The 72,089-nt window shown below is 46.4% G+C and overlaps 1 protein-coding gene across 1 annotated transcript; it reads right to left on the bottom strand.

Moving 5' to 3' along the window:
• Nucleotides 1-26,809: 26,809 nt before the first annotated feature.
• On the bottom strand, nt 26,810-28,861 carry LOC123062947 (amino acid permease 3). The gene is made up of 3 exons (XM_044486650.1): nt 28,578-28,861; nt 27,927-28,469; nt 26,810-27,832 (listed from the first exon to the last, which is right to left on the bottom strand). Exons 1-3 carry the CDS (start codon nt 28,690-28,692, stop codon nt 27,048-27,050), a joined length of 1,443 nt encoding a protein of 480 aa, XP_044342585.1. The 5' UTR covers nt 28,693-28,861; the 3' UTR covers nt 26,810-27,047.
• Between the last annotated feature and the right edge of the window lie 43,228 nt (nt 28,862-72,089).

Raw genomic sequence — 72,089 nt, 5'->3', positions numbered from 1 at the left:
TAAGGTTTCCTTACCATATACATGAGTTGTCATTTGATAATGGGATCACATCTTTAGGAGAATGATGTGATGGACAAGACCCATCCGTTAGCTTAGCATAATGACCGTTCAGTTTTATTGCTATTGCTTTCTTCATGTCAAATACATATTCCTTCGACTATGAGATTATGCAACTCCCTCATACCAAAGGAATGCCTTGTGTGCTATCAAACGTCACAATGTAACTGGGTGATTATAAATATGCTCTACAGGTATCTCCGAAGGTTTTTGTTGGGTCCGCATAAATTGAGATTAAGATTTGTCACTCCGAGTATCGGAGAGGTATCTATGGGCCCTCTCGATAATACACATCATAAGAAGCCTCGCAAGCAAAGTGACTAATGAGTTAGTTGCAAGATGATGCCGTAACGAGTAAAGAGACTTGCTGGTAACCAGATTGAACTAGGCATGTAGATACTGACGATCGGATCTCAAGCATGTAACATACCAATGGACAAAGGGAATTACGTATGTTGTCATAACGGTTCAACCGATAAAGATCTTCGTAGAATATGTAGGATCCCATATGAGCATCCAAGTTCCGCTATTGGTTACTGACCAGAGAGGTGAAGGAAATATGCCCTAGAGGCAATAATAAAGTTGTTATTCATATTTTCTTATATCATGATAAATGTTTATTATTCATGCTAGAATTGTATTAAACGGAAACTTAGTACATGTGTGAATACATGGACAAACAGAGTGTCAGTAGTATGCCTCTACTTGACTAGCTCGTTAATCAAAGATGATTAAGTTTCCTAGCCATGGACAAAGAGTTGTCATTTGATGAACGGTATCACATCATTAGAGAATGATGTGATTGACTTGACCCATCCGTTAGCTTAGCACTTTGATCGTTTAGTTTACTGCTATTGCTTTCTCCATAACTTATACATGTTCCTATGACTATGAGATTATGCAACTCCCGAATATCGGAGGAACACTTAGTGTGCTATCAAACGTCAAAACGTAACTAGGTGACTATAAAGATGCTCTACAGGTGTCTCCGATGGTGTTTGTTGAGTTGGCATAAATCGAGATTAGGATTTGTCACTCCGTGTATCGGAGAGGTATTTCTCGGCCCTCTCGGTAATGCACATCACTATAAGCCTTGCAAGCAATGTAACTGATGAGTTAGTTACGTGATGTAGCATTACAGAACGAGTAAAGAGACTTGCCGGTAACGAGATTGAACTAGGTATTGAGATATCGACGATCGAATCGCGGGCAAGTAACATACCGATGACAAAGGGAACAACGCATGCTGTTATGCGGTTTGACCGATAAAGATCTTCATAGAATATGTAGGAACCAATATGAGCATCCAAGTTCCTCTATTGGTTATTGACCGGAGATGAGTCTCGGTCATGTATACATAGTTCTCTAACCCATAGGGTCCGCACGCTTAACGTTCGATGATGATCGGTATTATGAGTTTATGTGTTTTGATGTACCGAAGGTTGTTCGGAGTCCCGGATGAGATCACGGACATGACGATGAGTCTCGGAATGGTCGAGAAAAAAATATCGATATATTGGAAGCCTATGTTTGGACATCGAAATGGTTTCGGGTGAGTTCGGGAATATACCGGAGTACCGGAACCCCCCGGGAAGTATATGGGCCTTATTGGGCCATAGTGGGATAGAGGAGAAGGGAGCCTAGGAGGGGGCGGCCCCCAAAGCCCAATCCAAATTGGGTGGGCCCCCCTTTCCTTCCCCCTCCCTCCCCTTCCTTCCTCTCCTAATCCAACTAGGGAAGGGGGGGATCCTACTCCCGATGGGAGTAGGACTCCCCTTGGGCGCGCCATAGAGGGGTCGGCCCTCCCCCTCCTCCACTCCTTTATATACGGGGGAGGGGGCACCCCATAGACACACAAGTTGATCTCTTAGCCGTGTGCGGTGCCCCCTCCATAGATTTGCACCTCGGTCATATCATTGTAGAGCTTAGGCGAAGCCCTGCGTCGGTAATTCATCATCACTGTCATCACGCCGTCATGCTGATGAAACTCTCACTCGACACTCAGCTGGATCTAGAGTTCGCGGGACGTCACCGAGCTGAACGTGTGCAGATTGTGGAGGTGCCGTACCGTCGGTGCTAGGACCGGTCGGATCGTGAAGACGTACGACTACATCAACCGCGTTGTCATAACGCTTCCGCTTACGGTCTACGAGGGTACGTGGACAACACTTTTCCCTCTTGTTGCTATGCATCACCTAGATAGATCTTGCATGTGCGTAGGATTTTTTTGAAATTACTGCATTCCCCAACAAGAGGTACTCGGTCATGTCTACATAGTTCTTGAACCCGTAGGGTCCACACGCTTAATGTTCGATGACGATATTGTATTATATGAGTTATGTGATTTAGTGACCGAATGTTGTTTGGAGTCTCGAACGAGATCACGAACATGACGAGGAGTCTCGAAGTGGTCTAGAGGTAAAGATTGATATATAGGACGATAGTATTCGGACACCGGAAGTGTTCCGGAGGGTACCGGCTACATATCGTGTCACCAACAGGGGTTTCGGGCACCCCGGGCAAAAGATATGGGCCTAATGGGCCAAGAGGGGAAACGCACCAGCCACCAGGGGCAGGTGCGCCCCTCATATGGGTCAAACCAGAGGAGAAGGAAAGAGGGGAAGGGAGAAGGAAGGGGGGGGGGGACTCGGCCTCCCCCTTCCTTCCCTCCTCCCACCTCTTTCCTTCCCCCTCCGGCAGATAAGAAGGGGGGGCTCCGGCCATAGGAAGGCCCCAAGTAGGATTCGGCCTACTTGGGCGCCTCCTTGGTTGCCTCCCCTCCCCCTCGCACGTATATGTATGTGGGGACGGGTGCCTAGAACACATAACATCAATTGTTAGCCGTGTGTGGCACCCCTCCACCGTTTACTCCCACGGTCATATCTTTGTAGTGATTAAGCGAAGCCCTGCGTGGATCACTTCACCATCACCGTCACCACGCCGTTGTGCTGACGGAACTCATCTACTACATCGACACTTTGCTGGATCAAGAAGGCGAGGGATGTCACCGAGCTGAATGTGTGCAGAACTTGGAGGTGCCGTACATTCGATACTTGATCGGTGGAACACGAAGAAAGTTCGACTACATCAACCGCGTTGTGAAATGCTTCTGCTTACAGTCTACAAGGGTACGTAGACACACTCTCCCCCTCGTTGCTATGCATCTCCATGGATAGATCATTGCATGTGCGTAGAATTTTTTTTGTTTTCCATGCAATGATTCCCAACAGTGGTATCATGAGCCAGGTCTACGGATAGATGATATGCACGAGTAGAACACAAAGAGTTGTGGCGGTGATAGTCATACTGCTTACCACCAACGTATTATTTTGATTCAGCGGTATTGTGGGATGAAGCGTCCCATAACAACCTTACATGTCCACACACATGAGACCGGTTCCACCGACAGACATGCAACTAGTTTTGCATAAAGGTGGCTGGCGGGTGTCTGTTTCTCCTACTTTAGTTGAATCGAATTTGGCTGCGGCAGGTCCTTGAAGAAGGTTAAAACAACAAACTTGACGAAACACGGTTGTGGTTTGATGCGTAGGTAAGAACTATTCTTGCTAGAAGCCCGTAGCAGCCACATAAAACTTGCAACAACAAAGTAGATGACGTCTAACTTGTTTTTGTAGGGCATGTTGTGATGTGATATGGTCAAGACATGATGTGATATACGTTATTGTATGAGATGATCATGTTTTGTAAAAGTTATCGACAACCGGCAGGAGCCTTATGGTTGTCTCTTTATTGTAAGAAATGCAAACGCCATGTAATTGTTTTACTTTATCACTATGCGTTAGCGATAGTTGTAGAAGGAATAGTTGGCGAGACAACCAAGACGCAACGATGGTGATCAAGGTGTCGAGCCGGTGACGATGGAGATCATGACGATGCTTTGGAGATGGAGATCAAAAGCACAAGATGATGATGGCCATATCATGTCACATATTTTGATTGCATGTGGTGTTTATCTTTTATGTATATTATTTTGCTTAGTACGGTGGTAGCATTATAAGATGATCCCTTAACTAAAATTTCAAGGTATAAGTGTTTTCCCTGAGTATGCACCGTTGCGACTGTTCATCCTGTTGAGACACCACGTGATGATTGGGTGTGATAGACTATGTTCACATACAACGGGTGCAAGACAGTTTTGCACATGCGGAATACTTGGGTTAAACTTGACGAGCCTGGCATGTACAGACATGTCCCCGGAACACTAGAGACCGAAAGGTCGAACATGAATCATATAGTAGATATGATCAACATAGAGATGTTCACCATTGATGACTACTCCATCTCACGTGATGATCGGACATGGTTTAGTTGATTTGGATCACGTATCATTTAGATGACTTGAGGGATGTCTATCTAAGTGTGAGTTCTTAAGTAATTTGATTAAACGAACTTGATTTATCATGAACTTAGTCTTGTTAGTTTTTGCATATCTATGTCGTAGATCAATGGCCCGTGCTACCGTTCCTTTGAATTTTAATGCGTTCCTAGAGAAAGCTAAGTTGAAAGATGATGGTAGCAACTACACGGATTGGGTCCGTAACTTGTGGATTATCCTCATTGCTGCAGAGAAGAATTATGTCCTTGATGCACCGCTAGGTGAAAGGCCTGCTGCAGGAGCAGATGCTGATGTTATGAATGTTTGGCAAGCTCGATCTGATGACTACTTGATAGTTCAGTGTGCCATGCTTTATGACTTAGAATCAGTACTTCAAAGACATTTTGAACGTCATGGACCATATGAGATGTTCCAAGAGTTGAAGTTAATATTTCAAGCAAATGCCCGATTTGAGAGATATGAAGTCTCCAACAAGTTCTATAGCTGCAAGATGGAGCAGAACAGTTCTATGAGTGAACACATACTCAAAATGTCTCAGTATCATAATCACTTGACTCAGCTGGGAGTTAATCTTCCAGATGATAGTGTTATTGACAGAGTTCTTCAATCACTGCCACCAAGCTACAAAGGCTTCGTGATGAAGTATAATATGCAAGGGATGGACAAGACAATTCCCAAGCTCTTCGCAATGCTCAAAGCTGCGGAGGTAGAAATCAAGAAGGAGCATCAAGTGTTGATGGTTAACATGACCACTAGTTTCAAGAAAAAAGGCAAGGGAAAGAAGGAGAACTTCAAGAATAATGGAAAACAAGTTTCCACTCCCGGGAAGAAGCCCAAAGCTGGACCCAAGCCTGAAACTTAGTGCGTCTACTTCAAAGGGACTGGTCACTGGAAGTGGAACTGCCCCAAGTATTTGGCGGATAAGAAGGATGGCAAAGCGAACAAAGGTATATTTGATATACATGTTATTGATGTGTACCTTACTAATGCTTGTAGTAGCGCCTGGGTATTTGATACTCGTTTGGTTGCTCATATTTGTAACTCAAAATAAGAGCTACGAATTAAACGAAGATTGGCTAAGGACGAGGTGACGATGCGTGTTGGGAATGGTTCCAAGGTCGATGTGATCGCTGGCACGCTACCTCTACATCTACCATCGGGATTAGTTTTAGACCTGAATAATTGTTATTTGGTGCCAACGTTGAGCATAAACGTTATATCTAAATCTTGTTAGTGCGAGACGGTTATTCATTTAAATCAGAGAATACTGGTTGTTCTATTTAAAGTAGTAATATCTTTTATGGTCATGCACCCTTGTAGAGTGGTCTATTTTTGTTGAATCTTGATTGTGGTGATACACATATTCATAATATTGATGCCAAAATATGCAAAGTTGATAATGATGGTGCAACATATTTGTGGCACTGCCATATAGGTCATATTAGTGAAAAGCGCATGAAGAAACTTCATGCTGATGGGCTTTTGGAATCACTTGAATATGAATCATTTGATACTTGCGAACCATGCCTCGTGGGCAAGATGACTAAAACTCCATTCTCTGGAACAATGGAGCGAGCCAATGACTTATTGGAAATAATACATGTCGATCTATGCGGTCCAATGAGTGTTAAGGAATGCAGCGGGTATCATTATTTTCCGACCTTTGCAGATAATTTGAGTAGATATGGGTATATCTACTAATGAAACACAAGTTCAAAACATTTGAAAAATTCAAAGAATTTCAGAGTGAAGTAGAGAACCATCATAACAAGAAAATAAAGTTTCTACAATCTGATCACGGAGGCGAATATTTGAGTTACGAGTTTGACCTTCATTTAAAACAATATGGAATAGTTTCACAACTCACGCCACCTGGAACACCACAGGGTAATGGTGTGTCCGAACGTCGTAACCCTACTTTATTAGATATGGTGCGATCTATGATGTCTCTTACCGATTTACCACTATCGTTTTGGGGTTATAAATTAGATATAGTTGCATTCACGTTAAATAGGGCACCATCTAAATCCGTTGAGACGAGACCGTATGAACTATGGTTTGGCAAGAAACCTAAGCTGTCGTTTCTTAGAGTTTGGGGTTGCGACACTTTTGTCAAAAGGCTTCAGCCTGATAAGCTCGAACCCAAATCAGAGAAGTGCGTCTTGATAGGATACCCTAAGGAAACAATTGGGTACACCTTCTACCACAAATCCGAAGGCAAGATCTTTGTTGCCAAGAATGGAAACTTTCTAGAGAAGGAGTTTCTCTCGAAAGAAGTGAGTGGGAGGAAAGTAGAACTTGATGAGGTAATAGTACCTTCTCTCGAATTGGAAAGTTGCACATAGAGAAATCCATTCCCGTGATGCCTACACCAACTAGAGAGGAAGCAAATGAGAATGATCATGAAACTTCAGATCAAGTTACTATTGGACCTCGTAGGTCAAACAGAGCACGTTCCGCACTAGAGTGATACGGTAATCTTGCTCTGGAAGTCATGTTACTAGACCATGACGAACCTATGAACTATGAAGAAGCTATGATGAGCCCGATTTCTGATAAATGGCTAGAGGCCATGAAATCTGAGATAGGATCCATGTATGAGAACAAAGTGTGGACATTGGTGGACTTTCCCGATGATCGGCGAGCCATAGAGAATAAATGGATCTTTAAGAAGAAGACTAATGCGGATGGTAATGTTACTATCTACAAAGCTTGACTTGCCGCAAAATGTTTTCGACAAGTTCAAGGAGTTGACTACGATGAGACTTTCTCACCTGTAGCGATGCTTAAGGTTGTCCGAATCATGTTAGCAATTGCCGCATTTTATGATTATGAAATCTGGCAAATGGACGTCAAAACTGCATTCCTTAATGGATTTCTTAAAGAAGAGTTGTATATGATGCAACCAGAAGGTTTTGTCGATCCTAAAGGTGCTAACAAAGTGTGCAAGCTCCAGCGATCCATCTATGGACTGGTGCAAGCATCTTAGAGTTGGAATATACGCTTTGATGAGGTGATCAAAGCATATGATTTTATACAGACTTTCAGTGAAGCCTGTATTTACAAGAAAGTGAGTGGGAGCTCTATAGTATTTCTAATATTATATGTGGACATATTGTTGATTAGAAATGATGTTGAATTTCTGAATAGCATAAAAGGATACTTGCATACAAGTTTTTCAATGAAAGACCTCGGTGAAGCTGCTTATATATTGGGCATCAAGATCTATAGAGATAGATCAAGACGCTTAATAGGACTTTCACAAAGCACATACCTTGACAAAGTTTTGAAGAAGTTTAAAATGGACCAGTCAAAGAAAGGGTTCTTGCCTGGGTTACATGGTGTGAAATTGAGTCAGTCTCAATGCCCGACCACTGCAGAAGATAGAGAGAAAATGAAAATCATTCCCTATGCCTCAGACATAGGTTCTATCATGTATGATATGCTGTCTACCAGACCTGATGTGTGCCTTGCCATAAGTCTGGCAGGGAGGTACCAAAGTAATCCAGGAGTGGATCACTGGACAGCGGTCAAGAACATCCTGAAGTACCTGAAAAGGACCAAGGATATGTTTCTCGTTTATGAAGGTGACAAAGAGCTCGTAGTAAATGGTTATGTCGATGCTAGTTTTGACACTAATCCAGATGACTCCAAGTCACAAAACGGATACATATTTGTTTTGAATGGTGGAGCTATCAGTTGGTGCAGTTCAAAGCAGAGTGTCGTGGCGGGATCTACGTGTGAAGCGGAGTACATAGCTACTTCGAAAGCAGCAAATGAAGGAGTCTGGATGAAGGAGTTCATATCCGATCTAGGTGTAATACCTAGTGCATCGGGTCTAATGAAAATCTTTTGTGACAATACTGGAGCAATTGCCTTAGCGAAGCAATCCAGATTTCACAAAAAATCCAAACACATCAAGAGATGCTTCAAATCCATCCGTGATCAAGTCAAGGAGGGAGACATAGACATTTGCAAAATACATATGGATCTGAATGTAGCAGACCCACCGACTAAGCCTCTTCCACGAGCAAAACATGATCAGCACCAAGACTCCATGGGTGTTAGAATCATTAGAATGTAATCTAGATTATTGACTCTAGTGCAAGTGGGAGACTGAAGGAAATATGCCCTAGAGGCAATAATAAACTTGTTATTTTATATTTCCTTACTCATGATAAATGTTTATTATTCATGGTAGAATTGTATTGATCGAAAACTTAAAATACATGTGTGAATACATAGACAAACACGGTGTCCCTAGTGAGCCTCTACTTGACTAGCTCGTTGATCAAAGATGGTTAAGGTTTCCTAACCATAGACACGAGTTGTCATTTGATAATGGGATCACATCATTAGGAGAATGATGTGATGGACAAGACCCATCCGTTAGCTTAGCATAATGATCATTCAGTTCTATTGCTATTACTTTCTTCATGTCAAATACGTATTCCTTCAAATATGAGATTATGCAACTCCCGGGTACCGGAGGAATGCCTTGTGTGCTATGAAACGTCAGAACGTAATTGGGTGATTATAAAGATGCTCTACAGGTATCTTTGAAGATGTTTGTTGGGTGGGCATAAATCGACATTGGGATTTGTCACTCCGAGTATCAGAGAGGTATCTCTGGGCCCTCTCGGTAATACACATCATAAGAAGCCTTGCAAGCAAAGTGACTAATGAATTAGTTGCAGAATGATGTATTACGTAATGAGTAAAGAGACTTGCTGGTAACGAGATTGAACTAGGTATGTAGATACCAACGATCGGATCTCGGGCAAGTAACATACCGATGGATAGAGGGAATTACGTATGTTGTCATAACGGTTCGACCGATAAAGATCTTCGTAGAATATTGATACGTCTCCAATGTATCTATAATTTTTGATTGCTCCATGCTATATTATCTTCTGTTTTGGACATTATTGGAGTAATAGTAGTAGTAGATGCAGGCAGGAGTCGGTCTACTTGTCTCGGACGCGATGCCTATATACATGATCATACCTAGATATTCTCATAACTATGCTCAATTCTGTCAATTGCTAAACAGTAATTTGTTCACCCACCGTAGAATACTTATGCTCTCGAGAGAAGCCACTAGTGAAACCTATGGCCCCGGGTCTATCTTTATCATATCGATCTCCTACTACTTAGTTATTTCCTTTGCTATTTACTTTGCCTTTATTTTACTTTGCATCTTTTATCATAAAAATACCAAAAATCTTATCTTATCATATCTATCAGATCTCACTCTCGTAAGTGGCCTTATAGGGACTGACAACCCCTATTTGCGTTGGTTGCGAGGATTTATTTGTTTTGTGCAGGTACGAGGGACTCACGCGTAGCCTCCTACTGGATTGATACCTTAGTTCTCAAAAACTGAGGGAAATACTTACGCTACTTTGCTGCATCATCCCTTCCTCTTCAGGGAAAACCAACGTAGTGCTCAAGAGGTAGCAAGAAGGATTTCTGGCGCCGTTGCCGGGGAGGTCTACGCAAAAGTCAACATATCAAGTACCCATCACATACCCTTATCTCCCGCATTACATTATTTTCCATTTGCCTCTCGTTTTCCTCTCCCCCCACTTCACCCTTGCCGTTTTATTCGCCCTCTCTCTCTATCCTCTCTCTCCCTCTCTATTTGCTTATTTTTGCCCGCTTTCTTTCTGTTTGCTTGTGTGTTAGTTTGTTTGCTTGTCGTTATGGCTAGTCCTTTACCATCTGCCTCTATGTATGAAATTGGGGAAACTATTGTCAATAATAATTCTGATCCTCCTACTAAAGAACCCACTATCTCACATATAAAAAGATTTCGTGTTGGTAGTGGTAATATTATTGGAAAAGGAGTTATTCAAGATTTCTTTACTTGTGCCGGTGCTTTACCTTCTATGGGTAGTTCTATCCTTCATAGAACTAGTAGTCTTGCGGACGCTATTGCCATGCTTGTAGTTGAACTTGAAAGACAATTCATGCACATGCATCCTTCTATACAAAGGATTTTCCTGGAATTTTCTAATATTGAGCATTCTTCTATTAAGTGTGTCGCTACTATATTTTTGGCTCATGAGTTTAGATTCATAATAAAAGAGGCCAAAGAAATATTTGCACAGACTGTTCTGTTTTTGATCAAGAAGAAATAATGCGCTTTCAATCTCTAGATTATGTTGCTTCAATGAAAATCTTAGAAAAAGGGTTCCTACCAATGTTTCAGTTGACAGAATTTCTAAACTTAATGATGATTTGGCTATTCAAAATAATGAACTAGGGTATTTTCTTGAATACAGGCTCACAAAGTTCTGTCAAAAGAATGCTTATAATGATGAATTGGTTGTGCAATATGAAGGACCGAAGGAGGAACCTATACCTCCCAAGGTTGATCTTGGGGACTTTTGTCCCATTAAATTTAGCCCTTTTGATTACTTTTGCTTGCCTCAAAGAAAACTTGCTGCCGAACATAGAGAATATGAAATGATTTTTAATAATCTATCTTACTATTATGGCAATACATAGATCTATTCTTGCTTGTTATGCCTAGCTAGGGGCGTTAAACGATAGCGCTTGTTGGGAGGCAACCCAATTTTATTTTTATTCCTTGCTTTTTCCTCCTGTTTAGTAATAAATAATTTATCTAGCCTCTGTTTTGGTTGTGTTTTTTGTGTTTAATTAGTGTTTGTGCCAAGTAGAACCATTGGGAAGACTTGGAGAAAGTCTTGTTGAACTTTCTGTAAAAAACAGAAACTTTAGCGCTCATGAGAACTGCTGTCATTTTTATTTGGAAAGTTCTATTTAGTTAATTCTTTTTTCATATGATTAATAGATAAAATCCTCCCGTCCAGAAATTTATTTTAGAATTTTTGGGGTTCCAGATCTTGCTCTAGATACAGATTACTACAGACTGTTCTCTTTTTGACAGATTCTGTTTTTCTTGTGTTGTTTGCTTATTTTGATGAATCTATGGCTAGTAAAATAGTTTATAAACCATAGAGAAGTTGGAATACAGTAGGTATAACACCAATATAAATAAAGAATGAGTTAATTACAGTACCTTGAAGTGGTCTTTTGTTTTCTTTCGCTAACGGAGCTCACGAGATTTTCTACTTTAAGTTTTGTGTTGTGAAGTTTTCAAGTTTTGGGTAAAGATTTGATGGATTATGGAACAAGGAGTGGCAGGAGACTAAGCTTGGGGATGCCCATGGCACCCCCAAGATAATCTAAGGACACCTAAAAGACAAAACTTGGGGATGCCCCAGAAGGCATCCCCTCTTTTGTCTACTTCTATCGGTAACTTTACTTGGAGATATATTTTTATTTACCACAACACATATGTTTTGCTTGGAGCGTCTTGTATGATTTGATTCTTTGCTTGTGAGTTTACTACAATCATACTTGCTGTACACACCTTTTGCGAGAGTCATACATGATTTGAAATTTGTTAGAATACTCTATGTGCTTCGCTTATATCTTTTGAGTTATATAATTTTGCTCTAGTACTTCACTTATATCTTTTAGAGCACGGTGGTGGATTTGTTTTATAGAAACTATTGATCTCTCATGCTTCACTTAGATTATTTTGAGAGTCTTAATAGCATGGTAATTTGCTTAAAATCCTAATATGCTTGGTATACAAGATTAATAATAAAACTTTCTTATGAGTGTGTTGAATACTATGATAAGTTTGATACTTGATAATTGTTTTGAGATATAAAGATAGTGATATTCAAGTCATGCTAGTTGAGTAGTTGTGAATTTGAGAAATACTTGTGTTGAAGTTTGTGATTCCCGTAGCATGCACGTATGGTGAACTGTTATGTGATGAAGTCGGAGCATGATTTATTTATTGATTGTCTTCCTTATGAGTGGCGGTCCGGGACGAGCGATGGTCTTTTCCTACCAATCTACCCCCCTAGGAGCATGCGCATAATAATTTGCTTTGATAACTTGTAGATTTTTGCAATAAGTATATGAGTTCTTTATGACTAATGTTGAGTCCATGGATTATACGCACTCTCACCATTCCACCTTTGCTAGCCTCTCTAATACCGCTCACCTTTCGCCAGTATCATACACCTACCATATACCTTCCTCAAAATAGCCACCGTACCTACCTATTGTGGCATTTCCATAGCCATTCTGAGATATATTGCCATGCAACTTTCCACCTTTCCGTTTATTATGACACACTCCATCATTGTCATATTGCATATCCCGGTACACCGCCGGAGGCATTCACATAGAGTCATATTTTGTTCCAAGTATCGAGTTGTAATTGTTGAGTTGTAAGAAAAATAAAAGTGTGATGATCATCATTATTAGAGCATTGTCCCAGTGAGGAAAGGATGATGGAGACTATGATTCCCCCACAAGTCGGGATGAGACTCCGGACGAAAAATAAAAGAGGCCAAAGAAGCCCAAATAAAAAAAGAGGCTATAAAAAGGAGAGAAAAGGCCCAAATAAAAAAATGAGAGAAAAAGAGAGAAGGGACAATGTTACTATCCTTTTACCACACTTGTGTTTCAAAGTAGCACCATGATCTTCATAGTAGAGAGTCTCTCATGTTATCACTTTCATATAATAGTGGGAATCTTTCATTATAGAACTTGGCTTGTATATTCCAATGATGAGCTTCCTCAAATTTCCCTAGGTCTTCATGAGCAAGAAAGTTGGATGCACCCCCATTTAGTTTCTTTTTGAGCTTTCATATACTTATATCTCTAGTGCATCCATTGCATGGCAATCCCTACTCACTCACATTGATATCTATTGATGGGCATCTCCATAGCTCGTTGATACGCCTAGCTGATGTGATACTATCTTCCCTTTTTGTCTTCTCCACAACCACCACTCTATTCCACCTATAGTGTTATATCCATGGCTCACGCTCATGTATTGCGTGAAGATTGAATTTTCTTTTGAGAATGTCAAAAGTATGAAACAATTGCTTGGCTTGTCATCGGGGTTGTGCATGATTTAAATATTTTGTGTGGTGAAGATAGAGCATAGCCAGACTATATGATTTTGTAGGGATAACTTTCTTTAGCCATGTTATTTTGAGAAGACATAATTGCCTTGTTAGTATGCTTGAAGTATTATTATTTTTATGTCAATATGAACTTTTGTCTTGAATCTTTCGGATCAGAATATTCATACCACAATTAAGAAGAATTACATTAAAATTATGCCAAGTAGCACTCCGCATCAAAAATTCTGTTTTTATCATTTGCCTACTCAAGGACGAGCATCAATTAAGCTTGGGGATGCTTGATACGTCTCCAACGTATCTATCATTTTTGATCGCTCCATGCTAGATTATCTATTGTTTTTGGACATTATTGGGCTTTATTATCCACTTTTACATTATTTTTGGGACTAACCTATTAACCGGAGGCCCAGCCCAGAATTGCTGTTTTTTGCCTGTTTTAGGGTTTTGAAGAAAAGGAATATCAAACGACTCCAAACGGAATGAAACCTTCGGGAACGTGATTTTCTCAACGAATAAGACCAGAGAGACTTGGACCCTACGTCAAGAAAGGAAACAGGAGGCCACAAGGTAGGGGGGTGCGCCCACCCCTACCAGGTGCGCCCTCCACCCTCGTGGCCCCCCTGTTGCTCCACCGACGTACTCCTTCCTCCTATATATATCCACGTGCCCCAAAACGATCAGATACGGAGCCAAAAACCTAATTCCACCGCCGCAACTTTCTGTATCCACGAGATCCCATCTTGGGGCCTATTCCGGAGCTCCACCGGAGGGGGCATCGATCGCGGAGGGCTTCCACATCAACACCATAGCCCCTCCGATGAAGTGTGAGTAGTTTACCTTAGACCTACGGGTTCATAGTTAGTAGCTAGATGGCTTCTTCTCTCTTTTTGGATCTCAATACAATGTTCTCCCCCTCTCTTGTGGAGAACCATTCGATGTAATCTTCTTTTTGCGGTGTGTTTGTTGAGACCGACGAATTGTGGGTTTATGATCAAGTCTATCTATGAATAATATTTGAATCTTCTCTGAATTATTTTATGTATTATTGGTTATCTTTGCAAGTCTCTTCGAATTATCAGTTTGGTTTGGCCTACTAGATTGATCTTTCTTGCAATGGGAGAAGTGCTTAGCTTTGGGTTCAATCTTGCGGTGTCCTTTCCCGGTGACAGTAAGGGCAGCAAGGCACGTATTGTATTGTTGCCATCGAGGATAACAAGATGGGGTTTGCTTCATATTGCATGAGTCTATCCCTCTACATCATGTCATCTTGCTTAAGGCGTAACTCTATTTGTAACTTAATACTCTAGATGCATGCTGGATAGCGGTCGATGACTGGAGTAATAGTAGTAGATGCAGGCAGGAGTCGGTCTACTTGTCTCGGACGTGATGCCTATATACATGATCATACCTAGATATTCTCATAACTATGCTCAATTCTGTCAATTGCTCGACAGTAATTTGTTCACCCACCGTAGAATACTTATGCTCTCGAGAGAAGCCACTAGTGAAACCTATGGCCCCCGGGTCTATCTTTATCATATTGATCTCCTACTACTTAGTTATTTCCTTTGCTATTTCCTTTTCCTTTATTTTACTTTGCATCTTTTATCATAAAAATACCAAAAATATTATCTTATCATATCTATCATATCTCACTCTCGTAAGTGGCCTTATAGGGACTGACAACCCCTATTTGCGTTGGTTGCGAGGATTTATTTGTTTTGTGCAGGTACGAGGGAGTCGCGCGTAGCCTCCTACTAGATTGATACCTTGGTTCTCAAAAACTGAGGGAAATACTTACGCTACTTTGCTGCATCATCCCTTCCTCTTCGGGGAAAACCAACACAGTGCTCAAGAGGTAGCCGTGTGCATCCAACTTGCTTGCTCACAAAGACCTAGGGCATTTGAGGAAGCCCATCATTGGAATATACAAGCCAAGTTCTATAATGAAAAATTCCCACTAGTATATGAAAATGATAACAAAGGAGACTCTCTATCATGAAGATCATGGTGCTACTTCGAAGCACAAGTGTTGTAAAAGGATAGTAGCATTGTCCCTTCTCTCTTTTTCTATCATTTTTTATTTGGGCCTTTTCTCCTTTTTTATGGCCTCTTTTTTTCATTCGGAGTCTCATCCCGACTTATGGGGGAATCATAGTCTCCATCATCCTTTCCTCACTTGGGACAATGCTCTAATAATGATGATCATCACACTTTTATTTTCTTACAACTTAAGAATTACAGCTCGATACTTAGAACAAGATATGACTCTATATTAATGCCCCCGGCGGTGTACCGGGATATGCAATGACTCAAGAGTGACATGTATGAAAGAATTATGAATGGTCGCTTTGCCACAATTACAATGTCAACTACATGATCATGCAAAGCAATATGACAATGATGGAGCGTGTCATAGTAAACGGAACGGTGGAAAGTTGCATGGCAATATATCTTGGAATGGCTATGGAAATGCCATGATAGGTAGGTATGGTGGCTGTTTTGAGGAAGGTATATGGTGGGTGTACGATACCGGCGAAAGGTGCACGGTATTAGAGAGGCTAGCAATGGTGGAAGGGTGAGAGTGCGTATGATCCATGGACTCAACATTAGTCATAAAGAACTCATATACTTATTGCAAAAATCTACAAGTTATCAAAGCAAAGTATTACGCGCATGCTCCTTGGGGGATAGATTGGTAGGAAAAGACCATCGCTCGTCCCCGACCACCACTCATAAGGAAGACAATCAATAAATAAATCATGATCCGACTTCATCACATAACGGTTCACCATACGTGCATGCTATGGGAATCAAAAAATTTAAGACAAGTATTTCTCAAATTCACAACTACTCAACTAGCATGACTCTAATATCACCATCTCCATATCTCAAAACAATCATCAAGCATCAAACTTCTCTTAGTATTCAACACACTCATAAGAAAGTTTTTACTAATCTTGAATACCTAGCATATTAGGATTATTTAAGCAAATTACCATGCTATTTAAGACTCTCAAAATAATCTAAGTGAAGCATGAGAGATCAATAGTTTCTATAAAACAAATCCACCACCGTGCTCTAAAAGATATAAGGGAAGTACTAGAGTAAAACTATATAACTCAAAAGATATAAGTGAAGCACATAGAGTATTCTAATAATTTCCGAATCATGTGTGTCTCTCTCAAAAGGTGTGTACAGCAAAGATGATTGTGGTAAACTAAAAAGCAAAGACTCAAATCATACAAGACGCTCCAAGCAAAACACATATCATGTAGTGAATAAAAATATAGCTCCAAGTAAAGTTACCGATAGAAGTAGACGAAAGAGGGGATGCCTTCCGGGGCATCCCCAAGCTTTGGATTTTAGGTGTCCTTAGATTATCTTGGGGGTTCAATGGGAATCCCCAATATTAGGCTCTTGCCACTCCTTGTTCCATAATCCATCAAATCTTTACCCAAAACTTGAAAACGTCACAACACAAAACTTAAATTAGAAAATCTCGTGAGCTCCGTTAGCGAAAGAAAAAAAAAACACCACTTCAGGGTACTGTAATGAACTCATTATTTATTTATATTGGTGTTAAACCTACTGTATTCCAACTTATCTATGGTTTATAAACTATTTTACTAGCCATAGATTCATCAAAATAAGCAAACAACACACGAAAAACAGAATCTGTCAAAAACAGAACAGTCTGTAGTAATCTGTAGCTAGCGCAAGATCTGGAACCCCAAAAATTCTAAAATAAATTTCTGGACGTGAGGAATTTATCTATTAATCATCTTAAAAAATAATTAACTAAATATCACTTTCGAAATAAAAATGGCAGCAGTTCTCGTGAGCGCTAAAGTTTGTGTTTTTTACAGCAAGATTAACAAGACTTTCCCCGAGTCTTCCCAACGGTTCTACTTGGCACAAACACTAATTAAACACAAAAAAACACAACCAAGGCAGATGCTAGATAAATTATTTATTACTAAACAGGAGCAAAAAGCAAGGATTAAAAAATAAAATTGGGTTGCCTCCCAACAAGCGCTATCGTTTAACCCCCCTAGCTAGGCATAAAAAGCAAGGATAGATCTAGGTATTGCCATCTTTGGTAGGAAATCCATAAGTGTCTCTCATAATAGATTCATAAGGTAATTTAATTTTATTTCTAGGAAAATGTTCCATGCCTTTCCTTAACGGAAATTGGAATCTAATATTTCCTTCCTTCATATCAATAATTGCACCAATCGTTCTAAGGAAAGGTCTACCAAGAATAATAGGACATGAAGGACTGCAATCTATATCAAGAACGATAAAATCTACGGGCACATAATTCCTATTTGCAACATTAAGAACATCATTAATTCTTCCCATAGTTTTCTTAATAGTGGAATCCGCAAGGTGCAAGTTTAAAGACCAATCATCAAAATCACGGAAACCTAACAAATCACACAAAGTCTTTGGAATCGTGGAAACACTAGCACCCAAATCACACAAAGCATAGCATTCATGATCTTTAATTTTAATTTTAATAGTTGGTTCCCACTCATCATAAAGTTTTCTAGGGATAGAAACTTCCAACTCAAGTTTTTCTTCATAAGATTGCATCAAAGCATCAACGATATGTTTGGTAAAAGCTTTATTTTGACTATAAGCATGAGGAGAATTTAGCATGGATTGCAACAAGGTAACACAATATATCAAAGTGCAATTATCATAATTAAATTTCTTGAAATCCAAAATAGTGGGTTCATTAACATATAGAGTTCTGATCTCTTCGATCCCACTTTTATCAAATTTAGCATCAAGATCTACAAACTCCAAATTTTTGGAACTCCTTCTAGGTAAAGGTGGATCATATTCAGTCCCATCATTATCAAGATTCATATTGCAAAACAAATATTTAATAGGGGACACATCAATAACTTTTAGATCTTCATCTTTATTATCATGGAAACTAGAAGAACATGCTCTTATAAAGGAATCTTTCTTAGCACGCATCCTAGCGGTTCTTTCTTTGCGCTCATCAATGGAAATTCTCATGGATTTGAGAGACTCATTGATATCATGCTTAGGAGGAATAGATCTAAGTTTCAAAGAATCAACATCAAGAGAAATTCTATCAATGTTCCTAGCCAACTCATCAATCTTAAGCAATTTTTCTTCAATCAAGGCATTAAAATTATTTTGCGAAGTAATAAATTCTTTAATATTGGATTAAAAATCAGGGGGAGTCTTATTATAATTTCCATAAGAATTGTTGTAGGAATTACCATAATTATTAGAGGAATTACTAGGATAAGGCTTAGGATTAAAGTTTCCTCTATACGCATTGTTACCAATATTGTTCCTACCAACAAAATTCACATCCATAGATTCATTATTATTCTAAATCAAAGTAGAAAAAGGCATATCATTAGGATCAGAAGAAACACTTTTATTAGCTAATAATTTCATAAGTTCATCCATCTTTCCACTCAAAACATGAATTTCTTCTATCGCATGCACTTTCTTATTAGTAGATCATTCAGTGTGCCATTGAGAATAATTAACCATAATATTATCTAGGATTTTAGTAGCTTCTCCTAAAGTGATTTCCATAAAAGTGCCTCCCGCGGCCGAATCTAAAAGATTTCTAGAAGCAAAATTCAATCCGGCATAAAAATTTTGTATAATCATCCACAAATTCAAACCATGTGTTGGGCAATTACGTATCATTAATTTCATCATCTCCCAATCTTGTGCAACATGTTCATGATCAAGTTGCTTAAAATTCATAATATAGTTTCTAAGAGAGATAATCTTAGCGGGAGGAAAATACTTACAGATAAAAGCATCTTTGCACTTATTCCAAGAATCAATACTATTTTTAGGCAAAGACGAAAACCAAGCTTTAGGACGATCTCTAAGCGAAAAAGGAAATAGCTTCAATTTAACAATATCATTGTCCACATCTTTCTTATTTTGCATATCACACAAATCAACGAAGCTATTTAGATGGGTAGCGGCATCTTCACTAGGAAGGCCGGAAAACGGATCTTTAATGATAAGATTCAGCAATGCAGCATTAATTTCACAAGATTCAACATCGGTAAGAGGGGCAATCGGAGTGCTAATAAAATCATTGTTGCTGGTATTGGTAAAATCACACAATTTAGTGTTATCTTGAGCCATCGTGACAAGCAAGCAATCCAACACACAAGCAAACGAGAAACGGGCAAAAAGAGGTAAATAGAGAAAGCGAGGGAGGATAGAGAGAGAGAGAGGGCGAATAAAACGGCATGGGTGAAGTGGGGGAGAGGAAAACGAGAGGCAAATGGCAAATAATGTAATGCGGGAGATAAGGGTTTGTGATGGGTACTTGGTATGTTGACTTTTGCATAGACCTCCACGGCAATGGCGCTAGAAATCCTTCTTGCTACCTCTTGAGCACTTGCGTTGGTTTTCCCTTGAAGAGGAAAGGGTGGTGCAGCAAAGTAGCGTAAGTATTTTCCTCAGTTTTTGAGAACCAAGGTATCAATCCAGTAGGAGGCTACGCGTGAGTCCCTCGCACCTACACAAAACAAATAAATCCTCGCTACCAACGTGATAAGGGGTTGTCAATCCCTACATGGTCACTTACGAGAGTGAGATCTGATAGATATGATAAGATAATATTTTTGGTATTTTTATGATAAAGATGCACAGTAAAATAAAAGCAAAGTAAAAAGTAAAGGAAATAACTAAGTGTTGGAAGATTAATATGATGAAGATAGACCCGGGGGCCATAGGTTTCACTAGTGGCTTCTCTCAAGAGCATAAGTATTTTACGGTGGGTGAACAAATTACTGTTGAGCAATTGACAGAATTGAGCATAGTTATGAGAATATCTAGGTATAATCATGTATATAGGCATCACGTCCGAGACAAGTAGACCGACTCCTGCCTGCATCTACTACTATTACTCCACTCATCGACCGCTATCCAGCATGCATCTAGAGTATTAAGTTAAAAACAGAGTAACGCCTTAAGCAAGATGACATGATGTAGAGGGATAGACTCATGCAATATGAAGAAAACCCCATCTTGTTATCCTCGATGGCAACAATACAATACGTGCCTTGCTGCCCTTACTGTCACTGGGAAAGGACACCGCAAGATTGAACCCAAAGCTAAGCACTTCTCCCATTGCAAGAAAGACCAATCTAGTAGGCCAACCCAAACTGATAATTCGAAGAGACTTGCAAAGATAACCAATCATACATAAAAGAATTCAGAGAAGATTCAAATATTATTCATAGATAGACTTGATCATAAACCCACAATTCATCGGTCTCAACAAGCACACCGCAAAAAGAAGATTACATCGAATGGTTCTCCACAAGAGAGGGGGAGAACATTGTATTGAGATCCAAAAAGAGAGAAGAAGCCATCTAGCTACTAACTATGGACCCGTAGGTCTGAGGTAAACTACTCACACTTCATCGGAGGGGCTATGGTGTTGATGTGGAAGCCCTCCGTGATTGATGCCCCCTTCGACGGAGCTCCGGAACAGGCCCCAAGATGGGATCTCGTGGATACAGAAATTTGCGCAGGTGGAATTTGGTTTTTGGCTCCGTATCTGATCGTTTGGGGGTACGTGGATATATATAGGAGGAAGGAGTACGTCGGTGGAGCGAGGAAGGAGTACGTCGGTGGAGCAACATGGGGCCTACGAGGGTGGAGGGCGTGCCTGGTAGGGGTGGGCGCGCCCCCCTACCTCGTGGCCTCCTGTTTCCTTTCTTGACGTAGGGTCCAAGTCTCTCTGATCTTATTCGTTGAGAAAATCACGTTCTCGAAGGTTTCATTCTGTTTGGACTCCATTTGATATTCCTTTTCTTTGAAACCCTAAAACAGGCAAAAAACAACAATTCTGGGCTAGGCCTCCGGTTAATAGGTTAGTCCCAAAAATAATATAAAAGTGGATAATAAAGCCCAATAATGTCCAAAACAGTAGATAATATAGCATGGAGCAATAAAAAATTATAGATACGTTGGAGAAGTATCACACACCCACTTAGTTTCTTTTTGAGCTTTCATATACTTATAGCTCTAGTGCATCCGTTGCATGGCAATCCCTACTCACTCACATTGATATCTATTGATGGGCATCTCCATAGCCCGTTGATACGCCTAGTTGATGTGAGACTATCTTCTCCCTTTTGTCTCCTCCACAACCACCATTCTATTCCACCTAAAGTGCTATGTCCATGGCTCACACTCATGTATTGCGTGAAGATTGAAAAAGTTTGAGAATGTCAAAAGTATGAAACAATTGCTTGGCTTGTCATCGGGGTTGTGCATGATTTAAATACTTTGTGTGGTGAAGATAGAGCATAGCCAGACTATATGATTTTGTAGGGATAACTTTCTTTGGCCATGTTATTTTGAAGAGACACAATTGCTTAGTTAGTATGCTTGAAGTATTATTATTTCTATGTCAATATTAAACTTTTGTCTTGAATCTTTTGGATCTGAATATTCATACCACAATTAAGAAGAATTACATTGAAATTATGCCAAGTAGCATTCCACATCAAAAATTCTGTTTTATCATTTACCTACTCGAGGACGAGCAGGAATTAAGCTTGGGATGCTTGATACGTCTCCAACGTGTCTATAATTTTTGATTGCTCCATGCTATATTATCTTCTGTTTTGGACATTATTAGGCTTTATTATTCACTTTTATATTATTTTTGGGACTAACCTATTAACCGGAGGCCCAACCCAGAATTGTTGTTTTTTTGCCTATTTTAGGGTTTCAAAGAAAAGGAATATCAAATGGAGTCCAAACGAAATGAAACCTTCGGGAATGTGATTTTCGGAGCGAACAAGATCTAGGAGACTTGGACCCTACGTCAAGCAACCGATAGGGAAGCCACAAGGTAGGGGGGTGCCTACCCCCCAGGCGCGCCCTCCACCCTCGTGGCCCCCCTGTTGCTCCACCGACGTACTCCTTCCTCCTATATATACCTACGTACCCCCAAATGATCAGATACGGAGCCAAAACCCTAATTCCATCGCCGTAACTTTCTGTATCCACGAGATCCCATCTTGGGGCCTCTTCCGGAGCTCCGCGGAGGGGGCATCGATCACGGAGGGCTTCTACATCAACACCATAGCCTCTTCGATGAAGTGTGGGTAGTTTACCTCAGACCTTCGGGTCCATAGTTATTAGCTAGATGACTTCTTCTCTCTTTTTGGATCTCAATACAAAGTTCCCCCCTCTCTTGTGGAGATCTATTCGATGTAATCTTCTTTTGCGGTGTGTTTGTTGAGCCCGATGAATTCTGGGTGTACGATCAAGTTTATCTATGAACAATATTTGAATCTTCTCTAAATTCTTTTATGTATGATTGGTTATCTTTCCAAGTCTCCTCGAATTATCAGTTTGGTTTGGCCTACTAGATTGATCTTTCTTGCAATGGGAGAAGTGCTTAGCTTTGGGTTCAATCTTGAGGTGTCCTTTCCCAGTGACAGTAGGGGCAGCAAGGCACGTATTGTATTGTTGCCATCGAGGATAACAAGATGGGGTTTTCATCATATTGCATGAGTTTATCCCTCTACATCATGTCATCTTGCTTAAAGCGTTACTCTGTTCTTATGAGCTTAATACTCTAGATGCATGCTGGATAGCGGTCGATGTGTGGAGTAATAGTAGTAGATGCAGGCAGGAGTCGGTCTACTTGTCTCAGACGGTGATGCCTATATACATGATCATACCTAGATATTCTCATAACTATGCTCAATTCTGTCAATTGCTCAACAGTAATTTGTTCACCCACCGTAAAATACTTATGCTCTTGAGAGAAGCCACTAGTGAAACCTATGGCCCCTGGGTCTATCTTCATCATATTAATCTTCCAACACTTAGTTATTTCCTTTACTTTTTACTTTGCTTTTATTTTACTTTGCATCTTTATCATAAAAATACCAAAAATATTATCTTATCATATCTATCAGATCTCACTCTCGTAAGTGACCGTGTAGGGATTGACAACCCCTTATCGCATTGGTTGCGAGGATTTATTTGTTTTGTGTAGGTGCGAGGGACTCGCGCGTAGCCTCCTACTGGATTGATACCTTGGTTCTCAAAAACTGAGGGAAATACTTACGCTACTTTGCTGCACCACCCTTTCCTTTTAAAGGGAAAACCAATGCAAGTGCTCAAGAGGTAGCAAATATGTAGGAGCCAATATGAGCATCCAGGTTCCACTATTGGTTATTGACCGGAGAGATGTCTCGGTCATGTCTACATTGTTTTCGAGCCTGTAGGGTCCGCACGCTTAACGTTTGATGACGATATTGTATTATATGAGTTATGTGATTTAGTGACCGAATGTTGTTCGGAGTCCCGGATGAGATCACAGACATGACGAGGAGTATCAAAACGGTCGAGAGGAAAAGATTGATATATAGGACGATAGTATTCGGACACCAAAAGTGTTCCGGAGGGTACTGGGTACATATGGGGTCACCGGAAGGGGTTCCGGGCAACCCCGGTAAAAGACGTGGGCCTAATGGGCCAACAGGAGAAAAGCACCAGCCTCCAAGGGCTGGTGCACACCCCATATGGGTCGAACCAGAGGAGAAGGAAGGAGGGGAAGGGAGAAGGAAAGGGGAGGGTTTCGGCTTCCCCCTTCCTTCCCTCCTCCCTCCTCTTTCCTTCCCCCTCCGGCAGATAAGGAGGGGGGCATAGGAAGGCCCCAAGTAGGATTCGGCCTACTTGGACGCCTCCTTGGATGCCTCCCCTCCCCCTCCCACCTATATATATGGGCGCCTAGAACACATAACATCAATTGTTAGCCGTGTGCGGCGCCCCCCTACACCGTTTACTCCCACGGTCATATCTTTGTAGTGCTTAGGTGAAGCCCTGCGCAGATCACTTCACCATCACCACGCCATCGTGCTAACGGAACTCATCTACTACCTTGACACCTTGCTGGATCAAGAAGGTGAGGGACGTCACCGAGCTGAACGTGTGCAGAACTCATTTGGTGCCGTACGTTCGGTACTCAATCGATGGAATGCGAAGAAAGTTCGACTACATCAACCGGGTTGTGAAACGCTTCCGCTTACGGTCTACGAGGGTACATAGACACAATCTCCCCCTCGTTGCTATGCATCTCCATGTATAGATCATTGCATGTGCGTAGATTTTTTTTTTGTTTTTCATGCAACGATTCTCAACACAAAAGGCCAGCGGAGGCGAAGGTTGTGCTTGTGGAAATGGACATGTACACGACAGAAGCGGTGCAGGGAAAAGTCTAGGACGTGAGGTCCTGCTACCATCACCGACCGTGTAGATGCTTCCCTGGCCGGAGCATTACAAGGGTACATACTTCTACACTACCACACAGCTCAGTAGGCAGTCCCTGGCATCCGCCGTGGTTCAAGTGCCTTACTACGTGGACGTCAACGCGGCGCCGCTGCTTTTCTCGAAGTGTGCATTGCTGCAGCTTGTTCGGACACAAATGCCGAGACTAGAGCAGCTGGGTGCTCGCACACTGTTCGTTGGTATGCCTAAAGCGAGCGAGCTAAGTTACGACGACACGGACAGGGAGTTGTTTGACATGATCCGCACTGGAGCTGGGAGAGGAGGTTGCTGCGAGGACGGTGAGGTCGATGACTCAGAGCCCATCCAGTCCGACTCGTATGCCCAGCCGGGCTACACCCAGACCGACACGTACACCCAGTCGGGCACGCAGTCGAGCTACATCCAGTCCGACACGTACACCTAGCTAGGCACAAACATATAGCAGTAGGATTTGGCCACCGGATAGCAGGAGCAGGAGGAGGACGGCGAGGATGATGATTCAGATGAATTTGCTGCCGATCCAAAGAAGAAGGGTAGAGGAGAAAGCTTGAACATGTGGGAGGACAAGTTATCATGGATGCATGGTTGGCCACTAGCATCGATCTGATCCATGGCACAGAGCAAAAGGGCTCATCATTTGGGCTAACATTCACTCTTGGTTCCATGAACACTAGCATTTCGAACCCTACTCCGACGGTCTCATCCACAACCGTGGCGCAAAATCTCTCAACCATCGATGGTACATCATCCAAGAGGTCGTCACAAAGTATTGCGGTCACTTGAGGCAACTCATCACACGTTGGACAAGTGATGTGCAAATCTCTGAGCAAGTAAGTGTGTTCATCATTTGGCCGGGTATGCATTGTTGTCTAGAACATTTGGCCGGATATGCACATCGTTGGCCAGATATGCATCATTGTATTGGTCATTTATAGTCATTGACAACGTTTTATTTTGTAAGTTGGAGAAAAGAGTTTCATTATCATGCATTGTTGGTTGAAATTGAACAGACAACCCATGTGGATCCAACAAAAGAACCGCCCAAAAAGGTTAGAACAGGATTCTGGGGATAGAAGTGGGAGGAGAAGAAGGCGAAGCGAGAAGGGTCAACAGCCAAGTTGACAGAGAGATTCGAGGACACCTTGGCGAAGGAGGAGGAGGCATACTTCAAGCACTCCGATGTCAAGGAGAAAAAAAGGTCGAGAGATTTAACATGCTAATGGCGTCAACCGAGAAAAAGATCAAGCTCGTAGAGAGGAAGGCCTTGCTCGAAGAGAAGAAGGTTGAGATTGCAACCGCTTCAGAGGACACGATGATGTTGACCATGACGATGGAGGATTTAAATGGCGACAGAAGGATGATCGTGCAAGCCGTCCATTTCAAGATGTTGAAGCACTAGAAGGAAGAGTTGGAAGCAGAGAAGGAGGCAGCCGAGGCGGAGGCGAAGACAGATTGAGCATGGAGTCTCGGATTGTCGGTCCAGCAGGGCAGAAAATACAATTTTTCGCACGGACTACCGGGCTTATATTCTTTTGTGATCAGGCATGTAAAAACTAGGGATAGTGGCCCCTTTTTGGTTGTGACCGGGGCTGATGTGATCCGTCGCACATGTTGTGATCGGACGGATTTGAGTTTCAAATTGCCCATACTAATAGACATTTAGGGGATAATTTTGGATGGTTGGCTCACGTACCAATGTCCTCGGACTGGCCCTCGCCGGTCCATTGATAGATGCGGTGTCCGGTTAGGGGGGGGGGGTCATCGTTGGAGATGCCCTGGCCATTACAACTACTTTGCTAGAGGTTACAATCTCCATCATCCAGTTAATGTCTCTATCAAGAAATCCTTTTCTCGCAAACGAACATGTGGTTGGATGGTTAGGAGGACAGTGGTATCCTCAGCTCACTAGGGTTCAAGTTATGGGTGTTTGTGGCGACTTTGTCAATCTTAAAATGATGTGCCGACTTAGTCCCTCGGAGGTGCTCACAGGGATAGGGTGTGCGTGCGTTTATAGGTGTGAGTATATGTGCATATATATATATATGACCGTCTGCGGGTGCATTGGGTTAAAAAAAGGAAATCATTTTCTCTCTAACACAATTTTTTAAAGACCAGTTAATCATATCATACATTTTAAAAATCACTCCTATAAAGAAACATCATATAATTTTTTTTCTATGGATCTCATGCATGATTTCATGAAGTAGTACAACTCCATCCACGATGTATCTTCTTTGAATTGTTTGAAGGGCAAGAACTTCTTTGCCTTGAATCCTACACCTTGATGTATTGTTTGTGAGTGCACGATCGTCAAACGTCAATTATGTCTTGAATGGGTGGTACACCTTGAGGTCGGACTTGATGCCGGCGATGGACCCCGCGGCGGCGGCGAGGGAGATGGCGAGGCATCCGACGCTGAGCATCTGGAGGCACACCCACTGCGTGCTCCACTTGGGCACCTTCTTCTGCACCACGTACATCTCCACGGGAAAGTAGACGGTGAGCGGCCAGAACCCCAGCGCACCCAAGAACCCCACCACGTCGTTGAAGAAGGGCAGCATCATGGACACCACCGTCGTCGCCACCACGAACGCCGTCCGCCACGTCGCCCGGAACATGTTCACCTTGTACGTCCTGAAGAGCGGGACCTCGACCTCACCGGTGACGAACGTGGACTCCGGCCACCTCTTCGCCGCCCATTTCTCGACGAAGGCAAACAGGGGCTGGCAGTACACCTGGTACGCGCCGACGAGGTGGACGACGATGGCGGCGTTGGCCACGTCGAGGAGCCAGAAGGGCTCGTAGAAGCCGAACCCCGTCAGGAGGTTCCCCGGGGCTGCGTCGCCGAAGGCCGCGTAGCCCATGCAGCCGCAGAGCATGTAGAAGACCGTGGTCACCGCGACGCTGACCATGGTGGCGCGCTTCATGACCGTGGACTCTGACGGCGGCGGCGCCCGGATCGTATCCTGGATCTCGATGAGGATGAGGGAGTAGGAGTAGGCGAATGCGATGTCTCCGAACGCCTGCGTGCTGCGCCACACCTTCTGCATCGGCGTCACCGTGCCGATGCTGATGCCGGTCAGGCTACCCTTCACGCCTCCGTTTGCTGCATGCATGCAGACATCATTGGTTAACACATTGCTCAACCTGATCTAGGGTTTGCTTTCGTGGATTTATCAATGTGTATAAGAGTCACCTACCTATGACTTGGACGATGCCGAGGCCGAGGCCGATGGAGGAGTAGGTGAAGGACATGGCGGCGGCGAGCATGGAGAGCCAGGAGATCTGGTCGAAGTCGGGGATCTGGGAGAAGAAGACCTGGGCCACGCCAAAGATGATCATGTAGGGCACGCTGGAGACCTTGCAGGGGTCGGCGTGGCCGTTGCCGTGGAAGCAGTTTGCCCTCTTGATGGCCAGCATGCTGATGGAGGCGGCGATGGTGTAGCCGATGGCCACCCCGACGATGTTGGCGTACTGCAGCATCCCGCAGATCTGGACCTTGACGCCGCTGAGGTTGGCGTTGACGGCGTCCATGTAGGTGTAGTTGCGCTTGCCGGTGCTCTGGTCGCCGGATCGGTAGCAGTCGGCGAGCAGCGAGGAGGTGAAGTAGGTGACGAGGGAGAAGAGGAGCATGACAGCGGGGCCAGCCACCCAGCCGAGCTGCGCGATGGCCCAGCCCAGCGACAGCACCCCGGAGCCGATCACCGCCGTGATGATGTGCGAGCTCGCCGTCCACATCGTGCCTGCACACATCGGCATCGGTACGTACGTCAGAGTGAGAAACCAACACAATTAAGTACGCTCTATCTGTACGTACACCATGAGTGAGATGAGGCAGGGGTTTTATGTACCGGTGCGCTTGTTGCGGCCATCGTCGTCGAGCTTGGAGCCGGCGGTGTGGCCGAGCTCGGCGGCGGCTACCTCCATCGGCGGGTAGTAGTAGGTGGCCACGACCTTGTCCGCCATCCTTCTAGGCTTAACTGCTGCCAAGAGAAAAGAGAGGGTACGCGTGCAGGTGAGAACTATTAAGAGGAGGCCAGACCACAGTAAGTGCAGTGCACTCTGCGCGCTAGAGATGCGATCTTGTGCAGAGTGATCTGCCGAGACTGAGCGCGAGGTGGTGGTGGTGGGTGCCTGGCCTGCCTCTGGGCACCGAGGGCACGGGTGCAATTTATAGGAGGAGCCTGCCCTGCGTAAAGCGAGGGCCGACCCGGACCGGTCGGCGTTCAGGGACCTACCTGCATGCCTGTCTGTCTGCGTGAGTGCTGCGGCTGCTACCCGGTGGCTCGCGAGGACGCGGGAAGGCGCTGCTGCTAGTGCTCCGACTGGGAATTCAAACCTCCTAGAGTTGACGCATGTAATCTGTCTAATCCGCACATTTGCTATGGGTGGTTGACATCGACACGGTCGGCCCGTCGCCTTCCGGGAAGGATCCAACCAGCACCTTTTGGCTTTCGCCATGCCACCTCCCTCGTCTCTCCCCCGCGGCTCGGGCGACTCGGGTGGAAACCCTAAACCTAGCCGCCGGGCTGCCTCCATCCCTGTCCTCCCCTCCGTCGCTGCTTAAAAGCCGCCGGGCAAAGCTCCGGGCGGCCGACAACGGTGGCGGAGGTCCTCTTCCTCCCACGCCAGGATCAGGTGAGGCTCGTCACCCAACGGCGTCGGGGCGCTTCTCACGAATCTGGGTTGCGGCAGTGCGGAGGCGGTGGAGCTGCAGGGCGACGTGGAAGAGCGGGTGGTGCTGACTGCTCGGCGCGTCCGCGCAGTCACGAAGGCCATGGCTGCGGTGGCCAGCAGCGACGTCTGGCCTGGATCCGGGGCGGCAACCTTGGAAGGTGGCGGCAGGTGAAGCTCGGGCTTCCGACAGCGATATGGTGTGGTGCGGATCTGCGCTGGCGATCTGGTGGCTTTGGCTCTGGATTGGTTTGAAACAAAAAGGTGAGAAGCGTGCGGGATCCCTCTCGGCGGCTCCTGCGGTTTGGCAAGGTGGGGTGGTGGCCCTCATCCCAGGCTCTAGTGGTGGCACACGCAGGTAGTAGCCAGTGTGCCAGGGCTCCCACGGTGGCAGTGCTGTTGTGGATGGTTGCCGGATCTGGGCGGCTAGATCTGCGGCTTTGAAGAAGGTCTGGACAGCGCATAGGCTGTCAGTTGGATTTTCTTGGGACATATCCGGGTGAAAACCTAGTCTTTGGCCGGTGGCCGGAGCCGGTGATAGTAACGTCCTTAGCGTCGTTTCCTTCATGAAGGCATCATCAAGGTGAAGCTCCCAACTTCTCTTTTTTTTGCAGAAAACCCTTGATTAGTTGATCAGATCATGGTGACACTCTTGTGTCATTTTCCCCTTGGGTGTGTCATTCTTGGAGGTTTGCATTGGCTCAAGTGACCAGTGCATGGTTTTAGTGTTGGAGCGGCATTTCATGTCACGCATTGACTGAGGAGTCTCGGCGGCGTGGCGCAGCAGGGTCTTAGTGACAGATGTGTGATGATGGACGCGCGTTGGGAGGTGGCGCTGTCTGGTGCCGTGGTAGCCTCAATAGCAGGCCTGGCAAGGTCGATGCGTCAGTACCTACTTTGAAGATGGATCGGTGGAAGACGGCGGCGGCGGACTCTGAGAGTGCGCCGGTCCGATGTGTGGCCCAGGCCCGGTCATGCGATTTGGTTGGAGCCTCTGGCTTTAGATGTTAGGCTTGAGGATTGGGTATTCGGCTCGGACAATCCACACCGATTTATCAAGTGGATAGAAGTAGCGACAAATGTTGTCAAGATGACGGCTTTAAACTTATTAATGTATTACTCCCTCCGTTCCTAAATATTTTTCTTTTTAGAGATTTCAAATGGACTAACATATACAGACATATTTTAGAGTGTAGATTCACTCATTTTGCTCCGTATGCACGAAATCTCTAGAAAGACAAGTACTTAGAAATAGAGGGAGTACTTTGTAAGAGTATCTATAGCCGGACATGGAAAATCCGGTCCCTCAAACGCCCGCGGATGTGTTTGGGGCGTCCGCGGGCAGTGACCGGGCATGCCTTAAATTTTAACAGTTGCATCCAGACATCTCATACTAGATTTTCAAATCTATATAAATACATGCAAACTAAAATAAACCTACGTATTACGTCGATCACCTAGCTACTCGTCGTCGGATATGTCGACGATCTTCGTGCCTGACTCCGGCAGCATGGGCTGCAGCGGCAGCTCCGGCGGCTCCGGCTGCTTCGCTCCGGCCTCCTCTGCCTCTATCTCTGTGCCGAGTTCGACGAAGAGCGCATCGGACTTCACCTGCTCCCGCCGGAGGAACGCCCGGTTGGCCTCCACAAGGCCTCATCCTGTATGGACTCCAGGATGGCTTGCTGCTCCGCCATCTCATCGGACTCGGTGACGGCGAACTCCGCCTCCGCCTGCTCCATGTTGAAGCCCAACAGCTGCTGCTCGGTAGCTCTGGCTCCTGCTGCTCCGCCTCCTTCACCTTCACCGGAGCCATCTCCTCCTCCTTCTCCGGCTCCGGCGAGTCCATGCCGTTTCCTGCTGGATCATGGCGCTCCGGCGTCAGCATGGCATAGTAGGTGATCTTGCTCCGGACCATGGCGTAGTGCCGGAGCGTGGGCAGAGTGTCGGACCATGGGCAGAGCGCCGGAGCGGGAGAGGGAGGAGGTGGATGGGTTGGGGTTGCGGGACACCGACCGGCTTAAATAGCCGGGTTTGGTCTTGGGCAGCGAGCCGAAGCGACACCACGCGGCGTTCACACCGCGATAACGGACACAACAAGCGTCGGACCGCCGGATTTCCGGGCGTTTCCGCGTGGGACCCCGCCGTCAGACCAACGTGGTGGGCTTGCCCGGCACCCTCATATCCGCCCCATATTTAGGCTGGATATGAGGGGTGCCAGTCAACCAGAGCATTTGAGGCCCGTTTGAGGGCCCCTTCTGGCTAAATTATGACCGGTCAGTGACCGGGTGGGCCATCCAGACGTTTGAGGCCGGTTTGAGGCGCCCGGTTGTAGATGCTCTAAGGACTATATCAATAATTAAGAGCAACTCCAACGCAGGGACCCAAACGGACATGGATTTTGTCCGTTTTTTGTCCGTTTGGGTCTCCTGTCCGCCAAGCGGACATGGGACGGACACTGCAGGCATCCAACGCGAGAACGAAAAAGCGGACATAGCGAACATCAGGCGAGCGCGGACGAGGTGGCGCGGCGAGCGGGGCGGGCGAAGCGAGCGGCCACAGCGGGCAAGGCGAGCGGGCGAGGCGAGAAGCCGCAGCTAGCGACAGGGGCGAGCGACGGGCGGGGGTGAGCTGCGGGGCGGGCGGGGCGAGCGGCCGCGGCGGGCGGGCGAGCGGGGCGGGCGGCCGCGGCGTGCGGGGCGGGCGAGGCGAGCGGCCGCGGCGAGCGACGGAGGCGAGGGGCGGGCAGGGGCGAGCTGCGGGGTGGGCAGAGCGAGCTGCGGGGCAAGCTGCCGCTGCGGTCGCTGCGAGCGGCGGCGGGGCGGGCGATGGGAGGGCGGCGGGGCGGGCGGAGCGAGCTGCGGGGCGAGCGGCCGCAGCGGTCGTGGCGAGCGGCGGGGCGGGTGAGGTGGCCGCGGCGCGCGGCCGCGGCGAGCGACGGGGGCGAGGGGCGGGCGGCGGGGCGGGCGGCGCGAGCTGCGGGGCGAGCGGCCGCTGCGGTCGCGGCGAGCGGCGGGGTGGGCGAGGTGGCGCGGCTCACGGCGGCGCGCACAGGGAGGCGTGGCACATGGGTAGTCGCTGCTACATGGGACCAGGAGCGCATTCGAGTGGACGACAACGGTCGACGAGAGCGTCCGCTTCTGTCCGCTTCGTACCCATTTTTTCCTATATTTGGGCTAAATTTAGGTCGGGGAAGACAGCAGGCGGACACCCACGTTCGTTTGGGTCGTTTCGTTGGGCCATGTTTTGTGTCCCGATGACCCAAACAGACAAAATGGGTCTCTTCTTTAGAGTTGCTCTAATAAGATGACTGCATGCATCACACAGTGGTGTGGATTATCCTTTAAAAAAGAAATGATAAGCCCACTGCGCGAGGTGGTCAGTCAGCGGTGAAAGAGTATACCTACTTTGCACACTGGCCAGGCCACCTCGCCTCACTGTCGTGAGCACGTGATGCACGAAAAGCTATCTAGCGATAGAAATAGGAATTGCAAGTGTCTCGTACGTACGTGCTACCACTACTTGCTGCTCGTTACCTTTCTATATGCGGTAGCTGCTCTAGCTAGCTTTCTGCCCTTGTTACACGGTTGGTCGAGAGAGCTCGGTGACAACTGATCGCTCGTCGCGGTAGTGCTTCGTCTGCACTGACTGGCTGGGTGCTCCGTCGGGACCCCACGCCGTGCTGGCAATTCCGTCGGGCTTTCGTCCGTCCATCCTTTCTCCACTCGCATGGAATAGATATCTCTTCCTTTTCCCGCCCACTCGCATGGATGGTGAAGTGGTCCGGCCGCTATCTTACGTGTGTTGGATGGCTCTTGATCATCGTCGTATAAATAGTTCTTTATGACTCTGTGATATGAGATGGCTGCAGTACCATGATTGTCCAGTGCTCTTCGATTCGATTCTTCTTGATTCGTGGAATCATTCATTGCGTCCGGTTTTGACCGGCCCCGAACCTGTGGAGGAAAGCCGGCGAACGTTTTTTGTTCGGGTGTGCCTTTTTTTAAACATAAACGTCAGGAACGTCCGGCTTTAAATTAATAAAGTCCTCAACACAAGCAGCATGCACAAACAAACACACCAAAAGACCGAAACAAAGCTAGACAGCCAAGGTCTTAGGCATGCCATAGAAGGAAACGGCGGCGAAATAAAGTGCATTACATGGCAGATCCAGCCAAACTAACGAGCACGTAGGCTCGGGGTAAACCATGGCCAAAACCAAAAGGGCTGCCCATCCCTATGCGGCAGCAGATGGAGGTGACGGGGCTCGGGACGCCGTGTAGACAAAGCGAATGCGTGCTAGAGCTTGGCGGTGGAGATCAGAGTCCTGTTGTCGTCCCAGCGGTGCCCACTGCTGCAAAAATAAGATGCATTTGAAGATTACATCAGCGGGGTGAGAGGAAAACACTCCCTTAATAGTAAACTTGTTACGAATATGCCATAAGGCCCATAGCATGGCCGAAGCACACGTCCACATGATCCGGCGCGAAGAGCCCTGGACCGAAGCTAGGGATGACACAAGCTCAGAGCGTGAGCGTGGGTCCCAATCCACCCCGGCGGCCTCATGGATCGCGCTCCAAGCAAAGCGCGCCAACGTACACCGGAAGAACACGTGGTTAGCATCTTCCGGGTCGCCACATAACGCACAAGGACCAGAAGCAGGGCCATTGCGCTTAGCTATATTGATAGAGGTAGGAAGGCGGTCTTGGCATAGTTGCCAGAGGAAAACCTTAACCTTGAGCGGGATTCGCGCCTTCCAAAGCCCCGTGGCTGCTGTAGGGGCATGGCCACGGCACAACTCTCTATAAAGGGACTTGACAAAGAACTTGCCAGAGCCCAAAAGTCTCCAAGAGACCAAGTCTGCGGAGTCCGACAGACGCACATTCGCTATCAAAGTCCGTAGGCGATCCCAATCTCCCAGCTCCGGCCCCGTAAGCTCCCTTCTAAAGTAGATAGGGGGCGGGGTGGCACTAAGCGCCGAAGCAACCAGTTGGTTGGGTTCAACAACGATGGAATAAAGTTGGGCAAACTCCGACCTACCCGTGGCTGCTGTAGGGGCATGGCCACGGCACAACTCTCTATAAAGGGACTTGACAAAGAACTTGCCAGAGCCCAAAAGTCTCCAAGAGACCAAGTCTGCGGAGTCCGACAGACGCACATTCACTATCAAAGTCCGTAGGCGATCCCAATCTCCCAGCTCCGGCCCCGTAAGCTCCCTTCTAAAGTAGATAGGGGGCGGGGTGGCACTAAGAGCCGAAGCAACCAGTTGGTTGGGTTCAACAACGATGGAATAAAGTTGGGCAAACTCCGACCAAAGAGGATGCTGGCCTATCCAAACGTCGTGCCAAAAACGTGCGGAGCGACTATTATTAACCGAGAGCCTCGCGCCCCTGGCAAAGTATGGTTTGAGGGATTGGATGGAGTTCCAGAAAGGAGACCCATGAGGTGCTGCCTCAAAGAAATTCCTATGAGGGAAGTATTTGGCATGAAGGAGGTCAACCCAGAGATCGGTCCCTCCCTGGGACAGCTTCCAGATCCACTTGCACATAAGCGCAATGTTCATCAGCTTAGAGTTGATGATCCCGAGGCCCCCCTGGGCTTTAGGTCTGCATATGGCACGCCACTTAACCATGTGGTACTTCCGTTTAGGACCCGCTCCTTCCCAAAAGAAACGTGCCCGCGGGGTGTCCATTTTCGTGTGGACCCCGTCAGCCAACAAGAACATACCCATGGCAAACATGGGTAGGGACGAGAGGCTGGAGTTAGTTAGGATTAGTCTAGCCCCTGAAGACATAAATCGACCTCTCCACGGACAAACCTGGTCCGCCACCTTAGTGTTGAGAGGTTCCCAATCGGCAATCGAGCACTTCTTCTCTGCGATTGGGAGGCCGAGGTAGGTAAATGGAAACTTCCCAAGTTTGCAATTAAGCAAGTTGGCTACCCGCTCACTTTCGGCCGTGTCCATCCCTATGGACACCACTTCACATTTGTGAAAGTTAATTTTTAGCCCGGACATGAGTTCAAAACACAGCAGGATGGCCTTAACCGTTGCGATACTGTGTTCGTCCGGCTCAAAGAGGAGAAGCGTGTCATCCGCATACTGCAGGTGTGACACACCCCCTGGGATCAGATTACCGACCACTCCCCTAATGTGGCCAGCGGAGCGAGCTTTGTCTAGCATGGCGCCCAAAGCGTTCGCCACGAAGTTGAAGAGCAATGGCGAGGCTGGGTCCCCTTGACGCAGCCCACGCTTGTTGCGGAAGAAGTTCCCTACTTCTCCATTCACCGCAATCGCCGTTTGGCCTCCCGACCAATTGCATCATGCGATGAACCCAAACCGACGAAAATCCTCGGTCCAGAAGGATTTGTCGGAGCAACTCCCAGTTCACTTGATCGTACGCCTTCTCAAAGTCTAATTTCAAAAGAATTGCCGGCTGGCGAGAGCGTTTGAGCGAGTGAACAATCTCTTGGAGGGCCAACTGCCCCTCCAAAATGTTGCGACCACGAATAAAAGCCGACTGGTTCCTACTAATAATACGATGGGCTACCGGAGACAAGCGCGTAGAACAAGCCTTAGAACAAATTTTAAACGGAACATTAATAAGCGCTATAGGACGAAAAATTCTAATATTGTCCGCACCCTGGACTTTGGGGATAAGAGAAAGAACCCCAAAGTTAAGGTGAGATATATTTACCCTGCCACGCATGATCCCGTTACACACTTCGAAAGTAGGACCTTTGAGCAGTTGCCAAAACCGTTTGAACATCGCCACCGGCCACCCATCCGGACCCGGGGCGGTGTCGGTTTTCATCCCAAGGGCCGCCTGGTCAATCTCTTGGGGGAGGAAAGCCAGCCCCAAGCCTTCGTTTTCCTTGTCTGTTTCCCGCAACACGGGATCCCAAACATCCGACCGCAGCCGAGCCCGGGACTCCTCCCTGGAGCCCATCATTTGGATGTAGAAGTCGTATATGTGACGGACGATATCCTGTTGACGCAGAAGGAGCCCCTGCTCAGATTGCAGTCTCAGGATGGAGCATTTACGGCGCCGGCCGTTAGCGTAGGCATGGAAGTATTTTGTGTTTGCGTCCCCCTTGAGCGTCCACTTGATTCCACCGCGCCTACGCCAGTACTCCTCCTCGGCCCTTAGGAGGGACTCAACTTGGGCTTCTACAGCGTAGCGCTGAGCCCAGTCTTGCTCCGAGAAGACCTGCAAGTCCGCAGCCGCATCCATACGGGCGAGGTCCGTGATCAAACGCGCTCGGAGCAGCTTATCCTCACGACCCTGGTTGGCCCCCCAACCTTTGAGAGCCGCATGCATTCCTGCCCCTGCGGCAATCCAGAACTCCATTGGCCCATGCGTGTGTCCGATCCGGGCAACACATGTCTCCCACTTGGAGATAAAGATTTGCTTAAATTCCGGATGCTCGAACCACACAGTTTCAACGAAAAAATGAGGGTTACGTTTTAACCTCTCCTCCCGTGAGGAGAGGATTAATGGGACGTGATCCGACCCGATCCTCGTTTCAGCGTGTAGGGAGCACATGGGAAATAGCATTTCCCACTCGGCTGACATAAAAACTCGGTCTAGCACTGACCGAACCGGCATAAGCTGCTTTTTTGTCCAAGTGTAGCGTGCCCACGCGGGCCACTTCCCTAAGGGCCATTGATGCTATCGCATTATTAAACATGGACACCCTTGTCCAGTTAATATTCCCGTTGTTCTTATCCGCTCCCGAACGGATTAAGTTGAAGTCACCACCGACAATCAGTGGCAGGTTACGCACACCCAAAGCCGCGACCTTCTCCTGTAGTTCTCCTAAGAACTCATGCGAGTGCGAGTGGTCGGCCGGGCCATAAACCACGATAACCTCCCACTCGTGAAGGGTCGCGCGGTGGCGAATGTGTGCCAACATGAAGAATCTGCCGGCATCCCACGCCACCACCTCAGAGTAGACATGCCTGATGCCAAGCAGCAGACCCCCCGAGTGGCCCACCGCAGGCACCCAGTGCCACAGAAAGCGTTCGAGCGGATCGATGGCTAGAAGGTCTCGATGGGAAAATTCAGCCTTGATGGTTTCCTGCAAGCCAACTACGTCGATCCCCTCAACGCGTATGAACTCTTTTAGCTGGGTCCGCCTCCCAACGTGGACGAAGCCTCGGATGTTCCAGAAGATGAAACACATTATATTATGCGATTGCGTAGGCGGATACCGTGAGCGGTAACCGCTTTGGCCACACGCCGTGTCTTGACAGGACCACGGGTTGAGGGGGACGACGCATCCCCTGTTGCTGTGTCCACCCGATCAGGCCGCGCAACAGGCACCAGAGAAGCCCCTGCTTCTTCTGCTACTGGCACAACACGGGTCGCCGCTGCCTGGGCAAGCGTGGCCTGCGCGATTTCCTTAGAGCGGATGAGGGATAGGAGCTCTTGAGCTTCACCCACATCGGACAAATCAACACCACTATCCGCTAAAATACCCCCTAAACGCTCATCCGAATAATCATCGAAAATCGTAAAATGGGGTAGGGGATTATCTTCGGTCTCCATGTTCTTCTGGGCCACCAAGAGTTGAGCGCGTTGCAGTGCAGGAAGGTTGCCCTTGGCGCCCTTCAAACGTGAGCTGGCCCGCTCCTGCGCCACTGGGGCCGCCACCACCGCCTTGGAGCGCTTGGCCGTGGCTATGGGCACTGCCTTGGTTACCTCCGCCCGAAGTGCGTCGGAGGGAGGAGGGGGGACAGCCGGCGAGGGGCCGCCAACCGGCCCCCCAGGAGATGCCAACGCCATCACCACTGGTCGGTGCGAGGCAGGCGTGCCTGCACGGACCGAGGGTGGGCTCGCCGGCGCCACCGGGGGAGTCTTGCGGCCCGCCGTCTTCTTATGGAGCCGCACCCCGCCGCCACCAAGACCGATCACTGACTTGGGGGAACGCGACGCACGCAGCCCGCCCACCTCCGCGGCCATCGGGGAGAGGAGCATCGAGCGGCCCTCCGAGTCGCACGAAGCCGAGATGCCCTTGTCGAGGTCGAGGCCGAGGGACATGTTGGAGCCATATTGATTGAAGCCCGTCTCATTGCTGCCCACAACCACTTGACGCTCCTCCTGATCCTTTGCAGCCCCCGAAGCCGGGGCCGCGGTCTTAGAAACCTTGTCCTTGTCCTTGAAACCCAGCTTGTCCCAGGTCGCAGTGTCAATAGAGTCATCACCCATGCTCGTGTCCTTGTCCTTGTCCTTGTCCTTGCCATCCGACCCCTTGTCCATGCTTGGAGGGGGAGGAGGAGGGGGGGGGGGGTAGCACCCTGCAGACCACCCGCCTCGGCCTCCAGCCGAATGTTGAAGCCCTCACTGTTGAACCACACTTGGACATACCCCTTGAGCTTGGCCGGGGAGCGACACGCAAAGCGCATCCGCACGGGACCGAGCCCCACCAGCAACGCCTTGTCCACCTCCATCGGGCGCCCAATCATCACAGTACCTGCAATCAGGCGATCCACTCGGCGGTGCTTGGGCGGCACACCCCAGAGCTTGACCCACACGTCCGGCATGATTTCGGCCTTGGGCTCCTCCGAAAGTGCTTCCTTGATCTCCGCCATGATGTCGTTGAGGGAGAGGTACAGCTTGCCGCTGCGCGTCGCCATCTGCAGCATTTCCTTGTTGGGGAAGACGACGGAGAACAAGTCGTCCCCGACGGCCGTCACCTACCAATCCCATTCCCCCTCAAAGAGGTGGGGAGCTCCGCCTCCAGGATGGGAATTGACAGCTTTTCGGGCGCCGCCGAGATAAGCGCAGCGTCGGCCACCACCGGGGCTTGGACCTCCTCGCCCTCCGTCTCCACGTAAGGTAGGCAGAAGAAGCCCTCGCCGGGGATGGCGTTGCCCATGATCTGAAGCAACAGAGGCCGCCCGCGCGTGGGGCAGTGCGCCAACGCGTGCCCCTCCTCATGGCAAACGACGCACAGGGGCTTGAAGTGGCACATGTTCTGGTAGTGGCCCGTCCGGCCACACTTGAAGCACTCTAGCCCGTCGGACTCCTCCATTGGGATCGGGGCATCGACTGAACCCTTCGACCCCGACAGCCCGGCCACCAGAGACGGCAGCGCCGAGCCGGCCCCCTTCTGCTTCTGCTTCTTGGCTAGTGGATCCTCAGCTCGTTCGCCACTCGGAGGAAGTAGGGATTCTTTCCTCTTGAGCTCTTTCTTCTGCTCCAGACCACGGCGCCGATATTCCTCCTTCGTCTTCTTTTTGCGCTCGCGCTCCTCCATCTTCTTCCGCTCTTGCTCCGCGAGCCACCATGGAGGCGGCGGCCCCCAGCCCGTCTCCCCCTCGGGGGGCGTCGGCACCTTGGAGAGCACCTTTGCCCGCAGATCTTGCTCATGTTGACGCTCGGCCGCCGGGATCGGAGGCGACATTGGTGGCTTCTCCATGCAGCGGGATCCCATTCGCACCGCGGTTGCGAAAGAGTGAGAGGGGAGGGAGGGGCGGAGCGGAGCAGACGACGAGCGAGACGCCCGAATCGCCGCACTTGCGACTGAGATGCGGGAAACCCTAGCGACAGATCTAGGGCACCCTTTGGCAACTACAGCCACCTATTAATAGGCGGAGGCGGCCGTGCACCCCCACCGCGTTGGGCCCGGGCCTAAACGCATGCGGGCGCAAGGCTACAGGGCCAGGCTAGCCAGGACCAAGCACTGGGGAGCGCCGCTGTGCCCCCACTGGCAAAGACGCGGGCGGGTCGGCCAATGGCCCCCCAGCCCACGCACTGGCAGGCTGGGCCAGTCCGACAGGCCCAGCAAGGGAGCCGGCCCGGACGTCGTCGATGCCGAAACCCTAGCCAAGATCCGCAGCTCCCTGGCAGGGGCAACCCTGCCGCCGTTGCCGACCCCTGTCGACGTCGGCGAGCTCATCGAGCCCGAAGGCGGCGCAGCAAACACCAGGTTAAGGCGCCCCACCTCCGGCAGGACACATGAGCGGCCCTCAGGGCCTGCATCCACGCCCCTCGGCGGTCACCAGATCCGCGGTGCCTGGCGGCGCCCGCCATGTCCACCGGGAGCGAACGCGCACCGGCGACCAGCCATGAAGGAGCCCCCAAGCTCCTCTTCACAGGCGATAAAATCACCCACCGAGCATGCCGACGGCGACCTCGGCAAACCACCATCACTCACCTGACTACTAACCTGAATGGACGCCTCCTCCTCGTCGTCAGAGTCGCCTCCCCCCAGTGCCCAGAACCTGCTACCAGAGGGGGGCGGGCCAGGGGGCCGCTCGCGGGGCGAGACGCACCACCGCGCGCGCCCCTCGGCAGGTCGCACCGCCGTCCATCCATCAGCTGCCACCGCGGGGTTCCCCCGTCGTCGCCCGCGGAGTCTCCCCCAAAGTCGCCTGGTCGTACGAGAGCCATTGGGTCTCCCATTTCCGGGGTGTGCCTTTGTGACCGAGCATGGAGAGCCGTCCTTTTCCCCCTGTGGATGAATTAATTAGTTAATCCCCGTGAGAACGTGAATATGCTAAGTTGTAGACTAACTAAGAACAAGAATCGTGTGATATGATGATAACCTAAGGGCATCTTCAACACCGACCGGTAAACCTTCCGCAACTGCTCGGACCGCGAAAACCATCCAACGCGGTATTGTATTGGTTCGTTGGACGGTCCATACACGATTGTACCCGCAAACCAAAGACAAAAGTGGGAGTCCAGACCGATCCCAAGCCCGCTTCTGACCGTCCTGGCTCACCAAAAACCCTCCCCCCTCCCGTGCGTTTTCGGTCAGCGTCACTCCGGAGCGTCATCGCCTGCATCTATGCCCGGCTAGAGCGGACGTGACCACTCACTGACGCCGACATTGAAGCGGCGCATCGGCCGAGAGAGCACGGCTCGTGCCGCTTCCCGGTGCAGGCGACTGTCGTGCGTTCGAACGACGTGACGACTGCCCGTTCGTCCGTCTAACGGCCCGCATTGATGGCACGCAGTTGCCAAGGCGTCTCCTCCTGCGCCACCCTTCCGTCCCTCTACCGCCCAACGGTGTGCCCCGGCCATAGTCACAGTCATCTCTCTCTGCACCTCTCCCCGTCATTGATCCCTCTGCAGCCAAATCTCTCTGGGACGGGCTGATGTCAGAGCAGAAGAAGGCCATGGCCGCCATTGTTGCCGATCGGCAGGCCGACAGGTAGCCGAAGGACGCCTCCGACGAGGACGCGCAAATGGAGGTTGCCTCCTTCGACGAGCCAGCGCCACCCTCCTCTTCCTCCATTATCGCCCTCCAAATTTGGCTAGGGTGGCCTCCCAATTATGCATTTAGGATGGTGGTGTTGGGGAATAAACACTTTCTAAGATTATGAACTCAACGTCTCTAGATTTTACAGGATTCACCAGGCCTATCTAGCAAGCAAGGAGAGGTTGAAAAGCTCAGTATCTTTAAAACCAAGACCCCCATACACTTGGGCTGGGTCATAACCTCCCATGACACCCAATATGGCATGCGCTTCCCATTTTTACTGCCCCACCAAAATTTCCAGATCAGCATATTGAGATGTTCACAAAGCCCCCTCGGGAGCTTAAAACATAACATCAAAAACACTGGAATTGCCCGAGCTACTTATTTCAGAAGTACTTGAACTACTAGTTCAAAATTGTTTCTCCTAGAAATTGTGGGTGGATCGACGATGGCTATTGAGGAGCGGCTGAATTGTCCCTTCCTTGGCCTATTTTGTGCTAGCCAACATTTGTGCTTGTAAGGGTTGACGTGGTGGGCCATGACCCATCTTGGATTTTTTAGTAGCCTTTGTATCATAGGGATGAGATTTGTTGGAGACATGCAAGCCATTGAACCTTTCTTCCAACAAAAAATAAATGCTGCTAATCTTGTTTTTCCCAATCTTCCGAAGGTGATCGTAGCACTTTGCATGCTTGCATATGACTCCCCTACAGATTCGATGGAGGACACTTCTCAAATGGTCGAAGATGCAATCATCAAGTGCACAGAATTGATCATTGAAACGGTGGTGAAGGTTTATGGAGAGCCATATCTGTGAGCACCCAATGCCAAGGACACGGCCAAGCTTCTAGCGAAGCATGAAGCAAAAGGCTGGCCTAGGATGCTAGAAAGTGTTGACTGTAAGCACTGGAAGTGGAGGAATCTCCATGCAACTTGGCACGACCAATTCACCGGGCATAGGAAGGATCTAACAATTATTTTGGAAGTTGTTGCCTCCGAAGATCTTTGGATCTGCCATTGCTACTTTCGGTTGCTTGAACCTCATAGTGACATCGACGTCTTGTAGAGATCTTATCTGTTTCAAAGGCTAGTTGCTAGTACTTCTCCACCTTAGAACATCACCGTGAATGGCCATCAATATGACCAAGGCCCATATCTAGCTAATGAATCTATCCATCTTGGTCTGCATTTGTGAAGATAGGTTCTAAGCTTGTGAGCAGGAAGCATACGCATTTCGACAAGGCGTAAGAAGCTTAGAGGAAAGACATTGAAGATGCATTTGGAGTGCCGCAATTAAGGTTTGAAATTGGCTTGGGGGGGGGGGGCTGCTCACTTCTGGAACAAGTATATCTTGGCAAATATCATGACATGTTGAGTTATCCTACACACCACGATCATAGAGGATGAAGGTGGTATGGCCGGCCCCATTGACTATGAACCTAATGTCAGACCAGTCAGGCCTCGCAGGAATCCAAACCACATTCAAGCAGTTCTGGAGGCATATCAGAAGATTAAAGACTAGGCTTCCCATCATCAGTTGAAGGAGGATCTCGTTGAGCATCACTGTGAGCTAGTTGGGAGAAGAAATGCTTAAATTGCTTTCACTTTCATTTATTTTCACTTGAGCAATTTATTTGATCAGATTATTTGGTGCATTTGGATTATTTATTGTATTAGATAAATGGTTAGTAATAATATTTGTTGAATTATGCTCATTGTTTGATCCAATTTGTTGTAAATTGGCCGGAAAGAACCTATGACCCAATGGCGGATGGGTCCTACATGTAAAGTGAATACAAAGATCGCGTTATGGTGACTCAGTGTGACGTGCACAGCTGTTGCGGCCTCTATATTCATATGGAGTGTGTTCCATATCCAATGTGACGATCGCCCATACAAATAATCTACTATAGTTGGTCTAAGACATTCTTAGTAGGAAAAAGACTTGTCTGTTCATTGAGGGTATCTCCAACACGGACCCCCAAATAGGATGTATCCATCCGGACATGGGTGTCCGGTCCTCGCAAGCCATTCAACGTCGACACTCATCAGTACGCGGGGTGATACGTGATACATCTCCAATGTATCTATAATTTTTGATTGTTCCATGCTATTATATTATCTATTTTGGATGTTTTATATACATTAATATGCTATTTTATATTATTTTTGGAACTAACCTATCAACCTAGAGCCCAGTGCCAGTTCTTATTTTTTCCTTGTTTTTGAGTTTCGCAAAAAAGGAATACCAAACGGAGTCTAAACGGAATAAAACCTTCGCGATGATTTTTCTTGGACCAGAAGACAACAAGGAGACTTGGAGATGAAGTCGGAGGAGCCACGAGGCGTCCACAAGCACGGAGGGCGCGCCCAGGGGGTAGAGCGCGCCCCCACCCTTGTGGGCCCCTCGTGCACATCCTGACCTAATTCTTTCACCTATATATTCCCATATATCCCCAAACCACCAGAGGCATCCATGAAAACACTTTTCCATCGCCGCAACCTACTATACCCGTGAGATCCCATCTAGGGACCTTTTCCGGCACCCTGTCGGAGGGGGATTCGATCACGGAGGGCTTCTACATCAACTCTATTGCCCTTCGATGAAGCGTGAATAATTTGTTCACCCACCGTATTATTTTCTATCTTGAGAGAAGCCTCTAGTGAAACCTATGGCCCCCGGGTCTATTTTCCATCATATAAGTTTCCGATCTACTATTTTGCAATCTTTTACTTTCCGATCTATAAACTAAAAATACCAAAAGTATTTACTTTATCATTTATCTATCTCTATCAGATCTGACTTTTGCAAGTAACCGTGACGGGATTGACAACCCCTTTATCACGTTGGGTACAAGTTGTTTGATTGTTTGTGCAGGTATTCACTGACTTGTGTGTTGTCTCCTACTAGATTGATACCTTGGTTCTCATACTGAGGGAAATACTTATCTCTACTTTGCTGCATCACCCTTTTCTCTTCAAGGGAAAAACCAACGCAAGCTCAAGAAGTAGCAGGAATAATTTCTGGCGACGTTGCCGGGGAGATCTGCGCCAAGTCAAGACGTACCAAGTACCCATCATAAACTCTCATCTCTTTCATTACATTATTCTCCATTCGCCTCTCGTTTTCCTCTCCCCCACTTGTAAAACGATTTTTCGAAAAGATTTGCCTTTTCTTCGCCCCTCTTCTATTCGTGTTCTTCGTTCACTTTTGGTTTGCTTGATTTGTTTGCTGCCTCCATGTCTGAAATTGGGGTGGTTATCACTGAAAAGGATAGTCGTAACGACGGGGGAAACTCTGATGCTTTTGCTAATAGTAATCCTGATGAAGAATCTACTATCTTGCACACTAAAAAACTTCGCATAGGTAGCGGAAATACTATTGGAAAATGGGTCATTCAAGATTTCCTTACTTGTGCCGGTGCGTTATCCACGTTAGGTGGATCTATTCTCCATAAAACTAGTAGTCTTGCAGATGCTATATGTTTGCTCGTAGTTGAACTTGAAAGACAATTTGTTGATATGCATCCATCCATACAAATGATTTTTCTAGAGTTTTCCAATATTGAGCATTCTTCTGTTAAGCGCGCCGCCACTATATTTCTAGCACGTGAGTTTAGAGTTATTATGAAAGAAGCTAGTGAAATTTTTGCGCATTATAAAGTAGATGGTGGACGTCCTCCCATAGAGGGAATTCTCTTTAATCAAGAGGACATAATGCGTTTACGATCTCTAGATCATGTTGCTTATAATGAAAATTTAAGAAAGAGGGTCCCTACCAATGTTTTAGTTGATAAGATTTCTGAGCTTAATGATAATTTTGCTATACAAAACAAAAGATTGGGTTTCTCTCTTGGACACAAGCTCATGACTTTTTGCCAAGAATGCTTATAATGATGAGTTGGTCATACAATATGAGGGGCCGAAGGAGGAACCAATTCCTCCCAAACTTGATCTTGGGGATTCTTATCCTATTAAATTTAGCCCTTTTGATTACTTTTGCTTACCACAAAGAAAACTTGCTTCTGAACGAAGGGAGTATGAGATGAGTTTTCAATATTTGCCTTATCATTATTATGATTATACCTAGATCTATGCGAGTTCTATGCCTAGCTAAGGGCGTTAAACAACAACGCCTGTTGGGAGGCAACCCAAATTTATTTTTGTTTTTGCTTCTTAGGTTTTGTTTTGCAATAAATAATAAATCTAGCCTCTGGTTAGATGTGGTTTTGTGTTTCAATTAGTGTTTTTGCCAAGTAAGACCTTTGGGATAGCTTACGGTGATAGTTGATTTGATCTTGCTGAAAAACAGAAACTTTTGCGCTCAGGAAAACAATTCTCATTTTTAACAGAAGCTTTATAAAATACTGATTCGCTTTGTAGAAGATTGATATACAAATTACCCCTGCTGTCCTAAATTTTAAGAATTGTTTGAGTTACATAAGTATTCGAACTAGCCAGAATGCTACAGACTATTATGTTTTTGACAGATTCTGTTTTCTATGTGTTGCTTGCTTATTTTGATGATTCTATGGGTAGCATCTGGGGTTATGAACCATGGATAAGTTGGAATACAGTAGATATTACACCAATATAAATAAAGAATGAGTTCACAACAGTACCAAAAGTGGTGATTTATTTTCTTATACTAACGGAGCTTATGAGATTTTCTGTTGAGTTTTGTCTTGTGAAGTTTTCAAGTTTTGGGTAAGGATGTGATGGACTATGGAATAAGGAGTGGCAAGAGGCTAATCTTGGGGGATGCCCAAGGAACCCCAAGGTAATATTCAAGGACAACCAAGATCCTAAGATTGGGGATGCCCCGGAAGGCATCCCCTCTTTCGTCTTCGTCTATCGGTAACTTTACTTGAGGCTATATTTTTATTCACCACATGATATGTGTTTTGCTTGGAGCGTCTTGTATGATTTGAGTCTTTGCTTTTTAATTTGCCACAACCATCCTTGCTGTACACACCTTTTAAGAGGGACATGCATGGACCGTGATTTATTAGAATACTCTATGTGCTTCACTTATATCTTTTGAGCTAGGCAATTTTGCTCTAGTGCTTCACTTATATATTTTTAGAGCACGGCGGTGGTTTCATTTTATAAAAATTAATGAACTCTCATGCTTATGTTATATTATTTTGAGAGTCTTTAAACAGCATGGTAATTTTCTTTGGTTATAAATTTAGTCATAATATGATAGGCATCCAAGAGGGATATAATAAAATCTTTCATATAAAGTGCATTGAATACTATGAGAAGTTTGATTCCTTATGATTGTTTTGAGATATGAAGATGGTGATATAAGAGTCATGCTAGTGAGTAATTGTGAATTTGAGAAATACTTGTGTTAAAGTTCGTGATTCCCGTAGCATGCACGTATGGTGAACCGTTATGTGATGGAGTCGGAGCATGATTTATTAATTGATTGTCTTCCTTATGAGTGGCAGTCGGGGACGAGCGAGGGTATTTTCCTACCAATCTATCCTCCTAGGAGCATCCGTGTAGTACTTTGTTTCAATAACTAATAGATTTTTGCAATAAGTATGTGAGTTCTTTCTGACTAATGTTGAGTCCATGGATTATACACACTCTCACCCTTCCACCGTTGCTAGCCTCTCTAGTGCCACGCGCCGGTACCATAAACCCACCATATATCTTCCTCAAAACAGCCACCATACCTACCTATTATGACATTTCCATAGCCATTCCGAGATATATTGCCATGCAACTTTCCACCGTTCCGTTTATTATGACACGCTTGATCATTGTCATATTGCTTTGCATGCTCATGTAGTTGACATCGTATTTGTGGCAAAGCCACCATTCATAATTCTTTCATACATGTCACTCTTGATTCATTGCACATCCCGGTACACCGCCGGAGGCATTCATATAGAGTCCTATTTTGTTCTAAGTATCGAGTTGTAATTCTTGAGTTGTCAGTAAATAAAAGTTTGATGATCTTCATTATTAGAGCATTGTCCCATGTGAGGAAAGGATGATGGAGACAATGATTCCCCCACAAGTCGGGATGAGACTCTGGACGAAAAACAAAAAAAGAGGCCAAAAAATGAGAGAAGGCCCAAATAAAAAAAGAGAGAAAAAAGAGAAGGGGCAATGTTACTATCCTTTTATCACACTAGTGCTTCAAAGTAGCACCATGAGCTTCATGATAGAGAGTCTCATATGTTGACACTTCCATATATTCACTACTTGGGAAATGCTTATACACATGAGCTTAGTAGTACCGCTTTTTATAAGGAAGCGATGCTGCTAAATAACGGTAGCGCTTGTCACTAAAGAGCGCTGCTATTGTTCATGTAGTAGTAGCGCTTGTGTCATAAGAAACACTACTACTATAGTTGCCAATGGTTGCATGTCAGTGTAGGTATACTAGTAGCGCCCGTATTTAAAAAGCGCTACTGCTATTGTGCATAGCAATAGCGCTGTCTTCTGACGAGTGCTACCGCTAAATAGCAGTAGCGCTTATTTCTAAAAAGTGCTATGACTATGCTTACCTTATCCGCCCCGCACGTGTCCCTCACTCTCACTCACACACTCACTCGCCGCTTGTCATCGCCTGCCATCGCCTTCTGTCGCTGATAACCCACAAGTATAGGGGATCGCAACAGTTTTCGAGGGTAGAGTATTCAACCCAAATTTATTGATTCGACAGAAGGGGAGACAAAGAATATTCTCAAGTATTAGCAGTTGAGTTGTCAATTCAACCACATCTGGAAACTTAATATCTACAACAAAGTATTTAGTAGCAAAGTAATATGATAGTAGCGGTAACGGTAGCAAAAGTAATAGTTTTGGTTTTATAGTGATTGTAACAATAGCAACGGAAAAGTAAATAAGCAAAGAACAATATGTGAAAAGCTCGTAGGCAATGGATTAGTGATGGATAATTATGTCGGATGTGATTCCTCATGCAATAGTTATAACATAGGGTGACACAGAACTAGCTCCAGTTCATCAATGTAATGTAGGCATGTATTCCGAATATAGTCATACGTGCTTATGGAAAAGAACTTGCATGACATCTTTTGTCCTACCCTCCCGTGGCAGCGGGGTCCTATTGGAAACTAAGGGATATTAAGACCTCTTTTAATAGAGTACCGGACCAAAGCATTAACACTTAGTGAATACATGAACTCCTCAAACTACGGTCATCACCGGTAAGTATCCCGATTATTGTCACTTCGGGGTTAACGGATCATAACACATAATAGGTGACTATAGACTTGCAAGATAGGATCAAGAACTCACATATATTCATGAAAACATAATAGGTTCAGATCTGAAATCATGGCACTTGGGTCCTAGTGACAAGCATTAAGCATAGCAAAGTTATAGCAACATCAATCTCAGAACATAATGGATACTAGGGATCAAACCCTAACAAAACTAACTCGATTACATGATAAATCTCATCCACTCCATCACCGTCCAGCAAGCCTACGATGGAATTACTCACGCACGGCGGTGAGCATCATGAAATTGGTGATGGAGGAAGGTTGATGATGGCGATGGCAATGGATTCCCCTCTCCGGAGCCCCGAATGGACTCCAAACCAGCCCTCCCGAGAGAGATTAGGGCTTGGTGGCCGCTCCGTATCGTAAAATGCGATGAATCCTTCTCTCCAAGTTTTTTCTCCCCGAACACGAATATATAGAGTTAGAGTTTAGGCCAGAGGAGCGTCAGGGGGCCCACAAGGCAGGGGGGTGCGCCCAGGGGGGCTGGCGCGCCCCCACCCTTGTGAACAGGGTGTGGCCCCCCTGGACTGGATTCTTTCGCTAGTATTTTTTATATATTCCAAAAATAATCTCCATTGATTTTCAGGTCATTCCAAGAACTTTTATTTCTACACAAAAATAACACCATGGCAATTCTGCTGAAAACAACGTCAGCCCGGGTTAGTTCCATTCAAATCGTGCAAGTTAGAGTCCAAAACAAGGGCAAAAGTGTTTGGAAAAGTAGATACAAGCGAGACGTATCAACTCCCCCAAGCTTAAACATGTGCTTGTTCTTAAGCAATTCAGTTGATAAACTGAAAGTGATAAAGAAAAACTTTTACAAACTCTGTTTGCTCTTGTTGTTGTAAATATGTAAAGCCAGCTGAGGGAGTCCTGGATTAGGGGGTGTTCGGATAGCCGGACTATAACTTCAGCCGGACTCCTGGACTATGAAGATACAAGATTGAAGACTTCGTCCCGTGTCCGCAAGGGACTTTCCTTAGCATGGAAGGCAAGCTTGGCGATACAGATATGTAGATCTCCTACCATTGTAACCGACTTTGTGTGATCCTAACCCTCTCCGGTGTCTATATAAACCGGAGGGTTTTAGTCCGTAGGAAAACATACAGAACAACAATCATACCATAGGCTAGCTTCTAGGGTTTAGCCTCTCCGATCTCGTGGTAGATCTACTCTTGTACTACCCATATCATCAATATTAATCAAGCAGGACGTAGGGTTTTACCTCCATCAAGAGGGCCCGAACCTGGGTAAAACTTTGTGTCCCTTGCCTCCTGTTACCATCCGGCCTAGACGCACAGTTCGGGACCCCCTACTTGAGATCCGCCGGTTTTGACACTGACATTGGTGCTTTCATTGAGAGTTCCTCTGTGTTGTCGCCATCAGGAAGGATGCCTTGCCCCGTCTTTAAAGACGGCACCGTTGCAAAGGGAGCTTTGGCTGTCGGCCAAACCCTCTGGCTAGGTGGTTTTCTTATGACCGCCTGTTCGGCTTCTGCGCCGACGATGACCTCTCGAGCCATCGAAAATAATCTTCATGTCAGCTCGGAACTCGCGAGCAGTTAGATCGAATGGAGCTCTCCTCCATAAACGAGCTCTTGGATCGCATCGCCGCCCTGGGAGTCGCTACGGATTACGACCAGATTGGGCCTAAACCCGATCTAAGAGAGATTAACTCTCCCCAAGTCACCCATCATGTTGCCGTGGTAGAGGGACAGTGCGGCGACCCTTCATCTATCTTAAGGACTAGCTACGTCCGAATTCCCGATCCCTCCAAGCCGGATACCCGCGGAGGGGAGGATATCACTCAAGACCTGAACTTAGAGTCAGGCAACAGGATGGATTCATTGGACAACATCCAGGAATCCAAATTTTCGAGTTCGGAAATTCCTCGGCCTCTGAGCCTCAGATTGGGTGAGGCTTCGGATTTAATTCCACCCACCCACCCGAACATAAGCGATCTATCCCAAATCAGGTAAGAGCCCGAAGAAACAGTACATCATTACTGGGCTAGATTCCTCTTGGTTAGGAACAGGATAAGGGACTGCCGCGAGGAAGACGCAATCTCAATCTTCTACAATAATTGCACGGACAAGGGAATCCTCAACGCCATAAGTCGCCGTGATATTACACGCTTCGCTGACTTGGCGTCCATTGTACGAAAGTACTATGCGATGGAAAGCGCCTGGAAAACAGAAATAAAATTTTGGGACGATCCGGCCCTGAGTACGAACCCAGTCCGAAATAAAAGGGTGCATCATCACCAGACACCCGTGTCAAACACCAAAAAGCAAAAACCCTCTAAAGGGCATGGAACCGTACTGGAAGGATGGCTTAATGGACCCTGTAAAATTCATAGTATAGAGGACGCCACACCAACTCACAGCCTTAGAGCATGTTGGATACTCCGGCAGGTGGACAAAATTAGCGAAGATCTCCTAATTCCGGAGGCCACAGAAAGCCACCCTAGAGACACCAATATGGTATTAACAGTCCTCGAGACTTTCACATCAAATAATATGCGAAGAAGAACACTCCGCAGCCTTGCCAAAGTCTACCAAGTAGCAACAATAAACCCATGGAGTGACACGGCTATTACCTTTAACGCTAGTGATGAACCTAAATTCCGAACAGCCCGAGCACCAGCCGCATTGGTCCTCAGTCCAATAGTGGACAGCTTTCATCTTACCAAGGTACTCATGGACGACGACAGCGGATTGAACCTCATTTATGAGGAAACCCTTCAAAAAATGGAAATAGACTGGAACCGCATTGAGCGAAGCAGCACAACCTTTAGAGGAATAATCCCCAGTCGGGAAGCGCGCTGTACAGGAAAAATCACACTAGATGTGGTGTTCGGCACGCCGGATAATTACAGGTCCGAAGAGGTCACGTTCCATGTGGCTCCATTCAGCAGCGGTTATCACGCTCTGCTAGGGCGGGAAGCGTTTACAATCTTCCAAGCAATACCCCATTACGGGTACATGAAGCTCAAGATGCCCGGGCCTAACGGGATCATCACTCTCGCTAGTGATCCGGACATAGCACTCCGCGCCGAAAACAAGACAGCCGCACTGGCCCTCGAGGCACTATCCGAAGCCCTAGCGGCTGAGGAACTGACTGCGCTGCGCTCCACGGTGAATAGGGACGATGTGGTACTCGACAAAAGATCCAAGTCCACCTCCTTTAAACCGGCGGACGAAATAGTCAAATTCCAGGTCCATCCAACGGACCCCAATAAAACAGCTTCCATCGGGGCACAGTTAAACCCTGATGTAGATGCCGCACTGCGAGAGTTCCTACGAGAGAACTGGGACATTTTCGCCTGGCACCCTTCAGACATGCCAGGAATCCCACGCAGGCTGGCCGAGCACAGCTTAAATATCCTAAAAGGATTCAAACCTATCAAACAAGCTCTTCGGCGTTTTTCCGAACCTAAGAGACAGGCCATGGGAGAGGAGCTAGCAAAGCTATTGGAGGCCGGATTCATCAGAGATATAAAACATCCGGACTAGCTAGCAAACCTGGTGATGGTACCAAAGAAGGACAAATCCTGGCGCCTGTGCGTTGATTTTAAAGACCTTAACAAGGCTTGCCCAAAGGATCCCTTCCCCCTCCCCCGCATCGATCAAATTATCGACGCTACCGCAGGACACGATTCGTTGTGTTTCCTCGACGCATATTCCGGCTACCATCAAATCAAGATGGCAGAATCAGACCAAGCCGCAACGGCATTTATCACACCATACGGCCCATTCTGCTTCAACACAATGCCCTTCGGGCTCAAAAACGCCGGCGCAACATATCAGCGCATGATTCAGACATGTCTGGCAAACCAGATCGGCAAAACAGTGGAGGCATATGTAGATGATGTGGTCGTCAAAACAAGACATGTCGAATCTCTAGTAGACGACTTGAGGATCAAATTTGATAACCTCCGAACATACGACATCAAGCTCAACCCGGAAAAATGCGTTTTTGGCGTTCCAGCCAAAAAGCTCTTGGGCTTCATTGTATCCGGTAGAGGAATTGAAGCAAATCCAGCCAAGATCCGAGCTCTGTCACAATTGGATATCCCAAAGGACCTCAAACAAATACAAAAGTTAACCGGATGCGTGGCGGCTCTAAGCCGCTTTATCTCCCGCTTGGGAGAAAAGGCCCTACCCCTTTACCGCCTCCTTCGGTGCACCGAACACTTTGAATGGACGGATGCAGCCACGGCCGGACTCGACGAAATAAAAGCCATATTGGCAGCAAACCCAGTCCTGGGCGCGCCAAACATTGGCGAACCAATGCTATTGTACATTGCAGCAACACATCAAGTTGTAAGCGCAGTGCTCGTCGTCGAACGAGAAACGGACGGACACAAATTCCCCCTTCAAAAGCCGGTCTATTATGTGTCCACTGTCCTCACTCCCTGAAAATCACGGTACCCGCATTATCAAAAGATTGCGTACGCGGTATTCATGGCATCCCGGAAGCTACGACACTACTTTCAAGAGTGTTCAATAACAGTAGCCTCGGAAGTACCACTTAACGATATTATAAACAACCGTGACGCAACGGGTCGGATTGCAAAATGGGCCATTGAGCTCCTCCCGTTCGACATAACTTATAAGCAACGACGAGCCATCAAGTTGCAAGTTTTGGCCGACTTCGTCGCAGAATGGACGGAGGACGAACTCCCTAAATAGTACAACACATATTCAAATTGGATCATGCATTTCGACGGCTCCAAGATGTTGGCCGGACTAGGGGCTGGCATCGTTTTGACGTCCCCCACAGGAGACACAGTTCAATATGTACTCCAGATTATGTACACAGACTCCAAGAATGCAGCCGAATATGAGGCCCTTTTACATGGTCTCCGGATGGCAGTATCCATGGGCATTCAACGCCTAGAGGTGCGAGGGGACTCGAACCTCGCAATATCCCAAATAAATGGAGACTTTGATGCCAAGGATCCAAAAATGGCAGCTTACCGCAACGCCGTCCTAAAAATGTCAGCTCGGTTCGAAGGGCTTGAATTTCACCATATAGCCCGGGAAAATAATCAGGCGGCAGATGTCCTGGCACGCATTGGCGCAAAACGCGATGTAGTCCCCCCAACATCTTTTTGGAAAGGCTGTTCAAGCCATCCGTACTATGGGAAGGGGAGCCAAACAATAACAGCCTGGACCCAACCGCACTGCCCGACACCGAACATTCTGACACAATCAGAGGCTCTGCCAATGAAATAACACCTTCAGCCCACGTAATAATGGTCGTCATCGCCCCGTGGACAGAACCATTCCTCGCCTACCTTACTAGGCAGGAACTCCTCGAGGACCAAAATGAGGCACGCTGCATAGTGCGGCGATCCAAAGCCTACAGAGTCCACGAGGGAGAGCTTTATAAGAAAAGCACTACCGGAGTCCTTCAAAGGTGCATCTCCGAAGAGGAGGGGCGGAACCTCCTGGCTGAAATTCATGCCGGACTCGGCGGTCATCACGCTGCAGCTCGGTCCCTTGTAAGCAAGGCCTTCCGTACAGGCTTTTATTGGCCGACGGCCCGGGCAGACGCCCAGGACTTAGTCCAACGATGCACCGGTTGCCAGCTCTTTGCAAACCAAAGCCATATGCCACCCACCGCCCTCCAAACTATCCCCATTACTTGGCCCTTCGCGGTCTGGGGGCTTGACATGGTTGGACCCCTTAAAGGCGGAACCCACAAGCAAAAATACTTACTGGTCATGGTGGATAAGTTCACCAAATGGATAGAAGCCAAGCCTGTTAAGACGGCCGAATCCGGACCGGTGATAGACTTTATATCCGGGGTTGTACACCGTTACGCGTCCCCCACAGCATCATCACTGATAACGGCACGAACTTTACGGCCGACGAGGTAAAACTCTGGTGCAAAAACATGGGCATCAAGCTCGATTATGCTTCCGTCTATCACCCACAAACTAACGGCCAGGTCGAACGTGCAAATGGTCTTATCATGAGCGGCATCAAACCCAGATTAGTGCGGTCCCTCAAGGAATCTAACACGCACTGGGTAGAGGAGCTCGACTCTGTACTCTGGGGGCTGCGGACCACGCCGAATCGCACCATCGGATACACACCATTCTTTATGGTGTACGGCGCAGAGGCAGTTTTGCCTTGCGACATAATTCATGACTCACCTCGAGTGCGCATGTACGAAGAAAGAGAAGCCGAGCTCGATCGGCAGGACAGTTTGGACGCATTGGAGGAGGAGCGTGACGTGGCAAAAGCCCGTTCCGCATTCTATCAACAGCAGGCTCGAAGATACCAAAGCAGAGAAGTACGGGCCAACAATTACAATGTTGGCAAATTAGTTCTACGCCCGCCGGACAAGAAAAAGGACAAACTCAAGCCCAAGTAGGAAGGTCCCTTCATAATTGACCAAGTCCTGACTGGTGGAGCATACCGCCTGCGAGATGCATCGGATAACCGACTCGAGCCGAACCCATGGAACGCAGCCCGTCTCCGAAGATTCTATGCCTAGCGCTGGACTCTGTGTTCGTCTCCTTCCTCTGTCCATTTTTTATATACTGTTTGTCTTACATTTCTCTACTTCTCCCCTTCCTTTCTCTTATAGCCTTTAAAGGCTCATCAAATGACGTGCTATTCGCACTCATTAAACCTGGTGGCTTCTTTTAACAGAAGCTTATTTATACGGGCATCATGCCCAACACATGTGTTACACTTCCGCATGTACCTTTTATTTCACCATTATATGCATCGATATGACTTAAGTTTTGGCCAAGCTGGGTTGCCTGGCTTCTATGCTTACCCCTACGTTCCCGATTATTCAGCTAGGCGGTAAAGGGAGCACCTCTGCGATTGTTACTGCCGGATCAGCCGGATGTGTACCTCAGACTGGGTGAAGCCGAAAGCTAGCGTTCTTAAGGGAATATTCGGTCGGTGACCTAAAAGATGATCTTTTCACTTATTTATTTATGCGCCCCCAGATGCTTTTTCCCGCGTCTTTTTCGCAGAATGGGCATGCACTTTAGGGCATGCCTCCGAGGGAAAGGAACCGCTAACGGAACTATTCTCCCTGGAAGATGTTTCTTACTAACCATGTAATATAACATAACTAGTCGGGCACTTGTCTGTTCACGCACTAATGACCCCTACGCCTGGTCTCCATGCATTCCTCGGTTCTTATATAACCGCATGGGAATTCGGACACACTCCGGACCGTCAGGTCCCGAGGCTGAAGCGAAATGGTAGGCCATGACAAACGATCTACAATCCGGCTAGAAGGCATTATAAATGTCAATTAAATTACATAGTCATTCTGACTGGTTGTATTCCTCTTCAATACCATCTAACATGCTGTCTAATTTACAGTCCTGCTGGGAATACTTTACGGCCAATTCTACTTGGCGGTATACTAAGCTTACAGGGATCTCCTTCCCATCGGGCCCCACAGGACCGACCTCGGCCATGTGGTTGGGGTCAGCCTTTGTGTACCGCGTCTTCACCATGGACCAGGCCTCCCTAGCGCCTTAACGGCAGGCCGATATATTCCACAATCAGAAGCGCCGCCGTGCTCCCTTTAGCTTCTCCGCAAGCTCTCCAAGACCTTCGGGCATGGAGATGGATGGCCACAAGGCCTGGGCAATGCCTTGCATCGCCTGCCGTACTCGCTCGAGCAGTTGCGAGAGCTCGGGAAGAAGGTCACCCGTAGAACCGGGCATCTCCTCTGCAGGACGACCTGTTAGCACACCTACAGACATTACTCTGTTAGTCGACTTCCCCACCGAACTTTTTCAAAGGTTCGTTCAAGCACTTACTAAATATGCCGCGCTGAAGCCGCTGATTCTCCTTAACGGAGTCTGATAGCTGGGCATGAACATCTTTCAGGTGGACGCCCAGCTTGGTGTTGGCATCTTGGAGATTGTTCTTCTCCCGCCTCACCTTTGTCAGCACCTTCTCACCAGCCTTCAGCTGGCGTAGGAGATGTTGCCTTTCTGGATTCAATCCGGCGCCATCTGCAATTTCATTTGTCAGATTCGCACCCATGCCGTGCTTCGCAAAATACTTATCTTTCGAAGTGTATACTACCAGAGGGGGTCTCCTTGGGCTCCCCTGCCGCGACTAGTGCGGCCTCAAGTTGGGCTTTGCACTCTTCCAGCTCCTGGGACAGTAGGGAATTCTTTTTCTGTAAGAACCTGCATAACAAATGATCCTTAAATCAGTTATTCTAATTATTTCAAGTCTCGGGGGCTACTGGTACATATATATAATTACCAAAAATTTCTTACCCGTATGTCTTTTACATATTGCTCAGTGGCTCTAGCTAGACCATTTTGAGCGGCACGGAGGTACGCATCTCCCGAATTGAAGGCATCTAATGCCTCTTGGGAGAAACAAGCGTCGCGAAGAATTGTCCGGCGACGCCTGTGGTTCATGGCACTCTCCACCTCAGAGTTGGTGGCAGACAACCTGTCCACATCCTCCGTCGGAGGAGCATCCGGTGCGCGCCTTGTGTTCGCCCCCGCCTCCGGACCAGGCTTTTGGATCCTGGCCAGTGGAGGCGCGATTGGTAGCCTCTCCGGATATAGTCCGGCGAGGTCTCTTTGTCCTGAAGAGAGCATGAGTGTTAATAAGCCTTGAAGGTATAACACCTGGGATAAGGGGGCGCCATACCTTTGCGCTGACGCCTCGGTCCGGACTGCACCTCTTTTCTGTCCACGGGGCCCTGCGGCCCCTCATTGGCTTGTCGCCACAGGTTCGGCCTCCCGTCTCAAAAACCTCCCCTGCAAAGCTCGGTTGTAATCAGGAAACTGAAAACACGAGAGGGCGGACCCCTATTTGGGGTACTGGGACTTCAATCTCAGTTACCTAGGAGGCCGGGATTAGCCCTGGGTAATCGGCCGTAATGGCCACCAAGGTGTTGTCCTGGCTCAATTGATGGAACACTCCATCAATCAGCTCCACAGATAAGTCCGGATCCTCTTGAGAAGCCGGGTCGAGGGACCGTCCTGGGTCCTTGGATTGTGGAGGAGGGCTGTTTATTTCTTTAACAGCCTGGCACAGTTCCTGCGTTGAAGTCGTTAGACTGAATATTTAACAATGGGAATATAAAACGGATGGGCAAGTAAATGTGACCACTTACCCAGCTTGGGGGATTGTACATAGAAAATCCACCCTGAGGGTCGACACGGAGAAATTCCTCCTCTTCTCCCTTGTACAAAGCGGACAAGGTCTTTGTTAGAGCCGCAGCCGAATCCGGCCCCTTACGGCCGTAGCGGGTGGCGTGTTGAAGTCCCACATGGGGTGGCCTCTATACTGTAGCGGCTGCACCCCTCGCATGACACATGCGGCCATGACCCCGATCATGGTCAGTCCGGAATGAGCTAACAATCTTATCCAGCCCATCAGGTAAAGAATGTCCTTGTCACTTTCCCTCTGAGGGCTCCGTGGACGCCAACTTAGGCGCTTCTTTAGTGGAGCACTATCGAACTCAGGGAGGCCGATCCGGACAGGATCCGGCAGCGGGACGTCCTCTATGTAAAACCATTCCGAAGGCCAGTTCTCGGACTCCTTCTTTGGGGTTCCGGATAGATACCCGATCCCGGCGATGCGCCACACTTCGGCTCCGCCCACTTGATATATTGACCCCTTCTGAGAATGGGGCACAAGGCAGAATAGCTCTTTCCACAGCCCGAAATGAGCTTCAACACCCAAAAACAGCTCGCAGAGGGCTACGAAGCCCGCGTTATGCAGTACGGAGGCAGGCGTAAGATTGTGTAGCTGGAGGGCATAGAACTCCAGGAGCCCCCAGAGAAACGGATGGATTGGAAATCCGATCCCTCTTATTAAATAAGGGACAAGGCATACCCGCTCTCCTTTGGAGGGATTAGGGGCACTCTTCGCTTGCTCTCCGCCATTATAAATGGCAAGATCGGCTCGAACCGGGACCATATAGGCCAGGGGAGAAATCCCTTGGTCTGAAGCGTCACTAGCTCGCTATGCGGGATGGAGCATCTCTCCTAATATCCAGGATGAGGGCTGGAAGGGCGAAAGGAGGAGTTGCGATGGCTGGCCATGGTGGAATAGACCTTTGTCGGATGTGCTCTGATGAACACTCGCGAAGGGGAGAAGGTGTGGTTTGGATCTAAATCCTCGTCCCCTTAAATGGGCGGCTCATTTACGCGGCTAGGGGCGTGGATGTAAAAACACTCCGACTTTTCATATTTGTTTGACACGTGGGAAACGACCATTATTGGGCATAGAAGCCAAGGAGCGCAACATTTACAAGAAACCGGACTTTATTCAACAGGTACACGGAATTTGGAGGAGAACTCGCCTTGCAATGCCGAAGACAATCTGCGCGCCGGACTCATCGTCATTGAAGCCTGGTTCGGGGGCTACTGAGGGAGTCCTGGATTAGGGGGTGTTCGGACAGCCGGACTACACCTTCAGCCGGACTCTTGGACTATGAAGATACAAGATTGAAGACTTCGTCCTGTGTCCGGAAGGGACTTTCCTTGGCGTGGAAGGCAAGCTTGGCGATACGGATATTAGATCTCCTACCATTGTAACCGACTTTGTGTAACCCTAACCCTCTCCGGTGTCTATATAAACCGGAGGGTGTTAGTCCGTAGGACAACATACAGAACAACAATCATACCATAGGCTAGCTTCTAGGGTTTAGCCTCTCCGATCTTGTGGTAGATCTACTCTTGTACTACCCATATCATCAATATTAGTCAAGCAGGACGTAGGGTTTTACCTCCATCAAGAGGGCCCGAACCTGGGTAAAACTTCGTGTCCCTTGCCTCCTGTCACCATCCGGCCTAGACGCACAGTTCGGGACCCCCTACTAGAGATCCACCGGTTTTGACACCGACACTAGCATTCAAGTTTTCAGCAAAGATTATGAACTAACCATATTCACAATAACATTTAGGTACCATTTTTACTCATATCATGGCATAATCAACTAGTGAGCAATAATAATAAATCTCGGATGACAACACTTTCTCAAAACAGTCATAATATGATATAACAAGATGGTATCTCGGTAGCCCTTTGTGAGACTACAAAACATAAATGCAGAGCACCCCTGAAGATCAAGGGCTGACTCGAAATTGTAATTCATGGTAAAAAAGATCCAGTCAAGTCATACTCAATGTAAACTAACAATAATACATGCAAATGACATCGGTGCTCTCCAACTGGTGCTTTTTAATAAGAGGATGATGACTAAACATAAAAGTAAATGGATAAGCCCTTCGCAGAGGGAAGCAGGGATTTGTAGAGGTGCCAGAGCTCGATTTTGTAATAGAGGTGAATACTATTTTGAGTGGTATACTTTCATTGTCAACATAAGAACCCAGAGATCTCGATATCTTCCATGCTACACACATTATAGGCGGTTCCCAGGAAGAATGGTAAACTTTATACTCCCCCACCACCGACAAACATCAATCCATGGCTTGCCCGAAACAACGGGTGCCTCCAACTAACAACAATCCCGAGGGAGTTTTGTTTGCAATTATTTTGATTTGATTTGAGCATGGGACTGGGCATCCCGGTGACCAGCCATTTTCTCGTGAGTGAGGAGCGGAGTCCACTCCTCTTGAGAATAACCCGCCTAGCATGCAAGATACAGACAACCCTAGTTGATACATGAGCTATTCCAGCATACAAAACAGAATGTTTATTTGAAGGTTTAGAGTTTGGCACATACAAATTTACTTGGAATGGCAGGTAGATACCGTATATAGGAAGGTATGGTGGACTCATATGGAATAACTTTGGGGTTTATGGAGTTGGATGCACAAGCATTATTCCCGCTTAGTACAAGTGAAGGCTAGAAAGAGACTGGGAAGCGACCAGCTAGAGAGCGACAATAGTCATGAACATGCATTAAAAGTGTGAACATGAATGTAATGTCGGCGAGAAATACGTACTCCCCCCAAGCTTAGGCTTTTGGCCTAAGTTGGTCTATGCCCACGGATCAAAGCTGCCCTCTCCGGTGTACCGAGGAGGATCCTCGGGATGCCACTGGTTGGCGATCTCCTCTAGATCCCACTGATAAATAGACTGACAGTGAGGATCAGATAGTGGCTCTGGCTCTGGAGCTGATGTCAGGCTCTGGTATGCCTGAACGGCCTCCAGCAAAAAAGGTACGTGCCTGAAAATATGTTAAACAAAGAGGGAGGGTCGGTGTCAAAACCGGCGGATCTCGGGTAGGGGGTCCCGAACTGTGCGTCTAGGCCGGATGGTAACAGGAGGCAAGGGACACGAAGTTTTACCCAGGTTCGGGGCCTCTTGATGGAGGTAAAACCCTATGTCCTGCTTGATTAATATTGATGATATGGGTAGTACAAGAGTAGATCTACCACGAGATCGGAGAGGCTAAACCCTAGAAGCTAGCCTATGGTATGATTGTTGTTCTGTATGTTGTCCTACGGACTAAAACCCTCCGGTTTATATAGACACCGGAGAGGGTTAGGGTTACACAAAGTCGGTTACAATGGTAGGAGATCTACATATCCGTATCGCCAAGCTTGCCTTCCACGCCAAGGAAAGTCCCTTCCGGACACGGGACAAAGTCTTCAATCTTGTATCTTCATAGTCAGGAGTCCGGCTGAAGGTATAGTCTGGCCATCCGTACACCCCCTAATCCAGGACTCCCTCAGGGAGCAGGCAAGGTAATAGTCTCAAAGTGATTCTTATTAAATATCAGTCTATAGTTAAGCATCTTCTTCTTATTCTTAACAATAAAATCATGTGCTGCCATGCTCTTATAATCTAGGAAAATATGAGGCAGCAACTTTTTCTCTTTCTCATAGTGCCTAATAGGTATGTTAAAGTGTGTAGCAAGGAGCGAGGCGAAGAGGCCTCCCAAGACGGGACCCTTTGTACGATTCAGATTTAACCGTTTAGCAACAATAGCACCTAAACTAAAAGTGGTATCATGAAACAAAGCATGGCGCAAAATAACAATATCAGGGGCACTAAGATTTCCACAGTTCCCGCGACCAATTAAGTATCTACTAGCAAATATTGCAAAGTAACGTAGAACAGGGAAATGTATGCTAGTGATTCTTGCATCGGAAACTTTCCTTGTTTGCCCTACAACAATTGTATTAATAAATCCCTCCACATCATTACGATGTGGTTCCTCTATCCTACAAACCCGGCAAAAATCATAAAGTGACATCTCCTTATGCTCATCATATAAATAAAATTCCATCAAAGGTGGTGATCTCCTAGCATGGAAATGAAAATTTTGCACAAAAATATTGGTGAGTAAGAGATACTGTTCGCGCTGGTCATGGATGAAGTCGGTGAGGCCTGTATACTCAGCCAAATAATAAAAATCTTCATAAATCTCGACTTCTCTCAAGAACTTATCACAAGGCCATTCACACGGTCGAACCTCCGCAGTACGAGGGAGATTATACTTGGGCTTCTTATTCTCTTCACTTTTCTTATCTTTAGAGCTTCGGCTCGATGAGCCCTTCAAAAAATATCTTCATCTTTTTCTGAAATTTTCTGAAATTTTTAGTAACTTAAAATAAAAGTGAACCAAACTCAACAAAACTGATAGCAACTACTCCTACAAGTACCTAGAGGCTATATCATGCATTAAAACTACTTTTGACCACATAAATTCGACATGCAAGCTCAAGAACAGGGTCACCTAAGCAGAAAATATTTGTAATAAATAAAGCACTAGAACAAAAACTAATTGGACCATTGGAGGAGTCACATACCGAAGAACAATCCCCCAAAGCAGTTTTCTGAATGGAGCTTTGAGCAAGGAGATCGAAAATGGCAGCAAGATGAGCTAGAACTCGGGTTTGAGTTGGTGGGTGATTTTTTTCTAGAGGAAGACAAAGTGTGTGGGTGCAAGGATAAGTGGAGGGGACCCACGTGGGGTCCACGAGGCAAGGGGCGCGCCCAGGGGGATAGGGCACGCCCTCCACCCTCGTGGGCACACAGTGGGTCCCCCTGATGTGTTCTCAATGCCAAAAATTCTTAAATATTCTGGAAAAAAATCATATTTCATTTTCAGGGCATTTGGAGAACTTTTATTTTCGGGGTATTTTTTTTATTGCAAGGTTAATTCAGGAAACAGACAGAAAATACTATTTTTACTTTATTTAATATAAATAACAGAAAGTAAAAGAGGGTACAGAAAGTTGTGCTTTCTAACTTCATCCATCTCATGCTCATCAAAAGGAATCCACTAACAAGGTTGATCAAGTCTTGTTAACAAACTCATTCTAAATCGCATGAAACCGGAGAAATTTCGAATAACACTAGGTTACCTCAACGGGGATATGCACATCCCCAACAATAAGAATATCATATTTCTTCTTGACAGTAGGAAGAGGAAATTCAAAACCTCCAATAGTGATTGTTGAATTTTTTCCAGTAGAATTGATATTGTGGACTTGAGGTTGTTTCCTCGAAAAGTGTACCATATGCTCATTACCATTAACATGAAAAGTGACATTGCCTTTATTGCAATCAATAAGAGCCCTTGCAGTTTTCAAAAAGGGTCTACCAAGTATAATCGACATACTATCGTCCTCGGGAATATCAAGAATAACAAAGTCTATTAAAATAGTAACATTTGCAACCACAACAGGAACATCCTCGCAAATACAAATAGGTATAGCAGTTGATTTATCAGAAATTTGCAAATATATTTCAATAGGTGTCAACTTATCCAAATCAAGTCTACGATATAAAGAGAGAGGCATAACACTAACACCGGCTCCGAGATCACATAAAGTAGTTTTAACATAGTTTCTTTTAATGGAGCATGGTATAGTCAGTACTCCTGGATCTCCTAGTTTCTTTGGTATTCCATCTTTAAAAGTATAATTAGCAAGCATGGTGGAAATTTCCACTTCCGGTATCTTTCTTTTATTTGTAACAATATCTTTCATGTACTTAGCTTAAGGATTCATTTTAAGCATATCAGTCAAACGCATACGCAAAAAGATAGGTCTAATCATTTCAGCAAAGCGCTCAAAATGCTCATCATCCTTTTTCTTGGATGGGTTAGGAGGAAAAGGCATGTGTTTCTGAACCCATGGTTCTCTTTCTTTACCGTGCTTCCTAGCAACGAAGTCTCTCTTATCATAACGTTGATTCTTTGATTGTGGGTTATCAAGATCAACAGCAGGTTCAATCTCTACATCATTATCATTGCTAGGTTGAGCATCAACATGAACATCATCATTAACATTATCACTAGGTTCATGTTCATTACCAGATTGTATCTCAACATCAGAAATAGAAATATCATTGGGATTCTCAGGTGTGTCAACAACAGGTTCACTAGAAGCATGCAAAGTTCTATCATTTTTCTTTTTCCTTCTTCTTAGAAGAACTAGGTGCATCAATATTAGTTCTCCGAGAATCCTGCTCAATTCTCTTAGGGTGGCCCTCAAGATACAAAGGTTCCTGAGTCGTTTTACCCCATCTAGTCATAACTCTAACAACATTATCATTTTTCTTATTATTTAATTGATTGAGCAAATCATTCTGAGCTTTAAGTACCTATTCTACTTGAGTGGTAACCACAGAAGCATGTTTACTAATGAGTTTAAGTTTACCTTTAACTTTAGACATATAATCACTCAAGTGTTCAATCATATAAGCATTGCGTTTCAATTGTCTACCAACATAAGAATTGAAGTCTTCTTGCCTAACCATAAAGTCATCGAACTCATCTAAGCATTGGCTAGCAAACTTAGTAGCTGCGATTTCACATTTATCAAATCTATAGAGAGAATTTACCTTTACTACCGGTGTCGGGTTATCAAGACCTTGCATTTCTTAAATAGGTCATAAATTCTTAACATCTTCAGCTTTAGTACCTTTTTCTTTCATAGATTTCTTGGCCTCTTGCATAACTTTAGGACCGAGAAATAGAATACCTCTTTTCTTCGGAGTTGGCTTAGGAGTTGGTTCAGGAAGTGTCCAATCATTTTCATTACTCAACATATTATTCAATAGCAATTCAGCTTGATCAACAGTTCTTTCCCTGAAAACACAACCAGCACAACTATCCAGGTGGTCTCTAGAAGCATCGGTTAGTCCATTATAAAAGATATCAAGTATTTCATTTTTCTTTAGAGGATGCTCAGGCAAAGCATTATGTAATTGGAGAAGCCTCCCCAAGCATGTGGGAGACTCTCTTCTTCAATTTGCACAAAATTATATATTTCCCTTAAGGCAGCTTGTTTCTTATGAGCGGGAAAATATTTGGCAGAAAAGTAATAAATCATATCCCGAGGACTATGCACACAACCAGGATCAAGAGATAAACCATGTTTTGGCATCACCCTTTAATGAGAACAAAAACAACTTACAGATAAAGTAATAGCGAGTTTTCTTATCATTAGTGAACAGGGTGGCTATATCATTTAATTTAGTAAGTGTTGCCACAACGGTTTCAGATTCATAGCCATAAAAAGGATCAGATTCAACCAAAGTAATTAACTCAGGATCGATAGAGAAATCATAGTCCTTATCAGTAATAAAGATAGGTGAAGTAGCAGAAGCAAGGTCATATTTCATTCTAGCATTCAAATACTTTTCTTTAAGATTAGTTAATAATTTCTTAAGATCAGATCTATCATTGCAAGCTAATAAGTCTCTAGCAGTTTCTTCATCCATAACATAACCCTTAGGCACAAAAGGTAATTCATTTATAGGGGGAGAATCTTCATCATCACTTTCATCAATATTATCAGTTTTAATAATTTCATTCTCTCTAACCCTAGCAAGTTGTTCATCAAGAAATTCACCTAGTGGCACAGTATTATCAAGCATAGAAGTAGTTTCATCACACTACACCACAACAGTTAATTAGGGGCAGTTAACTACCGGGAAAATTATCTTATCAAGGGCAAAAAATCTGCCGGGGATTACATTTCTGCCGGCACAAGTAGGTATGGGCAGAGAAACTACCGGGATAAGTTAAGGTACCGGGGCATGCGAACTATCGCGAATGATTACTAACATGTTTTCTGCTGGGAAAACTAAGTTGCGGCCCATAAACTGCCGGTACATGATGCGAGCCAGAAAGTAGAACATATTGGGCCTAAACGGCCAGCGGGAGATGGAAAATATTGGCACGCCGAACCAAAAAACAATCCCCACTACTGCTCGTCTATACCCTTCCAAGTTGCTCCCCAAATCGAACCCTAGGCAAATCGAATCTCACCCCGAGGCCCCCTCCCCCTTCCCCGGCGCCGCCGCCGCCCAGCCACCCCACCGGAGCGCCCTAGCAACCTCCTCATCCGCCGGCGAGCACTCTTCGCTGCTTCCTCCTCGACCTCTGCCACATCGAGCGACGGCTTCCTTCCCTGACCAAAGTCGCCTCTCCTAGACAACCTTCACTGCGCCCCTAGCGCTGCCTCCCGACACTTTCTCTCCGGGCAGCACCGTGGCCAGCTCCCCCGCCATCGTCTACTTGCTCGCTTCCTCAAGCAGCGCCGACTCATCCAGGAGCTCCTCCCGCCAACAGCACCTCATCCTCTACGAACCAGTCCTCCACCAAATTGGTACGTTTATGCTTGCAGTGAAATACATGAGGAGCTGATGGTTTCTTTTATCTATTGGTAGTCTATCTGTACATTTACTTGTTGGGGAGTACTCTATACTCAGTGGTGTGGTTTATCTTTTGCTTATGGATCTGCAAAAACTGGTATTCCTAGATTCTTGTTTCTTGAATTAATGAAAAAGCAAGGCTGGATTGGGCCAGTTCACAATTTTTTTTGTACTTTCATCTGTAGGGCTAGGTCAAAATGTGTCATTTTAGCTTGGTTGCAATATATAATGTGCAAAATTCTAGTCATGCTGTTTTACTTTTCTGCAGTAGTTTAGTTACATTTGTTGGAAATACAGGTGCAATAATTTTGCTCTACAATAAGACTGTTGTTTTGTTGCTGATAATTAGTACGTTTTGGTTGCTTGTTGTTTATTTTCTCCATACAGGTTTGGTGGTAGTGCTGGTCTGTGTGGCTTAGTTTCTGATGTTTAGAGGGTGCCCCTAAAGGGGGACTAACCTAAGACATGTGTTTGTGTTCTATTAGTTTTTTAGCAATGGAAATTGGAGCTATGCCCCTAGGTAGATTTTTTTGGAAAATGGGTCATGAGGCTAGATGAGTGTCATGCTCTTTTTTCTATATGTAATCCTAACAAACAGTTCTCTAATTTTCACTTGGTGCTTTCACTGAAATAAACTTTTCAGTTTGTTTGTTCTATGAGCAGCGTGCATCTTCTTTGTCCTCTCCACCAAGCAGCGTCGACAACGCCATCTTCCCCCGGGTACTGGCTCGTCTATGTCCTTGGCCCCAAGAAGTGTTCAAAATTTAGAGCTGATATGATATATTGTATGTGGTTTGCATATTGATGATCGGGTAAGCATTACAATTACTGGAAGCTTTTACACGTACTAGAACTGAGCTTTTGCATGCCTTGTGTATTCTGAAGCTTAGTATTTTGTTATTGGGCAGTAATTGAAACAGAGTTGTTGGTCTGCCTGCCATAGAACCATTTATGAAGATCATAAGTGTTGCCTTCTCATGTATTCCTATGCATAGTCCAGTACATATTTCCGTGCGTAAAAAGTTGTTGGTCTTGCTGTAGATTCACACTAAAAGTTGAAAATTATGCTAGTAGAAATAGGTGTTCTGGTATATATGACTACTTGCTTTGGAATAGTTATTTCTTGATATTATCTGATCCCTTCTCATGTATATATTATTTATTTCTAGAAAAAGCTTTATGAACCTAGTTCACTACAACTTGAAGTCTTGTGCATGGAAGGGAATTGAGTGCTCATTCTGTACTAGTTAAAACATATGTGTTGATATTCTACTCATTCTGGTACATGCCGCTCTTAATTAAGGTCTTCTTTTATGAGCTCTTACAGTGTTGTAAGATTGAAGGTTCAAGATACTATACTTCAGTACAGACCTGTAACATTATTTGAAAATTAAAGTTCTAATCTGCAGTAGAGTTGTATATAGTAAACTTTGGAATGTCTTGATTAATTTTCTATATCTTTCATTGCAATGGTTACAGGTTCATCTTTACTTGAAATCTAATTTGCATGTTGGTTGTTCTTCAGGAATCAGGGTACTAATTTGTGATATGATTGGTGAAAGAGGTATTTTGCACGATTCATTTATGTCCTACATGTCTTTTCTCTCTTTATATATAGTAGCATTATTTGAAAATGTCCTTGTATTTCCTCTGAGAACCTCACACCTGAATATCATTATATATGCTTGTGAAAAAGTTCTGTATGTTCTTTTGAGTTAAGCCTACTTGCCTTTGTGTGCTTATACAAAAAGATAAGATCCTGTGATGTAAAAAATTCATACAGGTTGTGGATATCACTTCCTTTCTCTTGAATGTTGTCCCTATTTTTTCTTATGTATAGACAAAGTGTTGAGGCATATCTCTCTCGATGTGGTTTTGGTGATTGATGACAACATGTTTGCGGACTAATCGTGTGCTTTGAGTATTTCAGAGATTCATCCTTGGCACGAGACGATTTCTTCCCCTCGGAGTGTCATTCAAGACGGTGTAGATCTTTCATTTCTCTTTCGGTGGACTAGTTGCATAGAGGGCACCGTACTATCAAGAGGGGGTCCGCTGGGGTATTTCTTGGGTGGAATCAACACATACACATCCACTTCTCACCCTCAGAGCTCTTCCCCTTTGTTGGAGAGATGTTTTCTCTCTTGTGTGACTTGTCTGGGTCCCAGCGGTAGTACCGTGCTACCCAGCGGTAGTACCGCTGAGGGGTCACAAGTGGTAGTACCGCTCCGCAGCTGTAGTACCGCCGGTGACTCCGCAGCAATACTACCGCTGGCCTGCCTGGCCCTACCGCCTTGACTTCAGCTTCAATGGAGAGATCTTTTCTCTCTTCTCTGGGTTCCAGCGGTAGTACCGTGCTACCCAGCGGTAGTACCGCTGAGGGGTCACAAGCGGTAGTACCGCTCTGCAGTGGTAGTACCGCCGGTGACTCCGCAGCTGTACTACCGCTGGCCTATCTGGCTCCTACCGCCTCAACTCGAGGGCTCTTTTTCTCGTGTCGGGTTTTGCAGCACTAGTTGCGGCAGTAGAGGCGTTAGTACCGCTTCACAGTGGTAGTACCGCCCTTACCATCGCGGTAGTAACGCTCTGGTTCCAGGTCCCCGCTTCGCTTCTCTACGCGGCAGTACCGCTAGTTGGAGCGGCAGTACCGCTGGCTCAACAGTAGTACCGCCCCCCAAGCGGTACTACCACCCTCTGTGGGGCTATTTAGTGGGGCAACGGTTGGATTGTTGCCCCCACTATAAAAGGGGGTCCCTGTAACACAAATTTGAGCTAGGAGAGTCCAAAGGCTATGTTTGACTGCTCGTATCTCCGCATCTATAGCTCCGTTTTGGGTGTATCATACATCAAAATCTTCGTCTCGACATGTACATCATTTCATTCCATTGCATCATTTGCATTTTAGTTCATCTTGTTGCCCAAAATGCTGTTAGAAGGAGGCTTCGTGAGTTAAATTGCAGATCCGTTAGTTCATCATGCACTTTTGTCATTTTTGCTATGTTTAATTCGTGCATGATATGCCTGTGCCCCTTTGGGATGAATTGTTAAGCATTTTGTCTTCTTTCCAGAGGTGCCACCCATGCATTTTTAGGATGTGTGTGTTGTCTTGTGCAAGCTTGCGAAGAGAGGTACCTGAGATTGCTGATTTCAGGGACTTAGTGATTTTCACTAAGTCTGGGATATTTTAGTTCATGATGCTATATGTCCAGCTTGTTTCCTAGTGATCCGTGCCTCTTTTGAGGATTATCAGTAAGGGAGTTTTGATATTTATGTTATGCTCTATCCATCCATGTCTTTGTTTACATATGTGGAGTGCTCTAGGTTGACTCAATCGAGCTCAACTTTTGCTTCGTTGTTAATCTGGGCAGATCGTCAACTTGTTTGCGATTTTGCCGATGCTACCGTTAGTGTTCCATGCATGCTATGCCTTTGTTCTTGCCATGTGTAACTAGCACATTGTGCCTTCTTGCTGGTCATATGCTTTCCTTGCCATGACTTGCACCGTAGTGAGTGCATCGAGCTCGTTTACATGCCTTCATGAGTTAAATTTCTGCATGCCTCAGTTTTCACCAAGTCCGAAAACTGATTGTGTTCGAGCTATGTTCGTGAGCTCGGTAGAGTATTTTGTGAACCCTTTTGGCCCCAGGTCACTTTGGGTGTTTTGTTAAGCTTGTTGAGTATCTCCATGCCATGTTCTTACTTGTCATGTTCAGGTTTTGTGTCATGTTGTTTTGCTGCTCCGAAGAGGGCTTCGTGATCTGAAATTTCAGACTAGTGTTAATTTCACTAAGTCTGGAAATCTGTTTTGCATTTGCGTTTTAGCCATGCTTGTTTGAACCTCTTAATGGATGAATTTGCCTATGGCTCAGTGCTAGTGTTTTGTCAAACATCTTGTGTACATCACTGCCACGTATTTTGTTTTCATGTTTGGTGGCTGTAGCATGTTCATTTCGTTGCATTTAGATGCCTACTTGCTGTAAATTGCAGACCGATGTCGTATCTTAAAACGCTCGCCATTTCTAAATCGTAGCTCCGATTCCAATGATCTTTATATCGTTTTCAAGCGATTTCATCCCCTCTATCCAGTGGCACACTTGGTTTTCCAAGTTGAGGCCAGGTTCATGCATTTCCTGTCATTTCTTGCATTTTGCATCCCGCATCGCATCCCGCATAGCATATCGTCATTTCATCATATTGCTTGGTCTTGCCCGTGGTTGATTGTATCCTTGTTGCTTGTTTGTCTTGTTGGGTAGAGCCGGGAGACGAGTTCGCTACCGAGGAGCCCGTTGAGTTTGCTTGTGAGGATCCAGTCAACTCTGACAACTGTGCAGGCAAGATGATCATACCCTCGAAATCACTACTATCTTTGCTATGCTGGTTTGCTCGCTCTTTTGCTTTGCCACAGCTACGATGCCTACCTTTTGCTTGTCAGCCTCCCAATTGCCATGTTGAACCTCTAACCCTCCATTGTCCTAGCAAACCGTTGATTGGCTATGTTACCGCTTTGCTCAGCCCTTCTTATAGCGTTGTTAGTTGCAGGTGAAGATTGGAGCCGTTCCTTGTTGGAACATTTATTTACTTGTTGGGATATCATGATATTGCTATGTTATCTTAATGCATCTATATACTTGGTAAAGGGTGGAAGGCTTGGCCTCTCGCCTAGTGTTTTGTTCCACTCTTGCCGCCCTAGTTTCCGTCATATCGGTGTTATGTTCCCGGATTGTTGCGTCCCTTACGCGGTTGGGTTATAATGGGAACCCCTTGATATTTCGCCTTGATTAAAGCCTGTCCAGCAATGCCCAACCTTGGTTTTACCATTTGCCACCTAGCCTTTTCTTTCCCTTGGGTTCTGCAGACTCAAAGGTCATCTTATTTTACCCCCCCGGGCCAGTGCTCCTCTGAGTGTTGGTCCACCTGTCAGCTACCGGTGGCCACCAGGGGCAACTCTGGGTTGGCCTACCCGTACCTAGGACAATCCGAGTGTGCCCTGAGAAAGAGATATGTGCAGCTCCTATCGGGATTTGTCGGCACATTCGGGCGGTGTTGCTGGTCTTGTTTTAACCTGTCGAAGTGTCTTGAGTTACCGAGATACCGAGTCTGATCGGAACGTCTTGGGAGGAGGTCTATTCCTTTGTTGACCGTGAGAGCTTGTCATGGGCTAAGTTGGGACTCCCCTGCAGGGATTGAACTTTCGAAAGCCGTGCCCACGGTTATGGGCAGATGGGAATTTGTTAATGTCCGGTTGTAGATAACTTTAACTTAACTTAATTAAAATGAATCAACCGTGTGTGTTACCGTGATGGCCCCTTTCTCGGCGGAGTCCGGGAAGTGGACACGGTGTTGGAGTTATGCTTGCGCAGGATGTTCCTTAGTTTCTCGCTCGTGCTTCGCTTTCTCTTCTCGCTCTCTTTTGCGTATAAGTTAGCCACCACATATGCTAGTCGCTTGCTGCAGCTCCACATATATTTGCCTTATCCATTCCTATGAGCTTAAATAGTTTTGATCGCGAGGGTGCGAGATTGCTGAGTCCCTGTGGCTCACAGATACTACAACTCCAGATGCAGGTCCAGGTGTTTCTGCTCCAGTTGACGATTACGAGCTCAAGTGGG

This window comes from Triticum aestivum, chromosome 3A (genome assembly GCF_018294505.1).
Source record: "Triticum aestivum cultivar Chinese Spring chromosome 3A, IWGSC CS RefSeq v2.1, whole genome shotgun sequence".
Classification (NCBI taxonomy): domain Eukaryota; kingdom Viridiplantae; phylum Streptophyta; class Magnoliopsida; order Poales; family Poaceae; genus Triticum; species Triticum aestivum.
The sequence above is the reverse complement of the archived record's forward strand: the minus strand, read 5'-3'. Positions and strand labels throughout refer to the sequence as shown.

What these genes read in the sequence shown, in the direction of transcription:
- LOC123062947 (XM_044486650.1), bottom strand. Translation starts at nt 28,692, where the DNA reads ATGGCGGACAAGGTCGTGGCCACCTACTACTACCCGCCGATGGAGGTA. An exon ending in TGGCCGCAACAAGCGCACCG is followed by an intron (nt 28,470 to 28,577) that starts GTACATAAAACC and finishes CGATGTGTGCAG; the next exon opens with GCACGATGTGGACGGCGAGC. An exon ending in CGGCATCGTCCAAGTCATAG is followed by an intron (nt 27,833 to 27,926) that starts GTAGGTGACTCT and finishes GCATGCATGCAG; the next exon opens with CAAACGGAGGCGTGAAGGGT.